This window comes from Chrysemys picta, chromosome 7, assembly GCF_011386835.1.
Source record: "Chrysemys picta bellii isolate R12L10 chromosome 7, ASM1138683v2, whole genome shotgun sequence".
NCBI classification, from domain to species: Eukaryota; Metazoa; Chordata; order Testudines; family Emydidae; genus Chrysemys; species Chrysemys picta.
Window position 1 is genome coordinate 61761682 of NC_088797.1, and position 53075 is coordinate 61814756.

At 45.0% G+C, this 53075-nt stretch overlaps 1 protein-coding gene across 2 annotated transcripts; it reads right to left on the reverse strand.

Moving 5' to 3' along the window:
• Nucleotides 1–5849: 5849 nt before the first annotated feature.
• DRGX (dorsal root ganglia homeobox) lies at nt 5850–32385 on the reverse strand. 2 transcript variants are annotated; one of them, XM_065551622.1, is made up of 7 exons: nt 32249–32385; nt 31541–31635; nt 27550–27647; nt 27172–27273; nt 24527–24699; nt 24300–24412; nt 5850–7493 (listed from the first exon to the last, which is right to left on the reverse strand). In XM_065551622.1, the coding sequence occupies exons 2-7, from the start codon at nt 31596–31598 to the stop codon at nt 7228–7230; spliced, it is 810 nt and encodes a 269-aa protein (XP_065407694.1). In that variant the 5' UTR covers nt 31599–31635; nt 32249–32385; the 3' UTR covers nt 5850–7227. The 2 variants fall into 2 exon arrangements, with proteins under 2 accessions (XP_065407694.1, XP_005307383.2); XM_005307326.4 differs by having other exon boundaries at nt 31565–31635; nt 32249–32380.
• Between the last annotated feature and the right edge of the window lie 20690 nt (nt 32386–53075).

The following is a 53075-nucleotide window of genomic DNA, read 5'->3' on the forward strand; positions in this document are numbered from 1 at the left end:
CTCTCTAGTACCCCCTGCCAACAGCCGCCGGCTCTGCGGCGATCAGCCTCTTCTTACTCAGCCTTCCAACCAGGTCACACACAGTGCCACCTCTTCTGGGAAAACAAAAAGTCCAACAGGTAAGAGTCCATCGTCCTCAGCCCCAGCTTTGGGGCCCAGGATCCTTCCACCCTTCTCTCAGGGCTTTAAAGTGTCCTTATCTCCATACTGCCAGGGGTGTCTGGCCACTTTCCTGCTGGCTGGCAGGGGATCCCAGGCCCTCTCACTATGCTGGGTTCCAGTCCAAGGACCGAATAACCAACAGCCAAGGGCTGCTCTGTCAGACTCCTTGAAGCTGTCTCCATGGACTCCTTCCTACTGCAGCCTGTCAGTAGGCCTCTCCCATGGCCACGCTATGGTCACCCTTCTCTCTGGGATCCCTCCACCCTGCAATCATCCAGTAAATCCCCAATTTAACCCAACTTCTATCCTCCTCTGGTTTCACTGTTAGTCCCTCATAGATTTCCCTTGCTCTGTTCCTCTGAACACCTCCCAGGACTCTCCCCATGGAAGTCCAGATCCTGCCTGTGGCTGTGGTCCTGATTCACTGCAACCCTCACATCCAGGCTCCTGACAGCATTCCACTCCCCAGGTCCCTCTGCCTGCAAGTCCTACCCCTGCCACACCCCTCCAGGGTCCTCCTGTTCTTGGGCTCTGTCTCTCCCTGGCTGAGCTAATTCTTTTACCTCTGAGCCCCGCACGAGGCCTCGACCCGGCAGGGAATCCCAGCTCTAGACAGCTCCATCACAACCTGCTCTGCACCAGCTCCTGCTGCTCCTTTGTGTTCCTCCACAGCCAAGAGATTGGCTGATGAATTCTCCCTTCTTTCCTGTACCACCCTCTTCTGCTCCAGGCTTTGTGCCTTTATAGCACCACCCAGCTCCTTCCCAGCTGGGCTTCCTCTTTAATTAGGCCTGCCCCTCCCCTTCGGATGCAACCAAGTGGGTTAATTGGCCTTTCAGGCCCCCATTAACCCTTGCAGAGCCAGGATGAGGTCAGTATAGACTCCATCACAGTGATACTTGGCAGATCTAGATGCCACCAGACAGATGCTCCCATGACATGACACTAACCCCAACCCTGTTAACGGCATCATCCCCCAGAACAGCAGCCAGCCCAGTGCAACCACCACTGCACTCAGTCACCATTGACGCTGCCGTGTCATTTCACATTGATATTGCCACTGCCCATCTCTTACCTACTATCCTGTGTGCCCGACACTTATTGCTCCCCCAGAGGGCCAGGACTCTGTCAATCTCGCCCTTCCTCCCTCAATCCTGACCTGCCTTCTTTGGGAGTTACTTGGGCAGATGCTCCTGCTTCCACTGACTTCGGCATCAGAGGGAGGGAGGGATCTTGACACTGCTGCTGCTGAACTCTGGAGTTGGGGCTCCGGATGGGAGCAGTCCTGGAGCCTAGCTACCCATGCTGAGTGGCATGCTAAGCCACTTTCTAGCTCAAGCTGCTCCTGCTTATCCAACTGTCCAGACCTGCAGGCAACTGGTGGCTGTAATGACAGCAGAAAAGCACCTGTGGGCAGAGGAGGGTGGTGTAACAGCCAACCAGCCTCACCATGAGTAACTGACAGCAGCCATGTGGGCCAGTTCACATGATTTACTCCCATCAGAGGTCACAGTGCCGAGGCCAGGTGAAATGTTAGCTAGTTACGAGGGCGCACTGATTGATTCAGGAGAGGACAGTATTAGCTCTTTCTGAAATATCACTGCAGCAAATCAGAGCATTCCTGCCAATCTCTCCTTCCCAGTTGGCTTGGCGAGGATCAGAGATTTCTCTGGAGCAGCTGCATCAGGGCCCGATCAAAGTCAATGGAAATACTCCCATTGATCAGCCTGGATAGGCTTGGATCAGACCTTTAATTTGTGGCTATAATAGAAAGGTTCCCTGCTATCCCTGGAGCAGCTGCCCCCAGTTTTACCCAACATGGGGGAAGTGGTAATGGCCTCCTCCGTGAGTGAATCTTCTCCCACCTCAATAGGGCTCCACTGGCAAATTACACCTCCCAGGCATCAACAGCAATTAATTGGGACCTGTGACGGGGCCATGCCTTGCCCTCATCCTCTGATGCCCCCAAAACTGCTCAGACCCACTTTCTTTTTGGGTTCAGGCTGCATGTGATTCTAACCCCATCCACCAACACCAGTGTAGTGCAACACCACAGTTTTAACCTCTACTCCAGTCAGCCCTTCTTTGCTAGGACCCTAGGAGGTCTCCCTCTCTCTAGGGAGCTCCTTCATTGCAGCTCAGCTAGCCTTGTCCTCGTCCCCCGTAACAAGTCCGTCCGGGGGTTTTTATCAGATTGGTCAGCTGAGGGCTAATTAGTTCCTTACCCCCCCAGCCTCTCCTTCTGGTTAGTTAATTATTCCATCACCTGTGACTGGGGAAACTAATTGAGGCTACCGTGATCAGAGTGCTGACCCACCTGTCAGATCTCAGCACTCTGTCACAGGACTCTTGGTAGAATCCTGGACAGGAATAGCGGGGGTGCTGGGCAAAATGGAGGGAGGGATGTTGCTGGAGCTGTGAGTGTGGGGGGGAAGTAAAGTCTGGGATAGTAGCCGAGGGGGAAGCTACTGGGTGGGGTTGAGGGACATCATCTAAGCTGTGTTCTGGGTCAGGACTAAGGGGCATCAATAGCTCAGGACTGAGGTTTCTTTGCCAGGATGACGTAGCTGAAGTGTGCATTTAGCCTGTTCGCACTACACCTGGCTGACACAGTGATATCAATTAGTGAACAATTAAATCTCTTGATCGACTTTAGCCCAAACTGAAGTAAGTCGTTTCAAAAAATTCTTTGCATGTGAAATGCCTCCCAAATCTGAGGCTTCTAGTTTTCATTCCCAGAACTGAAAAATATCATCTGTGCTGGTTTTGAATTGTGTGTGTATAAATCATTCCCTGGGGGTAGGGCCTTTTGTGCCAGGTTTCAGCCTGAGTGACTTTTTATAGCTGAGTTATAAACTTTTAAAAGCCAGACTTAATCATAGTGATACTGAGACAACCATTACAGTAGTGGTTTAAGGGGCATGGCTCTGATATATCTGTGTGACATCTCCAAGTACACTTAGCACAGACGGCAGCTGGGTGTCCCATTTGCAATGAGATTCCCCAGTCTGGAAGAGAGTGAGGTCTAGTGTTTAAAGTGGGCCCCAAGACTCAGGACTCTTGGATTCTAGCCTTGCCTCTCCTACTGTGTTACCCTGTGACCTTGAGAAAGTCACTTACCAGCTGTGGGACAAAGGTGTAAATCCAAATAATTCCACCAAACTCTGGATTTACACAGCTGTAACTAAGAGCAGAATTTGACTCTCTGTGTTAAATGAGGATGAGAATATCTACTTTCTTCTAAATGAAGTTTCAAGAGTTGTTTGTGAAATGCTTTGGGGGTCTCAGCTGGATGGTGTTCTGTAAACCCAGGAAGTGCAAATCCAAATTCCACGTTTAATGCTGCTTGGAGTTAGCACCTTAGCATAATATTGGAATCACAGAATTATCCGAAACTGGGGCGTCAAAAGACCTATTGGGTCATTCCTCCTGTGGGTGGCCAATGGAAGTTTGTTCCCTACAATATACTCTGCAAAGCTCTGAGCCACCTAGTTCTGAAAAACTGCAAGAGAGCAGGGCTTCAACCACATATCCTGGAGTAGACTTCCCATTCCAATAACTTTGATGGTTAAGCAGAATCAGCATTTGATCAATATGAGAACAGAATCTTTCATGGAGAAACTGTCATGAATGAAAATAATACAGAACTCTTCTTGGTGTAGTTTTTCTAAATTTATTTGTTTATTAAACAAACAGAAACTACAACATGCATCAGATACTTTTCTTTATTGTACAACAAAACTACGGTGTCATTTGTAATTGCAGCGTTTCCAGCAACATCAGGCAGACTTTTTGATGTTATCCAGTTTCGCACAGTCACTAGAGTGTCGCATCATGAATTATTAAATCAGTGCTTCATGGTAATACATAATTTCTTATCAATTATTCATGCTAATGTGCGTGTAGTTTACTTAATTGTGTTATTGACGATCAAAAGTAATTTCCTGAAAATCCTCAAGGACAGAAAATTTAATCAGCGTAACTACTTTTCAGATGCAATGCTGTTAAGTATTCTTAATTTGCTCAACAATTCACTTATTTATGTACCTTTCTGGAGGAAATACGAGTTTAATCAAACAATTAGATTGAAGAGTTAGTGTACAGAGGGGCTGGAGTGTAACTGAATGCAAAGTAATTATGTTGAAATGAAGTTGGGTTTGCCCATTTTAGACAGATCTTTTTTTTGCTCCAGAAATCTAAAACACAAACTATGACTGGAAAGATCACTAAGAAAACAATGATTTCCCCTGTCCCTTAGGACATAAGCTCTTTTTTCCTTTGGTGGTAGGAAGGAGTTGGTTTGTTGCTGTTGTTTAAAAGAATAATAATAGCTTGAATTGACAGGTTTCAGAGTAGCAGCCGTGTTAGTCTGTATCCGCAAAAAGAACAGGAGTACTTGTGGGTACCGTAGAGACTAACAAATTTATTAGAGCATAAGCTTTCGTGGGCTTCTTCTTCGAAGAAGTGGGCTGTAGCCCACGAAAGCTTATGCTCTAATAAATTTGTTAGTCTCTAAGGTGCCACAAGTACTCCTCTTCTTTTAGCTTGAATTGAGACATAATTTATAGTCAGTGAAATCTTCATTACTTACCGTTCAGCAGCATTGGAACAATAATGATCACAAGCTATTGCACATTCCCCCTTTGATAGGACATGGTTTTAGCATCAGTGCAGGAGAAAAAGTTCAAGAAGGGCCAAATTCAAAAATGAATCCCATTCTACCAGTGCCAGACCCACTGGAATTTTCCTTGTGACCAGACTGACGCCAGAATAAAAACCGTACCCCGGATCAGCCTGTGTCAACAGGAGCGGGATTGCGCCTTTTGCCTGCGTTTGCCCTTCACTCATGGCCCATTCCTGATAGGTGCTGCGGGGTCTCGACCCCCTCAAAGTCAATGGGAGTTGAGGGCATTTAGGACAGCAGGATTGAGCCTGTAGAGACCAGGCCTGCATGTTTGTTCCCCCTCTCCGCGTTCTAACGAGCGATGGTTTAGGGCTAACAAAATCCTGCTAACACCGTGAGCCAATGGAGAGTCCCTCTGCATCCCAAAGAGGTCATGAGGTTCTGTGAAACTCCTGGACTGAGATCCTACAGGCAGGAGCAGGAATTTTCCTGTCAATAGCAGTCAGCACAGTCCTATTCCAGGCCTGGCTCACTGGAGCAGAGCTCCACAAGAGTCAAGTCCTGCAAAGTGCTGAGCACTACCCCGTCTAGCTAAGGAGGCTCTCAGCACACCATCACACAGGGTGATAGCACAGTGCCTGGGTGGATAATGCAGCACTGCAAACAGTGCTTGGCTAGATCGTGGGTCAAATTCAGCCCTTACAATAAGCAGCACAGTTCTGTTGACTTCAGTGGAATTTTCCCCATTTGCACCAGGGCTGATTTTAACTCTGTAACCTGATTAATTTAGGCCCTGAGCCAAAGACCATTGAAGTCAATGGAGTCTTTCTATTAACTTCAGTGCAATTTAGATTGAGTTCTAGAGTATTAGTTCATATGCTACTATGTTTAGGGTGAGTTTCGGGCTGGAGAGGAGACTGTATTTCCAGTAGGGTCAATTTCTCCTTCTCACTGTGCATACAGCCAACAAATTAAGACGTACTCCTGGCTTTCCAGTAAACTGACCAGCATCAGGAGATAGGACAGCCTGTTTTTGGCTCGAATAAAGGACTATCCAGAGATCCTTTCTTCCTCTTTATTAAAAATACAACACACAAGGAAGCATTTGCCCATTTGCAACTCCATTTGCCACCTTCTCTTTCCAAACACGTTTGCAAAATGGCATGGAATTGTCCTAGAACTTTTTCAAAGCTCAACAATCTCACCTAAAAAAAGCCTTTGAATTCCCAGAAATTACTGCCATCTCCAGTACAATGCTGACATTGCTGCTTGTGAGTTATTCATGCCGCCATGGTACTTCCAGCATTCCCTATAGTGGATACAGGAAGTACCACAAACAATGGAAAAAACATTAACATGGAGCCCGGCGCTGGGATTTCAATCACTAGCAGTTTCATTTTGCTGGTGATCACTGTATTCTGCTGAAACGCTCGATGGAAGTTTCACTCATTTTAGTACGATTGGAATGTGTTTGACTGTTTTCTGCTTTTCAGACCGAGGCTGGCTGGGACAGATTCAGTGAAAGTTGGTGACAGTGGAAAGTAGCAGGCAAAACTGGCATACAAAGCTCTCCTATGGGGTAGAGCTAAATGGGCCAGGGCAGACCCCAAATACACGGTGCCTCTGTGGCTTAGTTCCCCCATTGAACCAGAGGCAGCAGGAGCCACGCTGTGTGACAGCCCTGCAGCTCTGTGGTTTTGCCTGGCTTGTCCAAGAGCAGAGCTGGGGAGTCCCACTGCAAGGCACTGCACTAGTTAGCACTGCTGAGTCTCCCCATCAGCCTCCTGTGCCCAACTCCCTCCCCGCCAGAGGTGAAGGTGCGTGGCCAGTGGCAGTGATACGTGGCTTTCCACCCCCTGAGCTGTCTGTCTTTTTCTAGGCACCACCATTTTGAGAGGCAGATGCTCTGTGAGAGGCACCCAGGGAATTCCTGAGTGCTGCTACTCCTCTGGGAAGTGGGGGCTCGTCACGCAAAGGAAGCTCAGAGCCAGGTAAAGACCCGCCTGTCCCTGACTCCAAGCTGGGAAGGCCCAGGCTACCCCGAGGCACTGTCCCAAGCCAGGCCAAAGGTGTTTGGGGTCAATCCTGCTCCTCACGAAGCCAATGCCAGGGGGCATCGCTGAGTTCAGCAGGAGCAGGCCAGAGCCCTGGATGATTTGGTATCACTGGGATGCAAGGAGGCTAAAGATGGTATCACGGACGGTTCCAAACCCAGAAGGTGCCAGTAAATCAAAGGAATAAATCTACAGCGGCATCAGGAAAGCAGGGATGTGTGACGTGCAGCTGGAGTTCTCTCGTATTTGCTCTGGATCCTCAGGATCCATGGTGGCCTCATGGCATCTGGTCTGGAGGGGCCCATGTCACAGTCCATTACATGGCATTTCCCGAGGTTGAGGCCATGGGTTCGTTGCAAGGAGCTGGTGGGTGGGGATCATCCATCCTCATACACTCTTCTCCCCATCCATCTGTTCCTTGGCCGGAGACGACCTGTTATCCTGGCTGTTCTCCGGGCCAGGTTTGGCCGGGGGGGTGGGGCTGCTGCTGGTGGATGGCAGAAGGTTGGCGGACTGCAGCACGGCCTCTGAGTGTTCCCGCGCTTTCATGCGCAGTGCTGCCACGCTGGCTGTGCGGTTGCTTTGGCAGCCATAGGTGGGGAGGAAGGAGAGGCCCATGGGGTCTGGAACGCAGCAAGAGCACAGCGGGCTCCCTGGGGGAGGAAAGAGACAAGCCACTGTCAGCTTCTGATAATGTGGTGTCACAACCAGCGCCAAATCCCCAGCTGGCATAACCCCCACAGCACCATTGCCTTCAAAAGAGGCTCCCTTATTCACAGCAGCTGTGGATCTGGACCTTCACTGGGTCTAAAGCTACAATCAGCTTCATGATAACGTAGAGCTGGGAGGAAAATGGATTTTCCATTCCTGAAAAATGTCTAGCTTTTGAAAAAAATATTCGTCACCATTCAGGATGAAAACCCAGCATTTAGAAAATCCTGTTTCAGTTTTTGATCCTTTTAAAAAAAATGTATATAAAATAAATTACATTTTGAAACAGAAAAAGGTTGTGAAACAAAAAGTCAAAGCTTTTCTTTCCAGAAACGTCAAAATGTTCTTCCCCCCGATTCTTTTTCTAAACGAAATTTCATGGAAAGTGAGACAATGTCATGAAAAATTTTCATTTTAATCAAAATGTCATTTCCCATTGAAAAAACAGTCGACAAAAAAATTTCAACCAGCTCAAGTTGATGACCCAATTCGGGGCTGATTCCCAGCTGGTGTAAACCTCACCGTGCCATTGGCAGCAAGGGAGGTTCCCTGATCCACACCAGCTCGGAATCTGGCCCTTCCTTAGCTCTGAAGCTAAAAGTCTCCATGAACAATAAGGTGAATCCAACACCCTGAAGTTGGGATCCAAACTTTCTCCAAAACTGGAGAGAACAGATGCTTACATCTCAGGTATTATTTTGGCCTCTTTATAAGGCCTGATCCTTCCAAAAGTTGAGTGCACTCAATTGCTGTCAGTGGGCGTTGTGGATGCTCAGGTCCTTGCAGGATCAGGACCCATAAGAACCAGAATCTGCTGCCCTTATTCTGATTAGTACCTTGCTTCGCACGCTGCCCAGGGCAACTTGTAAAGTAAGTTATTAATCAATGTGACTGAGGGCAGCAGAATTTGGCCCATAGATAGAAGTTGGTCGAGCCGTTTAGAGTCATATGTGGTCTTCTTCCACAAATTCAGCACCAAGCCCCAAGGTGCAATTTGATGCTGCTGAATTCGTTTCCCTGTGCTTCATATGGGAGATCAACCCCAATACTGAGATCCTTAATACTGAGATCCCTGAAATGAAATTCTGAGCTCTACAGGCATCTTTGAACTTTAACCCTGGATATTTATTGTGCTAAATGGGTAGTCGCCTCAGCAAAAACAAAAAACAAAAACCACCCACCCAGAAACAGGAATAAGATTAAAGTGTAAAAGCACCCGCGCTCAAATGATGCCAGAGGCGTGTGCAAATCACCATCATTTCAATTTTGTGCTGTATTCGTCTTCAAACAAAGAGCCAGGCAATGCCTGGGAAATCCCCCTCTCTGTGTTTCATGAGTACTGCCCATGACCTTCCAAGCAAGACATTATTGCCAGTTATGAGAAGTGTCCGAGGGGCATATTGAACATGCTGCTTTGGTCAGGCCTGATCAGGGCAATTGCGCTAAAAGCATTACAGTTAGCGTTTAAGGCCAGAAGGGGCCATTAGATCAACTGTCTGACTGCCTGTATATCACAGGCCATTTACATTTCACCCAGTTACGCCTGTAGTGAGCCCAGTATCTTGTGTTTGACATTAAGAGCTGGACTCTAAACTAGCTAAACTGGTGGGAAATGTCCATGACTGGGATCAACTGCAGGAAACTGCAGATTGTGTGAGTGGGTTCATTAACCCCTTTGATCCTGGATCTATTCTTCTTTTCAGGAATGAGGGGGGAAATTATTGGCAGCTGGAGGGGGTCAGGAATTCCTGTGCCCTGGGGGAAGTGCAGATGCCAGAGCACTGGAGTGAGGGTGGAGTTGAAAACACAGGCGATAGGCAGAGAAAGGAAAAGTAGGAAAGGAAAGGGGCAGGCAGGGCTGTGGGGCAGGTATTAACTGCTTAACCCCGAGTAACACGCACCCATTAGCCTTGTTAGTCAATTACTGTGTCAATTACATCTATCTGTGTTGTAAGGATCATTTTGCTTCATTGCACCTGCCATCCCACAGGGCACTGCAAACTTTGCCATCTCTAGCAAGAAACCACTTGTTCCACCAGTTGATCTGCAGTCTCGTGAAATGCAGATGTTCTGCTACGCCACCCAGCAGTTCAGGGCAGGGAAGAATCCCACATCCACATGAAGGCGCAGGGGGAGTTAGGGAGATGGGATGGATGGAACGGAGCCATTCCTACTCTTCTAAAAAGTTCTGTGGGATCATTGATGAACTCAAGTGGTGAGGACCTTGGCTGTATGGCTCATCAAAAGGCAACACAGCACCCCCAGCCATAACACACAGCAACAAGCACTACTGACTGAATAGTTAGCACTACCTCCTAGGTTGTCCTTGACAAGGCCCCGCATCCAATTCTGATCCCACTTGTTCACACTTAGCTTAGGAGGGACAACAAGACACCAGATAGGGGAGTGGGTGTCTCTTGAAATACAAGGAGACTTGTTCCATACTAAAAACTTGGCTCCTTTGTAGCTAGATAGGCACCATGTTTGCCTTAACAGGCTGTACCCACACACTGAGGGGAGCCCTTGTGGCCAGGTTTTCCTGGGACAACATCTCTGGGGCAGAGGACGTGACTCCTGAGGGGGAGTGGAGGTCTGGGGAAGTGGTCTGAGGTTGCATACCTGGCTTTAGGGCCCGAGCCTGGAGTTCCATTAGCTGGTTGGGCTGGAGCTGCCCTCCCCCAGCAGGACTGAGAGACAAGGCAGGAGATAAAACAATAGGGAGAGTGTGGAGCATGGCTTTCTCCTCCCCACCCCAGTGCTAAAACCAGAAGGGAGAGTCCCCTCCTCTCCCTAGCCTGGGGTGCCCCCACTCCTTGGCTGGAGTGATGAGAACTCCCCCTTCTTGTTCAATTGACTTTAAACCCTGGGCGGTTCCCAGCCAGGCTCCTCCAGAGAGCCAGGACAGCAGGTGTGATGGGAAATGTAGTCCCTGCCGTTGGTCATATTTGTAATTCTAGATTCTTGTAAGGCCTGCTGGGAAATAGGAGGGGGAGCTTTGGAAGGAAGTAGGTTGTGCTGATGGACTCACCTGGCGGCTACGGGCCAGGAGTCCCATTGCATCAGTGCAGCTGTATTTTACTTTGGGAGGATTTGGGGGCAGATGAAGGCCAGTGGGGCCAGGGAGATATTTATTTACTGGCCTGGGACAAACTGAACGAAAGCCCCTCTCCCCTTTGTCCCCAGCTGGGCAATGTGTCTCTGCCTTTTCTAAGTTCCAGACAGTCCCGCCTTTTCTGTCTGCCTGCCCCATGCTGCCACTTTGCCCCTCAATGTCCTGGCAAGTGTGTGCTAAATAACCCATAGCAAGTGCTGTCTAACTCCCTCCCATTGTACCACTGAGCAAGCAGGAATCCCACCGGGGGGTGCGGGGTGGAATCCCCGTTAATGCCTCCTTGGGTCGTGTCTGAAAGGCATGGGGAGTTCAGGGACAACCTGAGGGCAGAGCCATGGCCCTTCCCCCTCTGCAGCGATGGCTGAGCTACAGTTCCAACATGCACTCCCCATGGGGAGCTTCACAGCCAGAATTCCTCCAAGGGACTCCAGCAGCCCCACAGCTCCTGTGTGCCCCCTTCAGTACTCAGGGCAGAATCCTACCCTCAGCCAATCCCCAGCAGGCAACGGCACGACAGACCACTACTGATGCAATGCAGCGTCTGCGTCTGATCTTTCCAAGCCAAGGACTTGCGTTAATTTCAGCAGTTAATATCCAAGTTAAATGGCTCATGACAGAGTGATGGATTTTATAACCTCCATGAAGCAGGTATTCTTCATATTACAGAGCTAATCTCAGTGCTACTTGGTCAACATGAATCTAGACAGTTGTTTGTTTTCTGGACATTAGCAAAACTTCCCAGGGACAGTTATTGGATATTAGTTATTCGTAGGAAGGCTTCTTGAGAAAATGCTTTCTGAAAAGTCAGGAGGAAGTGTGGAGAGTTTATTAATATAACTGAGCTGTCTTTTTAACCCCTGCAATTCTCCTAGACACAGAGCTTACGATTGGTGAAGTAACACTTCTGCCGTGCCTTATTTCCAAATTAATCCCACTGTGCTTGCAAGTGTTACTAAGGGCTAGTCTACACTAGAAGCGCAACAGCAGCGCAGCTTCACCAATGCAGCTGCGCTGCTGTAGCACATCTGGTGAAGACGCTCTATCCCGACCAGAGAGCTCTCCTGTCAGCATGTTAAAACCACCTCCAGGAGAGGTGATGGCATGTCAGTGGGAGCAGTCCACACCTGCGCTGGGGTCAGTGTAATTTACGTCACTCAGGGGGCAGCTTATTCACACCCATTCATCCGACGAAGTGGGTATTCACTTATGCTCCAATACGTCTGTTAGTCTATAAGGTGCCACAGGACTCTTTGTCACTTTTTACAGATCCAGACTAACATGGCTACCCCTCTGATATAAGATATACCGACATAAGTGGTAGTGTGTACGAGCCCTAACCCATTGCACAAACCCCAGATCCTAAACCTCCCAAACTGGCATTCACAATCCAAACCTGCAGATGTTGCTGTCTCTAGTGGGCTGAATATCTCTACCTTGAGGGTGTTTGATATCGGACACTAAATTTGGTAGAGACAAGGTGTGTGATCACAAAGATCACACTAGATCTGATCTCTCAGTTCTCATCCTCAAAGGAAACCTGCACAACACCTCCAGAAGATGAGCCTGGGAGCTTAAATGCATAACTTAGCTAGACACTAAAAATCATGGACTGAATAGAAACACTGGATTTATGGCTCATTACAATAATCTATAACCCACTAACCCCTTCTGCCCCCAGCTTTTTTTTTCTCCTCCCCCCTCCCTGTGACTAGAGAGGTGTTAACTGGCCACTTCACCTTGAATGGTCCCTTGAAATATGTGTTAATTACTTATGCTAAACAATCTGTTCCAACTTGTATTTAGCTGGGACACTCTGAGTACATTTCCCAAACCTGAAGAAGAGCTCTGTGTAAGCTTGAAGCTTTTGTCTCTTCACCAACAGAAGTTGGTCCGATAAAAGATATTATGACAGCCAGCTTGTCTCTCTAATATCCTGGGACTAACATGGCTACAACAACACAGCATACTGAATGTTGTGGCTTTCAAATTTAAATAACAAGGTGAAGTTTTGAGCACATGAAAAAGGGGATTTATAACAAAATCTGCACAGTATATAACATGAAGTATAATTTTTTCTACCCACAAACAAATACATCAGTACGCTTATGCTCACTGAAATGCAGCCATCTCTGGGGTGAAATGCAGCAACGGTTTAACAGCACAGAGCAGCATATCATGACAGTTTAGGAAAGGAAGCAGGACTATGATGTTCTACAATAAAAAAACAGGATTAGGTTTTTCCAGGCTTTTAAGAAATGTTGCTGCTTTTTCTCACTATGAAAAAGAAACAGATAGGGAAAGAAAATATCCAAAAATTAGATCTCAAAATGAGATCTGATCCAAAGCTCAGCAGGGACTATCATTCATTTGTTTATATGTACTGCACCTAGTAAAATGGGAACCAATCCAGATGTGGCGACTGCCAGCAGATTCTACCACAATATCAATGCTAATATTCAGCAGTTCTTTTAAAAATCCAGATAGTAATGCTGTGTTATTTCTGTCACTGTCATTATTTCCCACTGGCCATCAAGTGCTGTAACATTGTGATTTAGGGCATGTCTACGCTACAAAGTTAAGTGGACGTAATGCAGCTTACGTCAACCTAACTATATAAGTGTACACATAACAGTGTTCCTTCTGCTGCTGTAACTCGCTTGCTATGCCAGCCTAGTAAACCCACCTCGACAAGAGGCGTAAGGCTTAGGTCGACACAGTCTGTATAGACACTGTGTTACTTGCATCGCCTGTTGGCTGTCAGGGTGGCTGACAGCCAGAGTGGTGAAATTGACAAGAATGTCAATTTCACTACTGGTAGGCTCCCTGTTTTGAAATTGAGGTGGGAGCGGGTGTTCCAGCTCTGAGCCCAGCAGTGCTGACAGTTGCAGTCTTGCTGCCTGGCACTGAGAGCGCAGGCTGGGGCCTCCCTGCAGAGCTCTCAACTAGAGCCCAGCTGCTGCCCAGCCTCTCAGCTCCCCCCTCCACAGGGAGTTCACTCTCACAGGGAGTTGAGAGCCTGGGCGGCAGGTAGGCTCCAGCTGGGAGCTCCCTCCCATGGGGACTGGGGAACTGAGATCATGGGCTGTGGCCAAGCTGGGAGCTCTCAGACCCCCATGCTGCCCCTCTGAAGTCACTGCAAGCACTCCTGGTGAGGATGCACACCACCAACTGAAGGAGGGTAGTGTGGACACAAAAAAACTGCAGTAATTACTGCGGTAGCTGAATTGTGTAGTGAATTGGGAACATAGGTCGACTTAATTGTGTAGCGTAGACATGACCTTAGTCACAGAGCACCTGACACTGCCTACATTGGAATCAATAGCAAAACTCCCACTGACTTCCGTGGCAGCAGGATTAGGTCCCGAACCGAGAGAGGGAAAAGTCCTGCTGTTTCATCAAGTTCAGCACCCAACTCAGCTAGTCATTTTTTGCAACCTTTTTGTGAGAATAGTCGACCTCCCGACACGGCCACTCAGAGTCCTTTGGAAGGGAAGGAAGTGGGCCCAGGTAACACAAAAGCGAGGCTAGCATTAATTTGGCCAGCTGTATGGGAGGAGAGGGGAGGTAGAAATTAGTATCTCCCCTTCTGAGGCCACCCTGGCTGAGTTCAGATGAGTGTGAATAGACTCAATCGAATAAGAATAATTTTTGCTCTATGGTTAGCAAGGGATAAAATATTTATCAGTTTTCAATACCAATCTAGGTTCTTTGCTTAATAATTAGATCTGCTATTACCCAGTGGCTTTCTGCAGTCGAATGCAGTTGAGCTACCCCCGGTGAACACATGGATACCCCCATCAATAATTCATCCATGAACTGCTTGCCTAATTTTCTTTGCCACTAAAATGCCTGTATGACGGTGGGTCAAATTCCATTCTCAGTTATCCTGTATAAATCCAGAATAACTCAATTTAAACTAGTGTCGTTGCTCCAGGGTCATGCTGGTGTAAATGAAAGCAGGAACTGGCCCTTCATTACAATACACAGTAGCAAGTCATGTGAAGGCAGATTTGATTCTAACTTCACCTGTGTAAATGGGCAGTAAGAGCAATGGAGTCAGTGGAGCTATATCGGAATAAAGCAGCATAAGTGAGTTTGGAATCGGTTCCCATGCCTTCTACATGCTTGTCAGTGGGCCTATGGTGGAAAAGCGCATTGACTTCACTGGTATATGCATCCACGCTTGCCAGGGAAGAACTTGGCCCATTATCTCATTGCAATAGCCTGGGAGTGCATGCAACACTACTGGAAAATAAACAGTTGTTCTTAATTACCGAGGGTACATCTACACAGCAAACAAGCAGCCATAGCTGGCCCGGGTCTGGGCTCGGGTTATTGGGCTGTAAAATTGCTGTGTAGAGGTTTGGGCTCCAGGACCCTGTGAGGAGGGGAGTGTCGCAGAGCCGGGGCGGTAGCCCAATCCTGAACATCTACACAGCAATTTTTAGCCCCACAGCCTGACACCTGTGAGCCTGAGTCAGCTGATCCGGGCCAGCCGCGGCCATGCCACGGATCTTTTATTCCAATGTAGATGTACCCTTAGTGCCTGATCCACCTTCCACTGAAATCGATGAGAGTTACTCCATTGATTTCAAAGGGAGTTGGATCAGGTTGCTCAAGTACCGCATGTGAACTGTTTTAGTTCAAGAACTCTCTGCCTCCTGTATACTAAATTAAAATACACAATTAGGTTTCCATTAAGTTACAGCAAATTCTGCTGAATTGATCGAAGCCTCCTTGCATTCCTATATGACATCATGCTTTAAAGGCTCAGCCTGAACATAAATATTTAATGTAATAAATACAGTCTGAAATATTTGATCCACTTGGCAGTTTAATTGATCTACTACAGAGACTGACAGGAAAAATTAAATTAATTCTGTCTTGTCTCTGCCAACAGCACATTTTAATTGTAAAGGTACTTGAACTACAATTTGGGTTACACACAGAACCCTTTGGCCCAGGCTGTGTTGTTTTAATGTTCAGAGTCAGCATAGGAAAATGGAAGTGGAGTGGCGCATATATTGATTTAGGAATATTCAAAAATATATATCGGGTATATATGATTTTAGCTCAACAGTTTCAGAAATTCAATAGATCTTCTTCTTGAAAGCCAAAAACCAATTCTCCTCCTCTCACAAACTCTGTGTGGGGGTGAAAATCTTAGCTGGAACCTGAAATTGTAGGAAATGGAGTATCTATCTACCTTCTGCTCCTTTTAAATCCTCATTTAAAATCCTGGGCTGTGGCACGCCACTAAATGCTGTTTAATTTACAGTAAAGGGGTGGGGGTGGGGGTAGAGTTTTTTCTTTATAATATTCAGCTGGGTTTTTTTTCAACTTGTTTGCACCCACATGAACCCCACACAGTAAAATTGCCTTTACCAGGGATGTATGGCCAGCCAATACCCAGAATACATTAAATTGCTATTGAGATTTGATTCAAAGGGGGCCTAACGCAGTGTTCCATGATTACTACAAACAGCCAATGTACCTAGTTGCACTCAGGACTGATCAGTGGGAGGGTAAAAGTGGCCTTTTGCTAACTTTGTAGCTCCTTCAGCCTAGAGCTGGTAAGGGCCCACCTGGCCCCCGTGTAACTTAGAGCAGCTTCACACCTGCTATAAATTCACATTCCCAAATTGCCCTAGTGTAGGGGAATGTCACCCACATCTCTTTTCCTCCAGCCACGCCCTCTGCATTGGAGGCTGGGAAAGGGTGGTACAGAACAGGCTACGCTGGCTCTAATAGTCTAATGCCACCACGATTTCAGATCAGCCAGGTTTGCCACTGGAGCAGCGCAAAGCAGGCAAAACAGGGCTGAGGTGGTGGCCCGGTTAATTCAATGCGAGCTTTGGCTGGCATACAATACAGCTTTGGGTCCAGGGTATTTCACGTTACATGAATTGTACTCACCCGTTTTACATTAAAGGGAAGCTCATTTTTCCATTATTCCTGTTATTAGGGCAGTATGTGTGGTGCACTAAGCATTGCCCACACACGTGAGACGAGACAATCCCAGCTCCAAGGAGTCCGTATCCAGCCTCTATGTGCTGTTAGTGCAATTCCAAAAATAATTTAGGAACCTGCGGCCAGATTCTGCCTTTGGCTGCATGGGCAGGGAAGCCCACAAGGGCAGGGCATGTGTATCTGAGAGCAACAATAATTCTTAGAAACAACCAGAATTTAGCACCTCCCCCCCCACCTTTTCCCTAAGCATCTTCAAGTCCTCTCCAAACAGGTACAATCCTTCGCTTTGTGGATGTGTGCCACCCTGTGTGAGGTCAGAGTGAACACCTGCACCAGTAAGTATCGGTCTCACCACCAAGGGTTGGCAGGATTCAATCCTCCCACCATCACTGTCATCCCCCATGAAGAAAGCCATGCCACAAAGGGCCTGATCCTTCTTCCCACTGAAATCAACAGCAAAACTTCCATCTACCTCATTCTATCTTAGCTACTTATCTGGCCCCCATTACCTTGGTATCTGAGCACCTAACACTCTCTAATGTATTTATCCTTGCAACATCCCTGTGAGGTAGGGCAGTGCTAGCATACCCTTTGTACACAGGGAGCTGAGGCACTGAGAGACCAAGTGACTGTCCAAGAGCTCCCACAGGGAATCCGTTGGAGATCAGAGAACTGAGCCCAGGTCGGCACTCTGACAACTGCACCAGCCCTTCCCCCATAAGGCAGCAGCGCTTTTACCTCTCTGCACGAGATAAGCCAGGATTTGAACCTGTGTTCACCTGTGCACAAAGCAGCAGCTTTTCCACCTTACCAGATCACTGCATTGGGTTAGCAGAAGGAGATCCAGACAGATTAAATGAGTTGCCCAAGGTCCCACACCGAGGAAAGCACTTAAGCACGTAATTAAGTGCTTTCCTGAAGCAGGGTCCAAATTGCGACAGAGCCAGGGAAGAGTACCTGGGAGTCCTGATTCCCAGTCCCCTATTTTTTACACTAGATAACATTTCTTTCATCTTGTAAACACCTGTTCAAGCATAACTCAGGACCGTGCATGTTTCATTCCCAGTCTCTCTCTACTGAAGTGACGTTTGACAAATTCTCCTCATCTGTCCATAATAAAAATTTAAGCACAGCGGAGCTACATTTCTAGCCCGTTTACTGGACATTACACAATTAATCCTCCATAATGCTCCCAGCTGCAAGCACAGCAGCAAACCAACCATGAAAGACCCTAATCAATGTTGCTTTGGATTAGCCGCTTTGGTATATAACGTGAAATGCTGGTTCTCTATCCATGGCGTGGGGCTGCTAGGAAAACAGAGCCAGCTCTCACTCGCACGGGATGGAGCTGGGAGTGAATTATGAAAGTAATTCCCTGGCAAGTGTAATTATTTTTCTCCACATATGCTGCACTATGTATCGCAGGTTCTCAGGAAGTTTCAGCTGAATCTAACGGACGCGCTTTTGGCCTCAGCCGCAAGAATAGCAGAGCACTTCCGCTAAGAACGGAGATTCTTGTTTACACGCATTAATAACCTCTTCTCCATTAATGAATTGCATTCATACTGTCATCCATTAAGGAGGTGCTCTGAGGTCTCTCCATTTAGAACACTAGCTTCTCCTGATGACTATTGTTATGCAGCCCATAAATAAAGCTAGTATTTCCCCTTCATATTTGAGGCTCTGCAATTAAATCTGCTAAATGGACTGCATAGGCCTGGTTTACGGTAAGTGATTTATCTTGGAACATAGGGGAAACATAGGAATTGCTATAGTGGACCAGTGCAGTGGTCCTGTCCAACTAGTCCAATTTCTGATGGTGCCCAACCCCTGATGCTTTGATGGACTAAAACAAGCTATTTCCAATCCCCAGGAACTTAGTGGATGACTAGTATCCTGAAACATGAGGCTTCATATTTCACATAAAGGCTGATCCCATTTATGAATGCAATGGTGATTCTTCAACTGATAAACCGTATCATCTTGATTAATAGATTTATCAATTCCAAGGCCAGAAGGGACCATCGTGTTCATCTAGTCTGACCCCGTGTCTAACACAGACCAGAGAACTGCCCCACAATAAGTCCTAGAGCAGAGCTTTTAGAAAAACATCCAGTCTTGATTTAAAGATTGTCAGAGATGGAGAATCCACCACGATCCTTGGTCAAGTGTTCAAATGATTAATTACTCTCACCTTTAAAAATGTGAACTTTTTTTCCAGTCTGCATTTGTCTAGCTTCAACTTCCAGCAATTGGAGTGTGTTAGATCTTTCTCTGCTAGATTGACAAGCCCACTATCAAATGTTTGTTCCCAAATGTATAGCTCTCGTGGTGGCTTGATGATGACTGTCTCAATACAGTATTTGATGGGATAAACACCTAGGAGGGAGAGGAATTGTCCCAGATGATAGAAGGGGTTAATGGGATACAATTAATATGGGGAGAATATAGGCTGAAAATCAAGAAAACTTCCTGATGACAAGATGAGCTACTCTGTGGAATAGTCTGTGTTCTGCACCATGATTCTCTGATGTTATAGTACCAATGGCCTGTTTCCTTCCTGGATGGCCTTAGAGTGGGAATACTCCCTTTGGAACAGATCTGAATTCCTGAACCAGCAGAGGTCTGGAGGCATGGGGCTTTTTTCCTGAGAGACCAGGGTTGACTTTGCTTTGCTCTACAGCAACATTTCCTAGTCTGTCGGAAATAGCACTCGCTGTGCTCAGGCCAGGGCCACCCGGGGGGAAAGAGGGGGGCAAGTGGGGCAATTTGCCCCAGGCCCCGGGGCCCACAGGGGCCCCCACGAGAATATAGTATTCTATAATATTGCAACTTTTTTTATAGAAGGGGCCCCCAAAATTGCTTTGCCCCAGGCCCCCTGATCCTCTGGGTGGCCCTGGCTCGGGCCAGAGTTGCAAAGCTGTGCTGAGTGAATAGTAATCTCTGAGGATGAAGCTCATCTTGAATCCCTGCACAATACGAGGCTAGTCCTAAATCTCTTGTCTCAACTGGGTTGCCTTCCCCTAGGAAGGCCCCATCCTACCGTGGTTTGTATCACAAGGTGTCAGATCCAGATGGCATTTGTGGATGGCTTTGGACAACTTGGGCCAGGTGATCCAAAACTGAGAGGAGAAAACGTTTTGGTTTCTTCACACAGGCTACCCCTAGTTGTAGAGCTTTCAGGTGATGGAATGAAAATGAGCCTTGGGGGGTAGAATAATGGTTAACTAGGCGAATCATCATCATTTATTATTAGCAGCATTAATTTTTAATTGTCTTCCTCTAAAACATCCATTGAATATTGTCCACTGATACCGGCCTGTTGCTGAACTAGATGGCTCAGTGGTCCAATACAGTCCAGCAAATCCTTTTTCTCATTAGGAACTGTAAAATAACCTAAACTTTCCAGTAATGTTTGGTTCACTGGGCATGCACCACTCATCTGTGAGTCACTGCTTGCCAGGCAGGCTGCTTTCACTGTCTTATCAAGGAACACATTAGCAGGGGCTGTTCTCCCAATCATGGGCATGCACAGCCCTTGCTGCCATTCACAGGACCCACCACAGATGGATCCAGAGACACCGGTAACATTGTTCTGGGGAGATTCATGCTGGATGGTGTATGACTATGGAAAAGGCACCTTGATTCTGGGGGGCCTGTTTTACCTCCACAGGATATAAATACTTCTGCTGACTCAAAAGCTGTCACTCATGGCCAGCATGACAGAGATCCTAAGAGTTTTAGGTCACCTGACTCCTGCACTTTGCAAAAATGCTTCAGATCTTCCCTGCAAAGTTAGACTCTCCTTAATTCTCCCCTTTCCTCCCCTCCCCATTCCTCAAAGAAAAAATGGAAGGCCTGATTCTGCCATTGTTACTCACCCAGACTGGCATCTTACACCCCTCATTGATGTTGACAGAACTACTTGCAAGATAAGGTCCTACTCAGTGTGAGTAACTGTGGCAGAATCCAGCCCTGATTCCTCTTGCAAAGTGATTCTAAAAGCAGTTTCTAGCCATGTAGGCCACTTCAATCATCTCCAAAGATAAAAATGTAATATCTACCCAGGGGATTGAAATATCTACAAAGTAATATCTACCCAGGGGTTGGATTTTCCCCTACTTCCCCACTGTCCTGGTTACAAATTAACTCCCAAACCAATGTAAGTTACTCATAGTTTGTGGGGCACAGGACGAGAGGGACAAACCAAGCCTCTGGCTGGTTGAATTCAACAAGATGTAAAAATGATTTACAGACTTTCTTAAACACTGTGTCTCTCTCCCCTTTCCTTACTTCCCCTCCAAACTGACATCTGGGGTTTGGTTCTGCTTTCACACTGGTGTAAATCAGGAGTAATTCAGTAGCATTCCACTAGTGAAAAGCTAGCATAACTGAGATCAGGATGAGGCTCATTGCTATTTTGCCCAGTAGTTCTAACCCAACACCGTTTGACCATGAAACTAATTTACCAGCTGAGGACTCAATCCTGCAAATATTGAGCTTCTGTTGATGTAAATAGGAGGTTTATCAATTATGCAACTGAAATCTGCAGTGTGGTCAGAAACCAGCATTTTACCCAACATAGCTAAGTCCTAATAATGAGGATGTCCACCTAAAAACTGGTGATATGATATGGTCCAAGATTTGCAAACCTATGTCCTGAATCAAGAAACAATTTAAAGTCACAGACTCATCAATTTTTAAGGCTACAACGGACCATTATGATCTTCTAGTCTGACCTCCTGAATAACAGAAGCTAGACAATCTCATCCAGTAAACACAGGCTTATGTCCCATTGAGCTCAATGGGAGTTAAGCACATGCTGAAGTGTTTTCCTGACTCAGGGATCTAGTGAGCTGGGAAAGTGTAAGCAAATTTGCTCCCACAAAAATCCAGAGTCAATAAAAATTCAGCTTGGCTTCCGTGCTGCAGATCATGTCCTGAAAGGCCAGTGGACTGGGGTTTGTTTGGGATCACACAGCACAAACAAGGGGAAGAAGTTTGTTAAATTGGCCCCAAACCTTTTGTTACTCAAGTCCTTCCTGCCTGTTCAGACATGCCTGCTTTGAGATTTGCTTTATGACTAATCCTACCAGGTAAGTCTGTCTGCCTTTCATCACATCCATTGTCTTTTTAATGCACCCATCATCACAGCATTTAGATGCCCTGCACACCCGTTAAGAAAGGCTGAGATGGATGCACATGTTGAACCACCAACCTGTGCATAATTTTCTTAATCCTGTTGCTTTATCTCCAGGGCCACTTCTGCAGTCACTGATCTTTGAGGAGTCCTTGTGGCACCTTAAGAGACTAACACATTTATTTGGGTATAAGCTTTTGTGGGCTAAAACCCACTTTTAGCCCATGAAAGCTTATGCCCAAATAAATGTGTTAGTCTCTAAGGTGCCACAAGAACTCCTCATTGTTTTTGCTGATACAGACTAACACGGCTACCCCTCTGAAACCTGATCTTTGAGAGAGGCCTTTGCAGAGATGCAGGTGGCAAAACTTGGTCTCATCCTATCTCCAGTAATATGATGTGCCATAGCAGATGCTGACCAACCCCACTCTCTAGGAGTCTCTCCTTACTCTTTGCCAACTGACACTCCCATGGAGATCACAGCAGATATCTTAGGTCAGGGAGAGAGCTGTGTTCTTCTCTGAGAGACACCTTTGTTGTGTACCACTTCCAGGTGCTCCCCTACCTGCACAGCCCCTCCCCACGCCATGTGGATTGCAGTCAGTGCTGCAGAGAAAGGGAACACGCTGGAGGTGGGAAGGAGCAGTGTCGGGGAAAGGTGACGATGTTTTGCATGTGATCACCATAAAGGGGATGCTACAATTATTTTCCAAGGGCTAGAAATCAACCCTACCACATCAAACAACAATAACCAACTCCCATACACATACAATAGAATACAATGCTCCCCGAAAGGTAACTGTACAAAAATGTATCCTATGCTCAAAGCAGCATCTCAGGTCACTAGTTCATCTCTGTGACTGGCAATGTCGTGACATACCAGGCAGAACAGACCCTTCCTAGCCCCCCACTACAGACAGATATGCAAATCCACCCTGGATTTCTTAAGTAACGCCATTCTGCAGTAGCCCAGAGCTCCTAGCCATGCTCAGGACTTTCCCCTGTGCACGGCAGTAAATATTAGCCATGCGTCTGAGCCATTAAATCTGGGTCTGGGTGCAAACTTCTCCAAAGTTTGTGCAGGAAGGGAATGCTCGGCTACCTAGCTTTAGTTCTGACCTGCCTCAATTCAAAGCACGTATTTGGAGCCAAATTCAGGGAGCCAGTCCCCAACCGGAGTAGCTGACTGTATATTCTGTGTCTCCGCAGGAAACTAGGGAAAAGGAATCCTCCTGCCTGGAGGCCCTGGTACTGCTCCAGGGAGGCTGTTTCAGCCCAAGGGATGAAGCCAACCTCCACAGCCCCAACCCGCTACTGCTGCCGAGGATTTGTGCAGAAGATCTGTGTAGCATCAGATCGTCTAACTTTTTATGTCCTCCTGCCCAATTCCTGAGAACTGCCATGCCAGCCGCCTCTCTGGAGCTGGGGTCTGGTCCAGGGCACACCCTGTGCGACTCCTCCCAGATCCAGTCCATGGCCCTTTGTTCACCAGAACTACACTGGCTTCATGACTAGTGTGGATTCTGCAGCTGTAGAAGCAATGGCTGGATTTGTCCCCGAATGCCAGACTCAGCATCAGCAAATATTAACCTGCTTTAAAATTCACCAAAATACATTTATTGAAATGATAACACTTGCTACCAGCCCAAGTGGCATGAACACAAACCAAGAGAGTATTCTGAAGGGGACAAGGTTCAGTTTTTACTCCCAGGATATGCACTTAAACTCTCGGTAACTTTCCTCATGAAATGTATTTAATACATAGATGCATGTGGCACAGAAATGTACCACTTTGTGCTTGGCAGTATTATGGGACTTCATGTTTTATAAATCTATAAATTGAATTCATCCTGGTTACACCCGTAGCCTTATAAATTGCTAGGCAAAGAACAGCTAATGGATCAGCTGGTAATTTATTTGTAGAAGATGCATACTGCGGCATTTTGGCAACACTAAGGGGCGTGGGTACGGAGTGTTCCCATCTCAATGCATGGACCTGAAGTAATGGGAAATTACCTTTGTATATCCTCACACACTGACGCTCAAGTAATGTAATTCTTTAGAGAGGTCCTGCCAGGCAGAAAGATAAAGATTGGGCTTTACACAGAGATCTGCTGCAAAAGCAACTGCACACAGAGAATGGGTGGGGCACTCAGTAATAGTGCCAGGGAATGCATAAAGCAAAAGGACATGTAGAACTAATTTATTAGTATAAATTTGAATCTAAAAAAATGCATGCAAAGTACATCTGAAAGGGCCAACTCTTGTTTGCCTTACTCCTATGAGTAAACTCACTGACTGCAATAGGACAAGCTGCTAGAGTAAAGAGAGCAGGCTTTGACTCAAAATCATGCAAAATATTCAGTTAAGGACCCAATACTGCACCTGTTCCTCCCCATCAAAGTCAGCGGGGTTAACCGCATGAGTGCAGAGAGTCAGGATTTGGCTTTTCATGGGAGCAAGCCCTTTAACCTGAAAAATCCACTTTTGTCTTTCACTCCACATTTAAACAAAGAGACTCTTTACCTTTCAGAGAAGCGACGTGTGATAAAGCTTGAGCATAGGTGGCTGTGTTGAGAAGAGTCCCAGGTAGACATGAGGGGAAGAAAGGCCCGGTGGGGCCAACTGATCGGCTTAGGCTGACAGAGAAGAGAAAGTAACTTAGAAAAACAGAATTGTTTGATTCAAGACATCAGTGAGTGTGTGTGTGTACGTTTAGAGAGAGAAATTACGAATGCATTCATTACCCTTACCTCTGCTGAATCTCTAGGCTCTCCTTCTTGTTCCTAGTTTGATCAACTGGAGAGGGGGAATTTAAGTTCCTCACTGGGGGTGCCACCTCAGTCATTGTTTCTTTAGAGCCTTCCTGGTCTGATGCGCCTCGTTCCGTCTTCCTCCATTTAGCCCTTCGATTTTGGAACCATACCTAAAAGAGGAGAGAAATCAATGATGAATGCCCTGTTTAACCAGACACGAAGCAATAAAGCTGCCTGTGAATTACTATTTCAGTAGAGACAGTTGTCTGAAGCTTGCCGAAAACTTTTCCTTTTCTCTTGTGGAACAATCAAGTGTGTCCTCAGGATTTTTGCTAAGCCCTTACAAGCACAGTTACTTCTGTCTCTGAAAACCAAACTGTGTTTAAAAACACTCAATAGGAATATTTTCTTCAATAGTAAGGCCCCAATCCAACACAGTGCCCCTACTGACCAACACCCATCAGCAAGTGCTTAACTTTAATTTCCATTGACTTATTTGGGACTTAAGCATGTAACTAAAATTAAGCGCATGCCAAAGTGTGGGATAGATGCACATAAGGACTTGTCTAAGTGCTTAGTTGATTTCAGACCTAAATCCTTACTAAGTTTCAGCTAGGATCAAAGAAGTCAGAAATGAAAAGGCCCATGAGAGGTCATTTTCTCCATCCAGTTTTTAGTGGTGGGATGTTGCCTACAGTATATTCTCTGGCATTGTTGCCTATAGTAAATGTCTCAAGGGATGGTAGATTATCTGTTAGATTCCAGTCTAACAGATCTCACTGTCTGAAACTTTTTCCTGACATTCAGCCTAAACATTCATGTTCTTAATTTCATTCCATTATTCCTAGTTCTCCCCCTCCCATCCCCATATCATTCTTCTTCCCCCCTTCAAATAGTTAGGCAGGTTGAAAATGCTGAAAACCCCCCTTGAGCCATGGGGCAGGCAATGCACCTCATGATCACCGAATGGCCAGCATTGTTATTATAATTATTATTCTCCTACAACTTCATTTTTATTTAGCTAGCTTTTAATTGCATGTATCAGCAAACGTTGAATAATGATTTTATCTATATTCTAAATTTAGGGCAGTTAAATGCAAAGCAAAATGCAGACACTTTCTTGCGTCTTAATTGAATGAAGGTCACAGCTATAACAACATTTAATTGAGCTATTTTTCATTATCATATTTTAATGACTTTGCACTGACAGTTGCCTGCTTCTGAGGAAAGAGCATGATGAAGTCGTTTATTTCCCTATTTAGTTATTGTTTGACAACATCATCTTCGATTAAGACTCTGCTTTATAGCACATTAATCATATTTGAATGAGCAAGGGGTATAAATGTAAACATATCTCCCATCCTCTGTGTTTCCCCATGTCCCTGCATGAAAGCAGACTAAACAAATGCTTGCATCTATTGTCTGTTTGCATAATAGCCAACAACAAGGCTAAACACCAGTCCTCAGCAATCTAATTGTCACCACCCCTATCTCACCCTTGCACCTTCCAGAGAGAAGTTATGATCTTCCACTTCTGAATGCTCGATAATTGTCCCATTTATCTCAATTTGCAGTTCAGTCTTTAGGCACCAATAGCCAAAATGGCATTATTTAAACAAAAAAGCAAAAAAAGACAGCACCTACAATGCACTGGCAAAAGGAGATTTTCATTTCCAAATAATAATCAGTTTAATTTGCCTGTATATGACCAATGATTCATGTTCAGATTTAATAATCAGGATCGCATAATCTGATTATAGGAGAAATAATTTGTTTACAATCCCCTATTTACTGCGGTGAATTCCATTATCGCTCTTCAGCCATTGGGTTTTAAGAGATACTAACATGACCCTAGGGAACAAAAGGCAAGCTATTATATTTCCTACAATTAGATCTTTGCATAGTCTTAACCCCGAGCACCTACTTTGGGGGGGAAAACAGCATGCAGAAAAGCTCCATAAATAAAATGAATACATAATTGTGCTCAAAGAATGGCTTGAAAACCAGCGGTGGATGCTTGCAAAGCTATATGCATCCATCTCATGCGACTGCAGGACTGCAGCTCTCAGCAGAGTTTGAAAACACTTAAATAAAGTTAATCTATGGATCTGGGGAATTTTTTTAAGAAGTGGTGTTTGTGGACCGTGCTAATTATGGGATCAAATTAAAGGTGTTTAAATAGTATTGCAAGCTTTTTAATCCACCTAAATGCAGCATTTTGAAAGTAGTGGAAGGGGAGGAAAGTTAAAGTAAGGGTTTCTATTCTGGCAACTGGACTCCTGCAATTGACTAGCCCCGTTGCTTGGTAGTGGTCATAGCTGCTTTGGAGAATCACGTCTCAGCTCTTTTTTTTATTTTTTCCAAAGCAAGGAAATGGATGTGCATTGATGTAATTTAGTACCTTAGAGACGCGGACAAATTAGTGTAGAACATTATCACTAGTTAATTATGAATGACCGATTAATCAACCTAATCTAATATTCCACATTATGTTGATGTTATTAAAGTGCATCATGAAAATGACAGATAGTCTTCATTTGCTTTCTTTGGCCAAATGTGCACTCTGCAATCATGATGTCAAAAGGGAAAAAAAAGTTTGCCAGTTTTAATATCAGAGTTAAATAATTCACCAGAATGTTTACCTGCACCCTGGCTTCTGTGAGGTTGATTTTCATGGCCAGCTCTTCTCTAGTGAACACATCGGGGTAGTGGGTTTGAGCAAAAACTGCTTCCAGTGCCTCCAGCTGGTTAAAGGACGAGAGGAAATATCTATCAAGAGGAGGGGTTTGGGTTTGCTGTCTGTCTGAGTTGCTGGGGTTTATCCACGCTGGTAGAGGGGGGATCTCTGGATGCTGTGTTCCCCACAGCACAGCCACAGGGCAGACTGAGCCAGGCCGGTCAGGCTGTATCTTGCGGGCTGTAGGCAGCAGGCTCTATCCGAGGGGCTTTCTGCGCTCTGCGGGGAGGGGCAGAGGTGAGCCTGCAGGGACAGGGAAGGGAAGGGAAGGAGGCGCCCGTACCTGCTGCAGGGTGAACGTGGTTCTGTTTCTGCGTTGTTTCCTGCGTAAGAAGCCATCGTCAAAGTCTCCCGTGGAGTGGCCTCCGAAGGGGGCAGAACCTATGGGGGCAAGGGACAGGGCAGTGCCTGAGGAATGCGTGGGGCTCTGCGTAGGTTCCTGCTGTGAACCCGGCATTGCCTACGCCCTGCAGCGCGCGGTTCCCCCTGACCAGTTCTCCCCTGTAGCCCGGACTCGGACCTCGGGGCGGTGTAAATCCGGAGTCACTCCACTGAAGTCACCCCGGATTCACATCAGTCTGGCTGAGATCTCCAGCGGGCCCTATGTCCACTTTACCTGTCCAATCCCCAAAATACAATAAAATGTTCCAAACTATAAATATCCCCTAAACCTCTCCATTTACCCAGCGCCAGGTGTCTGACTGCAAGGCGCAGAGGTGCTGGAAGCGGACACTCTGCTCTGAACTTCTGTTCCTGAGCGTGTGAGGGCCGTGGTGCAATCAATCCATTTCACAACAGGACTCTCCGCTGAAGTCAAGGGGCGCTGCTACGGAAACCCAGATGGCAGCACACGAGCCAGCCAGGGTGACCACTTTGGGCATAGCGAGAAGGAACGGAGGGTGCCTGCTTTCAGGCACTCAACTCCTTACATCTGTGTTCTGTGGTTTATGTCCCCTTATTGGATGGATGGATGGATGGATGGATGGATGGATGGAAGAAAGAAAGAAAGAAAGAAAGAAAGAAAGAAAGAAAGAAAGAAACCTATATTGAAGCGGTTTGGACGCAGAGGGGGACAGAATAGATGGTTATTGTTGTTCTGTAACTTGGGGCAGGTAGCTATTTAGGGTATTTACAAATACATATTAAGTCCGAACTCTATCAGCGCATCAGTTTCATTACGATTAAATTAACTTCTCGCATTATCAACTGCATATTATTTACCTGAAAGGCTCCAGCCTGACATATAAATGTGTATTCATTTCCTGATCAACCACAATGGCTATGATCTATAGTGTAAATAGAAGTAACCACTTATAGCATGAATCTGAATTAACAAGTGAACTTTTCACCTGACGGACTGCATTCATTCCCTTCGATAATTTATGCTAGCGATTCAGTGGTATGTGTTTCTAAAAGATCGGCGAAACAGGTGCATGCGTGCATAGCAGCTAACTCGTAAATATTCACATTCTGTCCATTCCCAATTATAAAAAGAATAAAACAAGAGCATGTTCCATACATTATGGATGATTGAATTGCAAATTTACCTTTTATAAACAAACCAGGTATTTTAAAAATTAGAATAGTATTTGAAAAGTCCCAGATCAGTGCATTTCTGTTTGTTAAACAGCAAAACTTATTTTGTTTGAATGTTTAGAAACACTCACCCGCAAGCACTCAAAGTCACCCTAGAGCTAATGCTTTGCTTACTAACCTCTACCCCCGAAAGTCGAATGATGTGTTGAACACAGGAGTTTATGGTTGTACAGCTCCTAGCACAATGGGCTCCTGGTCCATTATCTAGTCTCCTAGGCGCTACCGCACTAGAAATAAATTATAATAATAGGAATCCCAGCAGTCTATAGAAACTATGAAGAGCGAGAAAATGCACCCTTTACTGGCTGTGTGATACTGATCTTAGACAGACGTTGCATTAGGGCAATATGTAGTACTGTAAAATCAGCTCCTGTCCATTCTTATACAAGGGTTTTCTAACAGAAGCAATGACGGCCCTTTCATGTTTCAGATCAAACCCGGGTGTTAAACAGAGGAAATGCCCCTTTTGTTGAGGGCTGGCGGTAGGGAGACAAACAGTCTACATTTTAAATAATGCAGTCGCCCTCACTTCAAGGATAACCTTTTTTGTGTTTATGGCCCACGGAGTTAGTACTATTTAAATCTGGTTTTTATACTTCTTTTCCTTTCCCTTCAGTAACAACAAAGGAGCAATCAAGAGTTATTTGATCAGATGGCCCCTTTCCCTGCGAAATGTTTCTTTTCTGCTATTTTATGCATATTTTACACACGGTATTGTTCTGAATGGTACTTGTTCAGAATTCACTAAACAAATTATTTAAAAATAATACGACTAATTAGTTGAATGGCATGTTGGTATTATATGCACTACATGTAATGAGTTGCATGTTGAATACCTGTATCCGGCATGTCTTTAGGGTTCTGTATTATATGTCATCTGGCACGTGTAAATTGATAAGGAGCTGTTATAATGTGCGATAAGGAGGTGTTTTCATCTATCCTGGGCGTGCATTTTGCATGTGTATTAATTGTGGAAATAAGAATTAACTCATAAACTAATCTTTAGATACTTATAGAAAGTGGATTTTGACCCGGGGAATGCTCTGAAAGAGGATCTATTTAAAAAAATAATTCATAGATTAATAACCGGGGAGTATCGTGTCAGTTTCTCTACTGCACATACAGACCGAATCTGCATGTCAGCAAATCACGATGCATATTGTGTGGAAAGTTTCTCACTCCTTATGCACAGTGGCTAATAATTTAGTACCTCAACCAGTTTCCTAAGCAGAGATACTAAGTAGAGAAAAGTGAGTCATTCACTAATCGATTGTCATTTAAAACAAAAAACAAAAATAGTTATGACACTTTTGCGTGTGTGTGTGTGTGTGGGGGGGTACTAGAGGAGCATTTTGAGCTTTAAAAAAAGAGAGTTTAACTTAAATTGCCAAAATATTTTCCCCAAGTTGTTTTTGTTTTTTTTTTAAATCACATCCTGGGAAAACTCACAAAGAAAGAATTTATTTTTGAGGCTGTTCCGTAGGAGAGGTGCTGGTAGCCTTAATTCCAGCCCATATGCTAAGCTTCTGCTTCTTCGTCTAAAGTGAAAACAACTTTCAGGTGTCATTTTCAGGAAGGGGGTTGACAAGATCGGCTTCAGGCTGATCTCTGAACACACCACGGTCGCTTTTGAATGTGTCATTTTTTAAAAAGTCACAGCGTGTCTGTTTTTGAGCAATAAACTACATGAACAAATTGTCTGGCATGCAATGGGAGTTTGGGGGAAGCCCTGTATAAAGCCCTTGGTTAGCGCTGGTCCGGTTTAATAGCTGGAATAGAGGGGGTGCGTGTACAAAACTGGGCACATCAAAGCTCGGGTGAAGAGATGGGGTATTTTCTGTCCGCTGAAATCCCTGACTCTCGGTGTTTGCAGGCTAGTTCTGTAAGTGGCTGAAAGGGGGGGAAATCCCCTGTGCTGGGTGGAAATGTGTCAGCTGGGTAGGAACCCTCCACTGGTTATTTAATCATCGGGAGCACATGCAGAGGACAATGGGAGAGTCAGCCCCACACGGGTTTTCCGCTCCGAAAATGAACTTTACATGAGTTGAATCTGGTTTTATTCCTAGCCTCTGACCAGGCAAGAGGCGCTCCTTCAGCCTCGGCCCGGGTGACAGGGCAGATCTGATACCGGGATTACAGTGGAATCGCAATTGCTGCAATAACCATAATAAAAAAAAAGCCCATTTAAAGTCCTCTCCTTTCTAGCCGCTCCGCAGCACGTTTGTAAAATAGCATTAAAGATTTATGCGGCCCCTTTGGCTACAAGGGGGGGAGGGGTCCTGAAAGTGTCCCGATTACAGCCGTGAAACCAACATCTGTGCTGGTAGGGGAGGAAAGCATTTCCTTCGTAGCCTGGGGCTGATCTGTGGGCTCTCTATCCACAGAGGGGAGGCAGGTGGCAAAATGTCATGGGGGGGAGGAGGGAACACAACAAAAACAAGGCACTTCCAACATAAATCAAATTAAAAAAATACCCCCTCCCCCCCATCCCTGCCTCCATCCTGAGGCTGGAGGAAACACCAAGGGGTGCTATTATATTTCCTCTTCGGGTAACGCTGAGCTTTTCTGCTGTTTCCCGATGGAAGGGGAAATCAAGGAAGAAATGGCAAAATCTGCAAGGTTCACGGGGGTTCACTGCCCAGACCCACCCCCGCCCAAAGTGAAACTTCGGTACTTACACGAATTTGTGCCACAACACTCACCCTCTAACTGCGGGGGACAGTGGAAGTAAAACATTGCCAGGAGCAAGGCAAAGGACGGCGGCTGTCCAGAGCTGCGAAACAAACACCAAAGAGTCATTCTCCTGATCGGAGTAATACGGATTTGCCCACCAAAAAATCAGCCAACCCCCTACCCCCCCCACACACAAAACAACTACAAACCCCAGCGGCGAGATTTCATCAGGCGGCAAATAATTATTAATGAACAGACAATAAACTGAGCGCTCCTATAGAAACTTAGTGGTGAGTCCTCACCCCATCTCAACAGTATCAGAAAATAATCGCCTCCAATACTGTATACAGTGATCTTAAAAGAAGAAGAGTTCATTGCTGGTGGACAGCATTCAGAACCAACAAAAGTTTCTAAATTCTCTCTCTCTCTCTTCACAAATAAAACACATACACAAAGGAGAACTACCTAGAAATACTAATGGATTGATTTTTTAAAAAAGTTATTTTCCAATCTAAACTATTCTGACCCAAGTAAATAGCAGCAGTAAAACCTTCCATTACTGTAAAGGCTGTCTTCATTTCAAATGATCCAATCCACTGGAAGCTGCGTTCAGTTTGGGCACCAGTTTCCTTTTAAGCAAAATAACTCTTAAAATGTACATAGCGTGACATCCCAAATCCGTAATGTAAATAATAAGAAAAAAAATTCCATACCTAAAACAAACAGAGGTAAAAATCAGCAGTGAGATTTGGGGTGATTTTAATTGGAATAAGATGCTGTGAGTTGTTGGCTGCAGAGACAGAAGGGCTCTGCGGAGTTCTGGAAGTGGCCAGATGTCTTTATATCTGTCTACAGCATGCTCTGCCTCTCAGCACTTGCCTTTATAATCTCACGCATAATTGGCCTTAATCTGATTATTTCCAGCGCTGTCTACAGTGAGTAACTTGGATAGGTCTATTGGGCCCTACAAATGGCCCACGTGGTGTGTGGAGGAGGAAAAAAAAGCGTCATTTCTCAGCAAACATCAGGAATGTGAACAAAAAATCCCATTGTTTTATATGCATTACGCTTTCACAGAGCTCCCCAGACCCTCTGTACATCCCCTTTGGGTTGCCCCCTTATTGATGGGAGTGGTGGGGGACTGTTAGTACTTGTGCATGGCACGATCACACGGCATCTTCCCCTGGATGCGGAATCTGACAAAGCGCTTGTTAATTGCCCGCGGATGGGTTTTTTTGGGGCTCTGCTTTGCACACGTCTTGTCTTTCCAAGCGACCGTACCAAAGCAAAGTTTGATTTTGTTCACAGCGAGGGGTCCCTGGATTTATGCTCGCTTCCCGTCTGCGGCGGGACCCTTTGCAATTACTTTTAAAATGCATCCGAGACGTAGGCTCAGCGGAGAGAGATAGCCCTTCCCTCAGCCCGGGTGAAAATTAGACTTTAAAGTACCCAGATGAAATTTTCAAGTCAGGGACGCGGGATTGGATCAAATCACATAAACTGCAAAAAAAAGCAAGTATAATGGCGCATAATTGGTTCTGTAATAGCATTACACAAGGATAATGGCCTGTTATGGCCCCCTGCACTATTAAGTGCTTCCCTGGCGTAAAGCCTTTATGATATTAAAGGGGGAATATAATGATATTTTGGTTATTAAATGCGTGTAATTAATTTATGCACCACTGAAAATAAAGTTGGTATTATGACCCACTCAAGATGCATCAGAAGATGCAAGTCAGACAACTGTTGATAAGTTCTGGTGTCTATGTTTCGTCTAGACTACTGATTTTATTTTGGAACAATTGCTTCTTGGGCAGACTACACAGATTTAATATTTTATAAACACTGTAATGTTCTGTGCAGGAACAGCAGTAAAGGCGAACAAACCTACAGAAGCTCTCACAGACCTGGTGGGAGCTTAAAGACACAGCACGTTTAAAGACAAGCAAAGGAGATGGATGTAGATTGCACAGCTGCAGAAGCAGAGATAGATTCAAAACGAAGAGGTCTTTAGGTAGTTAGTCCGCATATATGATCTCATTAAATAAACACGAATAAGCCTTTGGAAATTCGTCTATACATCTGCTTTAAACAAGGCATGGATTTGAAAATTTCTCCAAAGAAGTGTACACAGACTAAAAGTCTGTTTCAGACTCGTTATTTGTAAAGCAGAACTAAAACAGATTGGATATGGAATCTATCTAACATGATTATGATATATTTAGAACCTGCACGTGTTCTAGCTTCCAAAGCACCCTCTGACAACATATATATCGCTGTTGACTTACCATCTGGGCAAGTCTCTACAGAAAACTGTATTATGAATTCGAGCTGGTTATTACAGGACTAGGCACCAATTCCTGCAATGGTCTAGTCCAGCCTTATCCTCAAAATAGCTGCAGAGGGTCATTTTTACCTTAAAAAGGGGGGGGGGGGGAGAGAAAGAGGAAGAAGAAGAAGAAGAAGAAGAAAACCCAAAGTTCAAAGCTGAATCTCTCATCTGCAGCCCCTACATCCACTGCTTTCAAACCCAATGACAGGACTGGCACTGCAGGATCCCTATGCATGTAGACAGATGTGCCTTTTCCTTTCTCTCTGACGTCGTGTGTGTGTGTGTGTGTGTGTGTCGGGGGGGAGAGGATGGGGAAGAAAGAGAAAGTGTTTTATCATAAGAACTCCTAATAAAATAATAATAACTTCATTCTGGCGCTTTCAGGCCTTGCTCTTGTCAAGGGATGCATTGCTGTTTTGGCTCCAAGTCTCACTTTCCCCAGCGGTTTAAAGTCTGCAAGTTCAGCGTATTGCAGGAGGCAGAGCTGATCAAATGGAGCAAGGGTAAGTGCTCTAAGTTGTTTTCTTTTTAAATAGAACCAGAAGGATCTCTCGTTAAGCTCCCAGTTCATAACCGGGCGAGGCTGCCTTTTCTCCAAGAAGCAGCCGTTGCAAAAACAAGCAAGATGACTAAGCAGTATATAATTCCCCCACCCCTCGCCTGTTTAATTTTAATGCACAAAACGTATATTTGACATAATGAAAAGTTATATCTGATTGGAGTCCTTTTCTCCAGTGGTCAAAGTCATAAAGCAGATTCAAGTGGAACGATTTATTTCAGCACCTGGGACAGCGCCTTTGGTATCACATACAGCACAGCTCCAGTTGTAGCCCCAAACATTCCCTTCCTCCTCTTTATTTATTAAGATCCCTTCACTGTCGCTTCGATTTAACACTGACAGGGGTAGCTGCCGGAAAGACTATTTCTATATATCTCAGAAACTCCACATTACCTCTTGATTGTTCTCGTTATTTTCCTCCCAAGTTGGTGCAGCTGGAAAATATCTAGGAAGTTTCAGTAAGAGAGGTACTATCACCTCACTATCAAAGACCAATGTTTTAAAAATCCAAGTGTAAAATAACATCTAAGTGCGCTAAAAAAATATTACAGCACAGCTCGCCTTTCCAGGGAAGTCATGAAAACATATTACTTGTGGGTAGACTTTCTCTTTTGCCGTTTGTGTTTGAATCTTATAGCAAAACTGTTTTTGTGCTGTAGGCGGCAACTCCCCGTCCCCAACGCTATCCATGGCAGACTTAGTCGTTACAATAAATCTTAGACATGGATTGAACGGACCGAACAAAATCATGTGTGGAGAAAATCTTTTCCTTTGGAGATTTAAGCTTTGATTTGGCAAAAGCTTTAAGAAACTCAGAGTGACCAAAGTTTGATGAAGCAGCTGCTGGCCTCTCACTGTCATAAACACTTGCTTTCTAGGTGATGCTCAATACCTGGCCACAAAAAAAGGCTAGTAGCTAAAAGGTTATTTTACCTTAATTCATGTGCAGTAAAATGTATTTTCCAATTAACCAAATTTGCCGATTTGTCCCGCTTGGACACTCTTATAATTTATAATGTAAAAGTGTTCTTTCTTTAGCTAAAGACCAAGGTGACTGCTTTTAATTTTCTGTAACCTCTTTACACTTGATGTTCACCAGACTCATCATGTTAATTGGCTTCATATACGGATCATCAGTTTAATGAAGGAATAAATCCTATGTTGCTTTATGTCCCTCTGTTTTAACAGTGATTGCTTTAATGAAGAATGTGACGTGTTCAACATCAAAGCTGCAGGAGACATTAGAGCCTTTTTATGATGACGGAAACGCTTATTTAAAGCTAAAACCATATTTCAAAAGGTTTTATTTAAATCACTTCCCATGGCAAACACACCGGGTTCTCTGGCCAAGAAAAGTTTCTCTTCCCTGCAGACACTAAGGGTAACACACCTCTATTACATATACACAGCCTAGTTAGGTTATTAACAATACTTCTGGCCTGAATTTATAACGTTGCAGTCCTCAGTGAGTTCAAAGGGAGTTTGGCTAGAGAAAGGGTTACTCATAGGTGGTGAATATCTCTCTTTGTTATCCTGTTCCTGTTTCATTGTTCAGATTTCAACTAAGGAGCAGATATCTTAATTCACATAAAAACTCTCCACATTGCTAGAGTCCCTTTCTCCCAGATAGGGATGTTAGAATTGGGAGTGGGAGGGTAAAGTCTAATGAAACATAGACTAATAAGGAAGCCTGCAAATCAGAGGGAGACCATGGAAAGCAGCAATAAGGTCAAGCAGTATATAGGGATGATAGGAGCTATAGGAGGTTTAAAAGGCACAGATTAAATGCACTCTGGTAATAGTATTCTTACATCCACTGACTGTGGAAGTAAACCTTGCTTTCTGTAATGGGGATTGCATATATTTTTCTCACATAAGGAGTGTTGTCTGGAATGAAAATATTTGCTCCGCAGCTAAGGTAGCAGGCAAAATAGAAAGGAAAAGTTACTGTTTCAAAGTCTGGGCCATATCAGATCCTCATGCAGAGTCCTCTCCCTGCCCCCCAAAGGTATTCTCAGAGCCCCAGATAGCTCCTGAGGAGCCTGGTGTCTGAGGGAGCTGAGTTTGCCTCCCCAGGAAGCATTGTTCTTAGATCCTCCAGGGAATGCTCAGTGCAGAGTTCACAGCCTTCATTCCATGTTCTGAGATCCTCAGAGAAATCAGGCAGAGTCTGGCATCTGTAGATGGCTGGGACACAAGTGCAGAGAGTTAGCTCCATCTCAGTGGCAATACTTCTCCACCTGGATCCCTGCCTTTACCCTTCCTTACTGAGCCCCACGTGATAGCAGAGATCAAGGATCCACAGGGATGAACGGTGACAGAGTCAGCATAACTCCCAAGAAGTATATCCCCATGGGTTTGCTCTGGCTGACAACATACAAAGCAACTCTCTACTGGTCATGTTCTCACCCCACCCAGCTGTGCCCCAAAGCAGGGTTAATGAGGAATGGTTTCCAAAGGGTAAGTAAAGGGTGAGATCTATCCATATATGGTACTCTGATGCTCCCCACTACCATAGAATTGAGCACTGCAGAGGCTTTAACATATTGATCTTCACAACACCCCTATGAGGCAGGGCAGGGATATTTCCCCCCATTGTACCCATAGGGAATGGAAGCACAGAGAGGCTAAGCAGCCCACCCAAGGTCACACAGAGACTCTGTGGCAGAGCATGGAATTGAACCCAGGTCTCCTGAGTTAGCACCCTAACTACTGGATCATCCTTCCTCTAGGTGAGGCTAAGTTGGCTCCCTTGACATCAGCAGGTTTGAGGCAATTTTAGCAGACTTTCCCCTACTTAACTCTCCTTTGCACCTAATGGCGGAAGGTGTCATTGTTTGCTTTAGATGTATTTCCACGTTTCCCTGTAACTGTTTATGGCCTAAACCCTAAAATATGCCCTGAGCAATTAGAAAATTGAGAGCTGCAGAGCTGACCGTTAGAGATCACCAGAGGCTTTGAATACTGAAAGACTCGTGAGATTTACAGATTTAGGGCCAGATCCTGTCACTCATTTCTCATGTGAGAGTCCATATTCAGACATCTAGTCCTATTAACGTCAGTGGAATCACTCTCAGTGACTGGGACATGGATAGTCATGCCTAGTGGTCAGAGCAGGAGTCAGTAGGCAGGAGTAAGAGGCCAGAACTGGAATCAGAGGCCAGATGCCAGAGCCAAGGGTCAGGACCAAAGTGAGGAATCAGAGCCGAGGGTCACAGCCAGGTTTCCTGCAGTGAGGAATGGCTGGGTCCAAGCCAGGAGCAGGGCTTGGAACAAGCAAGAACTATCATAGCCATGGGCAAACACTTTGGGCAGCCATTGACCCTTTACTGCTGCTGCTGGGCTTTAGAGACAGTCTGCTGACTCCTCCCACCAATCAGGCATTGTAGCCAATCAAGTAGCCTTCTACAGGCCATCTGTGCTCATTAGTTTGCCTGGAGACTGGATTTGCTACAGGTCCTGATTCCTGACTGTGAGGCTATAGTTTGCAGGGCTAGGTCCATAGAATTGACACCAGTTTCATTATAATTTATCCCAGTTTTGCTGTTTGATGTATTTAGTACTCACACAGCATGATCATTGAAGCTAGTATTTTCAAACCTGAGGGCCTAATGTTAGGTGCCTATTTTTATATTTAGGCTCCTAAATAAGTAATCTCCTTCTGGAGATGCTGAATGTTAAATTAAATTAATGGAGATATCCCATCTCCTAGAACTGGAAGGGACCTTGAAAGGTCATCGAGTCCAGCCCCCTGCCTTCACTAGCAGGACCAAGTACTAATTTTGCCCCACATCCCTAAGTGGCCCCCTCAAGGATTGAACTCACAACGCTGGGTTTAGGAGGCCAATGCTCAAACCACTGAACCATCCCTCCTCTTCTCAGTGGCCACTGAAGTATTGGGGAGCTCTTATCAGCTCTGAAAAATAAAGTACTTATTTAGGCATCCAACTATCAGCAGCTGAATTTGGAAAATTTTGATGTTGCTCTATATTTGTAAATCTTACCAACACACAAGAATTACACACCGGGAAGACAAAATTGTTATTATTTTTTTAATTATGAGAAAGAAGTCCATGAATATTTTATAGTTCACAGAACCTCTCTTGCTTTGTATTTGCATATGGGTTCTAACACAGAGAATTCTTACGATTTTTGCTTAGGATAATGCCTGTGTTTCTCATTTATGTTACATTTGTAAAAATAATCAAAGTGGTCTCCAGAAGTATAAACCAAATAAGGCTGAAACCCAGAAATTTAGATGCAGATATTTTTGTGTCACCCAACTATTCTCTTGATTTAAGGATATTTTCTTTTTCCATTTTAAAGAAAGAAAATATGAATAAAAGAGAATTAGCTTATGGCCCAGTTATAAGGGCGATGGGAGGGACTCTCTAGAGAGGATATAGGGTGTGGGCTGAGCAGCCCTGAAGGAGGGACCCTAGGAGCAGACAAGCATGGGGAAAAGGTTTCAACTGAACTTTATATTGTATTGTTGTTAATTTCTGTGTTAAGAAAGCCAAACTGCAGGAAAGGGATGAGTCTGGACACAGAGAGCACAGACACTACATACTGAGAGCAGATTGAAAACAGCACCTGCTCACAAGACATTAATCTGTGTAGTGGAAAAACAATAAGATAAGAGAGCATATAACATTATCTCCTATATCTAGTGGGGCACCCCCTAGATGTGCCTGCAGATTTTCACTATTCCTCTGTGTACTTTTCAGATAAATGACTTTTCTGGACTTAGTAGGTGTGGCATACACAGAGTAGTGGCCTATACTTTAAGATGTTCCATGTGTATATGTAAGGTTGTAGAAAAAATACAAAGAATATGTTGTGTTATTTTAAATATAGCATGTGATCATGCAATTGGAAACTGTGTCTGAAGTACACACATAAGAGGGCAGAATTTAGATTGCGAAGGCAGCCTTAACTTTGGCCTCTGCTGCCTTCTGAGTGTTTAACATTGCATCCTTAACTCTCTTTTAATGAAGGTTTGTGTATGAAATGTAGTTATAGGGCCAAATGTTGCTCACTTTTACCCCTGCGCAACCCCAGTGAAATCAATGGAGTTACATTGGTTAGCCGATTTAGCCATAAGGCCAAATACTGCTCTCATTTGTACCAGTATAAATAGTACAATTAGTACCACTAGGTGACTCCAGATTGACAGCTGTGAAACCAAGAGAAGAATTTGGCCCACAGCATTAATTTTACAGTAGATACAAGGCCAAAGCACAGTAGAGGAAATGTGAGAATAAAAGGGAATTGTAAATTACTGACTACTAGTATCAAGGTTATGGCAAAACATGTCATTACGAAGGATAGGTAAAAATACGGCACAGAAAAGCAGAAATTGCTGTAGATGCTTGGAAAAAGGAGGTGAGTTTAACCAGACATGCACAGGTATGCTGCCCTCATGCATACAGCTAAGTAGGTAGCAAATGGCTGTTAAAGAGAAGTCACAATACAAAGTGAAAAAAGGGGGCTGGGTCATGTGTGCTCCTCCAAACAAGGCACCATTCCCAAAGCTGTAAGGTGGCTTTACAATATGTGGGTGTTTTTACACAGTACAGGTGCCATACAGCTTAGCAGTGTTGTCTGGCATGGTTGTTCCCCATTTCTTTGGATCTCCATGTTTGCTGTGTGCTGAGGTATTGAGGGGAGTGAGGAGTTCACATCATATGACTAAACAGTATGCGCTTGTCCTCCAGAACCTGTGTGTGTGATCCACATACGAACAGTGTACACCTGTCTAGGGAGTGCTCCTGTACAATGTTCTATGCTCATCATGTGAGCAATAAATGTCAGTTGAACCACTGTTGTTTCTCTTTGCATTTTCACATCGCCTTGTGGGAAAGGTCACAGGCAGTGGCCTATGGGATACTGTTTCTTTTATGCCAGGTTGTGAACCTGATCTTTGTGTTTCCTTTTCATGGTTCTTTGGTGCATTTGTGTGTCACTGAATCATCCCTCTGCTTGAGAAAATATTACATATAACTTTGGGAGAATAAGAAGCAACATTCCAGCAGCAACAGCATATCACAGATGGAGAAAAAGATGGAAGAATTTATATAGCTTGAGCATTGCATGCAAGAGGGAAAGGAAGAAGTTATTATATGTCTCTTGGACTCAGAAGCAGGGGATGAAATCGTGAGCGGTCATCTTACAAACAAAATATGGAGAGGAATGGTGATGGTCTTGCTGTTCATCTCTGTTTATGCTTTATGATCTAGTGAGACTGGAATACTCAGTTAGTGGCTTCCTGATTTGTATCCATATGTTGCAAAGCTCAGACCTTGTTATTTTTGTGTTAAGGGGCATATTCTTAGTCAGGCAGGTGAAATTTTCATTCTCAAAATCTGTGCCCACATTTTAGACCTGCATTTGAACTGCAAGTGCAGATCTGAGAACTTGTACCTTGAATCATACCTATAGAGATAACATTTTCAGAAGTCCCTATGTAGCCTATGTTCCACTGAAAGTCAATGAGACGAAGGCTCCTAAGTCATTTAGGATGTTTGGAAATTTTACCCTGGATCTATAACTGATTTACTGGGGGCAAAGTGAAAGATGGTCTTGTAGTTCTTCGAGTGCTGATCCCTATGGGTATTCCACATGAGGCGTACGGATGCACGCCATGTGCCCAAGTCTGGAAATTCTTCAAAGTGATGTCTGTTGATCCATGCGCAGTAGTTTCCCTCATTCTCCCGACTGAGACTATAAGGGGTGGTGCGGGCCGACACCTTTCCAATTCCTTCTTACCGCCTCCTGGCCTGAGTTGGAATCATGTCCTCCATCAGGACCACAAGAGAGTCCAGATTACACATAAACTTACTAGAGCTCTGAGCGATCCACAGTGCAAGGCCTTCCTTCCCTTCATATGCTCACTCCATGTATAGATAATGTGAAACAACAGCACCTCAGTGGTCTGTATAAATAAAGAGGGGAGAGTGAAATCTCATCAGACCTGGTGTCTCGGAAACCACATTATGATACAAGCTGCATGCCTCCCAGGCATTCACAATTTCTGGGCAGACAAACTAAGCAGAAGTTTCTTCACAGACCAAGAATGGGAGATACACAACATAGTTCTAACCCACATATTTACACAGTGAGGTACTCCTCAATGGGACCTCTTTGCATCCCAGATGAACAGGAAGCTCCGCAGGTATTGCTCCAGGGGAGCTAGAAACCATGATTCCTAGGGCGACGCTCTCCAACTCCCCTGGATGGCCGGCCTCAAATATGCCTTTCATCCCATCCCACTGCTGCCACAAGTTCCACAGATCTGTCATGACAGAGCCACCATCCTCCTAGCACCCTATTGACCTAGACAATTTTGGTTCACAGAACTCCTAACCATATCCGCACACCTGCCAATCAGAATCTGCCTATTCCAGGATCTCTGAACCCAGAATGGGGGCAAAAGCAAGCACCCCGATATGGGTGTACTCACCTCATATCCTGACTTTTGGATGGGCATCAGAAATAGAGCGCTCATACTTCATCCATGTCCAGGAAATCCTTAGCCAAAGTAGAAAGGATTCTACTAGACCCTGCTGCCGGGCTAAATGGCAGTGTTTTTCGGCCTGGATACAACACCACTAACATTCACTTGATACTGTGGATGTTCCAATTATCCTAGACTACCTAGCGTCCTTAAAGACTCCAGCCTTCCCGCTCCTTAGTTCACTGCAAGTACACCTAGTAGCAATCAGTACCTTCCTCCCTCGTGGAAGGACATTCTGTCTTTACACACCCAACTACTGTGCGATTCATGAAGGACTTGGTCAGGACCTTCCCTCTGGTTATTAAACCTATGACTCAATGGGACTGTAACCCCTACTCACAGGTCCGCCCTTTGAACCTATAGCAACATGTGCCTTGACCAACCTCTCTGTGAAGGTGGCATTCTTTGTGGCAATCACTTCAGCCAGGAGGTTCAGTGAGCTAGAAATGATGATGGCAGACACCTCTCACCCCTGCATCCCCGTACACAGTATTCCACAAAGAGTAGATCTGCCTTGGGTTCCACCCCAAACTCCTCCCCAAGATTGTTTCTGAGTACCGCATTAACCAATCAATCCACGTACCTGTGTTTTCCCCAAAAGCCCATGCTTCTTCCAGAGACAAGAGACTTCACTCCTTTGACATCAGGTGTGCCCTGGAGTTCTACCTACAAAGAACCAAACCCATTAGAAAATTTCCGAGGCTCTTTGTTGCCATAACAGAAAGGACGTGTGGATGGGCTGTGTCCTCACAGAGGATTTCTAACTGGGTTTTGTATATTAGATGTATATTAGAATGCTAAAAAGTAGCTAAGAGACCTTCACCCCGTTCTGGGAGAATATTACGGCTCATTCCACGCAAGCACAAGCAGACTCCAAGGTATTCTTACTGGGTTTTCTGCTGCAGGACATCTGTCCACACATTTGCATCACACTATGCTCTGACTCAAGCTGCAATGGTGGATGTGGCTGTGGGAAGGGCAGTATTACAGGCACCTCTGCTACCAGCTTCTTCGTCCCCTCCTCCACTCTGAGCACTGCTTGCTAGTCACCCATGAATGGAACCATGCATAGGGACCAGCACTCGAAGAAGAAATGGAAGTTACTTAATGTAACTGGAGGTTCTTTGAAATATGTGGTCCCTGTTTGTATTCCACTACCCACACTCCTTCCCCGCTGCTCTGGATCCTGTTGGATTGCAGTAAGAGGGAACTGGAGAGGCATCAACCTGCACCTCACCTCACACCGTCTCTTGGGAGCACGAGGGAAACCACTGCGCATGTGCAGATCAACCCGCACTGCTTTGAAGAATTTCAGCACTTGGGAGCATGGCACGCATGTGTACCCCACGTGTGGAATACAGATATGGACCACCTATCTTGAAGAACCTCAAGTTACAGTAAGTAATCTCTTAAGGTACTGTGTAGGGACTCAGGTGATCAATTTCTGGGTTCAGGTACTGGTTCTATCATGGATTTTCTGTCTGGCTTTGGGCAAGTCACGTAGGCCCAGATCCTCCAATCCTCCATTAAAATCACTGGGAGTTAGACAACCTAAATACCTTTGATAATCTGGGTCTTAATCTCTGTGTGCCTTAGCTCCCCATCTGTACAATGGCCATTTCCCTCCACCTGGCTCATCTATGTAATCTGCAAACTTGTTAAGGCGGGGGCGGTGTCTGACTATGCGTACGTGCAGCACCAAGCACAATGGGACCCTGATCTGTGTAGGGGTCAGGTCACTAGGTGTTACTGTGCTTGTATAAAAAAAGAGGCTGGGCCTCAGCACAACTGTAAATTTACCACTGAATGTGATTTTGTTTCCATATATGGAAATTGGGGATGTGTCAAGTCCACTTTTAAAAAATTATTTATGATTTTGAAAAAGCGTTACTAAAAAACAAATTAAAAGCAGGATTGTAAAAGAAAGGAGAATATCATAGAATAGCAGAAGTAATCCTGACATACTGTACAAGATCATGAAACTTCTCAGGGTTGATAAACACAACATGTTAATTAGACATGAACTCTTTTTTCCATGCAGAAAACTACATAGCAACATCTGGTATAATGATACATAAGGCATATAAAAAGAAATCAACCACTTTCAGATCAGAATGTAGGCAATTATTCAGTCAGTAAACTCTGAGGGTGCAACTCCCCTGGAGCCTTCAAAGATTCGTTAGTAGTTTTATGAGAATTTAACAATGCTTTCACATTGTCATAATTATGGAATAAACATGTGTTTTTCTTATACCTTTAACGAGACAAAGTTTTGTGGGCTAAATGGAAGCTAAATAATGCAATGTGAAATATGAAATAGACATTTCTTCCTGCTCAGCTTTGGATAAATCCAGAAAGAGATGTACTCTGGTATTCAGCTAAGTAATAATTTCTTTCTCTCACTAAATTTGCTGCATAATTCTGCTGTATCTATTGAGGATAGAAAGATGCAAAAAAAAATTTCCAAGAGATTTATTAAGTAATCTGAATAATGTGGATAACCAGAGGGGAGAAGCGAACGTATATAAGGAATTTTTAAAACAAAACTATTTTCACCGCTCCTTTCTGAAGTGCCTTGAAAAATCCCAGATTGCAAAGTCATTACATGTTTTTCAAAGACAAAGGACATTTTTCTTAAGAAGTGTGTTGTCCATTTAAGTAGCTGGACCATATACAATGATGTATGAGTCTGCTTCTGCTCTCCAATTGACAAAAGGAGTCCTTTAGCTCAAGCAGTAGAAGTTTGTGCTCCTATGCAGGTCTTTTTGCTTCAATCCTGCAGGTAGCAGAACTGATCTACTTCAAATTTCTCCTTTTTCTTTTTGATTTCATCAACATTTTTTTCTGTTGATTCTTATTTTCCACCTCTGAAATTTTAACAGAAAAAAGACATAATTTTGACTCAAATGCATCAAAGCATTGGTTTGAAAATGCTTGCCATTAAATTATACCCAGCTGCACTTGTTGCCAGTAAGAGGTCATTTTCTTAATGCCAACAAAGTGTCAAAGCCCAGATTTCAGGTCACTTGCTGTTGCTTTTACAGTAAAGAAACAGGCGTGACTTAGTTTTCTCCATGCAGCTGTATCCACACATGCTCTTGTAGGTACAGAAACTTCCCATTATGGTCTTGTATATTGTAATAAGGGAAAGACCCTCTTATTTCTGTGAATGGTTTTTAATAACAAGGCACAGTTGACTCATTCACTAAACATCAGTTCACACCTGCTAAATGCTCTCCCATGGTGGAGTCCAAACAACACTAGCAGGACACTTAAATGGACTAGGTGTGACATTTTTACACAGAGTCATTGAAATGCATCCCCTTGACAATCTTCCCAATTAACTGTGAGAGCTCCTGTATATTTACAGTGAATGGCACTGTCCTATAGGAGGGAGTGCCAGCTGGGGTGGGTGGGGGAGGGATTGGGTTACTCATTGGGTTGTGCAGTTGGGGAGAATTGGAGGTTTTGAAATTTGGGAAAGGGCGGGGCTTGAGACCTTTGTTAGGTACTATCCTTCTCTCCCCTCCCTTCCTAAGGAAAGAAATTTAGAAAAGCTGGACATGCACAAGTCCATGGGGCCAGATGCAATGCATCCGAGAGTGCAGAGGGAGTCAGCTGATGTGATTGCAGAGCCACTGGCGATTATCTTTGAAAATTTGTGATGATTTGGGGAGGTCCCAGATGATTGGAAAAACACAAATATAGTGCCCATCTTTAAAAAAGGGAAGAAGGAGAATCTGGGGAACTACAGACTGGTCAGCCTCACCACAGTCCCTGGAAAAATCATGGAGCAGGTCCTCAAGGAAACCATTTTGAAGCACTTGGAGGAGAGGAAGGTGATCAGGAAGAGTCAACGTGGATTCACCAAGGGCAACTTGTGCCTGACCAACCTGATTGCCTTCTATGATGAGATAAATGGCTCTGTGTATATGGGGAAAGCAGTGGACATGATATACCTTGACTTTAGCAAAGCTTTTGATACGGTCTCCCACAGTATTCTTGCCAGCAAGTTAAAGAAGTATGGATTGAATGAATGGAGTATAAGGTGGATAGAAAGCTGGCTAGATCGTCGGGCTCAATGGGTAGTGATCAATGGCTCGATATCTAGTTTGCAGCCAGTATCAAGTGGCATGCCCCAGGGGTCTGTCCTGTGCCTGGTTGTGTTCAACATATTAATTAATGATCTGGATGATGGGATGGATTGCACCCTCAGCAAGTTCGTGGTTGACACTAAGCTGGGGGGAGAGGTAGATACGCTGGAGGGTAGGGATAGGGTCCAGAATGACATAGACAAATTGGAGGTTGGATATTAGGAAACACTATTTCACTAGGAGTGTGGTGAAGCACTAGAATGGGTTACCTAGGGAAGTGGTGGAATCTCCATCCTTAGAGGTTTTTAAGGCCCAGCTTGACAAAGCCCTGGCTTGGATGATTTAGTTGGGGTTGGTCCTGCTTTGAGCAAAGGGTTGGACTAGATGACCTCCTGAGGTCTCTTCCAACCCTAATCTTCTATGATTCTGTGATTCTATAAACTCCAGGGCTGGTCAGCACCCTCAAGCCAGACACTACTTTGGACAAGGAGGCCCTTTTCCATAGCTCTATCCTCTGCAGCAACAGGGGTAGTGGAGCTGTCACATAAAATATGGGACACTGCAGAACAAGTGTGGGTTCTTAAATCGGAGTCACTAACCTGAGTTAAAATATCAGTGAAGTCATGGCAACTTGAATCAGCAGCTCCACTTCGACCCCAGGCTGCCCTATAGGCTTAAACTCAAGCTGCTAACCCGAGTTGCTGTGTCTTCACTGCTCTTGTCGCCTGAGTTAAGAATACCTCTTATTTTTTTATCCAGTGTAGACATACCTGTAGAGAGAGAACATCAGCATCCATCTCCTACAAAGAAGTAAGTGACATCCCCATAGTAACTATCCTAGGCAGCCAGATGCAGACCTAGGGTGTTGGCTTGACTAGGATAAAATGTCAGGTTTTTTTGGCCCCTGTTAGCTAGGATGATCTAACATGTTATAATGCTCTGGTTTAGACAAAGCAAATAGTATTTCAGTGCATGCTAAGCCGGTCGAGCTGAAGCGCAGGCTCTTGCCGGATCCAACTTCACCAGCTTAGCGTGTGCTAGAGGCATCCTACCTTTCCTCATCCCCAGTCCTAGCCCATGGCCTGGGCAAAAGGAAACCACTCCTGACTGATTCCCATTGCACACACCCACACAGTCCCACCTCCCTCTCCCACACAAACACAATGTACCCAACCCTTCTCCCCCCAATAGGAGCCCCTTTCCCCCAGCTGCACTATTGTCTTCCCCTACTCTAACACAGCAACTCCACCCTTTCAAGGAGCACTGTGAAAACTCTCAGAACAAAAGAACAGCTGGGAAACATCAGGATTTGGAGAACTGGAACACCACCCTCTGCAAGGGACTCAAATGTTCCCCACCCACAGAAGAGCTGTAGCCTGTGGGGCTGCCTCCTGCCTCAGTCCCTTGAGAGGTCAACTTCCTCCTGCCCAGATCCTCGAGGCTACTCCTGCCTTAGGCTTCTGTGAGGTCACTGTCTCCTTGCATCCTATGGGGCTGCCCCCCTGCTTCAGATCTCTATGAAGTCACTGCTTGCTCCTCTATTCTATGGAGCTGCCTCTCTGCCTCCAGCCTTTAGGAGGATATTGCCCCTCTCCTCTCAATCCTAAATCCAAGTTTTGGCTCCACTGGCATCCACAAAACTCCCACTGAACCCTGTATTTGCCTAAGCTCACTAGTTGGCGCTTACATTTTCAGGGTCAAAGTTCCCTAGGCGCCTACGTTCCTGCCGCTGGGCAAGCGCGCTGCTTCCTCCCTCTAGGCATCAGGAGGCCTAAGCCCCAGGGTGATTCACAAACCAGGGAAGACAGGTGTTCGTCTGCCTAAGTGTCTGCAGGGCCTAATACAACAGGCAGGATGCCTACCAGATGGGGTCCCATTCAAAGTCCAGCAGGAGGAGGAGGCCACCCACCTTCTAACTTTTATCCCAGTGGTTAGAGCACTCACCTGGGATGTGGGAGACCCAGGGTCAATTTCCCTTTCTACCTGAGGGGAAGAAAGGATTTGAACAGGGCTCTCCCATCTCTCAGGAGAGCGCTGTAACCAGTCAGATTTGGGATATTCTGAGCTGGAGCTTCCCCAGTCTCTCCTGTGGCACTGTGGATAAATATTTAAATAGTCACTGAAGGGGAGAGGGATGGAGAGAGAGACAGGCTGACTTTTAAAACACTTAATAGTATCAGTATAAAAACACAGTAAATTACAGATTGAAAAACAGTCGCTCATCCTAATACAAAGTACATTTCCAATAATCCACTGCTAAATAATCTGATCCAAATTGCTTATGAGAGTAAAATATCTAAACTCTAACCGAAGGCATAAAAATCTAAAAAACTGAATAACATCGGCAAGCCCAGTAACCAGATCATTTACATGGTCCGTTTTGTTAAAATGGCCATGTTTGCTTGACCCAAAATAAGTTTGCAAGGCATACCACACATCTCTTTGTGAGCCTATATTTAGCAGTAAAAATAAATACAGTAGTGGGGGAAAATCAAGGGACAATAACCAAAAAATACTCTGAAGTAAAAGAAATAATGGCTGCAAACTGGAACAAGTAAGAAACATATGAAAAGCAGTCTCTTCCATGTCACAAAAAGGACAGGATACCTGTGGAGCCAAACAATGTACAAACATATGCATGGCTATAGCTCTGTGACGAATTCTCCATTGGAGATCACCCATCCTCTTCACAATTGGAGGCTTGCATGCAGTTTGCCAGGCTGGATGGATGGAGTCAGTCACCATCCATGCCGTAACAAGCATTCGAAAATGATGAATCTTTACCACAAGCACATACAAGGACTTATGCCTAAGCTATTAAAAGTAGATTCAGCAGACCCAAAGGCAAGCAAACTGCTGGGCTTGTCAACATCCTAATCCATGGGAGGAACAACAGGTGAGAAAACAGAAGCATTAGTATAATCAGGAATGGCTTGCTCAAGGAGGCAACTGCACTGACCAAACTAGCCCACTTCACAGCACCCTCAGAAACTAGACCTCCTCCACCTTCTACAGCTGTTTTTCACTTTGGGGCTTTGCCTTATTCATTCCCACAAAAACAGCCGAGGCGCCTAAGCCGCCTGACTCCAGGCAGCATTTCCATTCATGAATCACTAAGCAGAGCTCGGTGCCTTCCTGCACCCTGGATTTAAGTGCCTATATCTGTGAGTGGGTGGGGCATAGCACATCCCCCTCTGGTCAGCATCTCCCATTGGCTAGTTTAGATGGCTCCCCACCTAGTGTGGTCAGTGCCGCCCAGAGGATTCAGGGGGACTGGAGCAAAGCGGGGGAGCTGCGGCACTTGTATTCACCCGGCGGCGGTCCGGGTCTTTAGCGGCATTTTGGCGACGCAGAGCCCTTCAGTTGCTCCGTGTCTTCGGCAGCACTGAAGGGCCCCCCGCCGCCAAAATGCTGCTGAAGACCCAGGCCGCTGCCAGGCCAGGGCTCGCAGGGCTCCTATGGGGCCTGGGGCAAATTGCCCCACTTGCCGCCCCCCTCCCCCCCCCGGGCAGCCCTGAGTCTGGTGGCTTTTGTAGATCCTATTCTTAAATGCCCGTGTCTTCCCATTTATTGTATAGGGATCCTAGCCACCTAACTCAGGCTTTGTGAATTGCAGCGGTCTTCTGCGGATTTCCTAGGTGCCTAAAAGTTAGGCGCTGTGATGCTGAGCACCGCAATGCCTAAATCCCATTGTGGATCCCACCCTCAATCCCTTAAGTCTATTTAGAATGTTAAGTTCTTCAGGGCAAGGGCTGTCTCTTACTATGGGTTTAAACCGGTGGCCCTCAAACTTTTGTACTGGTGACCCCTTTCACATAGCAAGCCTCTGAGTGTGACCCCCCCCCCTTATTAATTAAAAACACTTTTTTATATATTTAACAGCATTATAAATGCTGGAGGCAAAGTGGGTTTTGGGGTGGAGGTTGACAGCTCATGAACCCCCATGTAATAACCTTGCGACCCCCTGAGGGTCCCGACCCCCAGTTTGAGAACCCCTGCTTTAAACAGTGCCTAAAACAATGGAGCCCCATTAAGATTTGGGGCTTCTAGATGCTACTGTAATACAAATTATTGTTAATAATAGATATAGATAGACTCCAAGTGAGTCACAGCCCTTTTCCATACTGTTCACTCTGGTAGAGATCCACATTCCCTTCAAATCTCCTGCTACTTCTTTGATTATGTCAAGTAAACAAATGCCCGGTTCAAATGTTGAAACTAAACCAATGCTCCAAAGTCCAGCAATTCTTATTCTGGAATTCTTACTTAGTACAGTTATTTAACAACAAGAAATGCACCTTGCTACTAAAAAAATAAAAGCCAACTTATGCGTAATTGTTATTCTAATTACAAGTCCTGGAGCAGTTCTCATTTTTTCCCTCAGCATTATGATGAACCTCATTTCCTTACAAAGTCCAGGATAAACAATTCCAATATATTTTATTTTAATTATCAGTGTTTAATGAGCCATAATGAAACTATGTTGAGTGGCGCAGAAAAAAAATAATTTAAAGAACTGAGTGGCAGTAACTTGCTGTGCATATTTCACCTGTTGTGGCACAGAACTGTATTATCTAGTATTCAGCTATGCCATCACTTACCGTACTTATTAATTATATCTGCTCTTTAATAGAAAACTTTCTTCTTTCTGTCATCTGAATCAACAGGGGCCCCATAAAGATGTCCCAGAGGAACCAGGTGACTCTTTGATGTGTGCATTGAGGGATACTATTGAATTGAAAGTGATTGTGTTAGGGGGCCACATTCAGTATGTTTGTATGCTTATATCTCTTGGTGGCATTGGGCTAATGCATGGAGATCTGTATTGTGCTGGGTGCAGATACTGTCTTAACTCATGGGTTCCCAGGTTTTTAGTGCTAGCCTTATAGCTGGAAGAATTTTCTCACCACAAACAGCCTTTCCCTCATAAGAATGACACTCACAACAGTGACACAACAGCCCACTCATCCCTATCAATAAAAAAAGAAGAGGATATTACAGTGGAACCTCAGTTTTACAAACACCAGTCTTACAAACGGCCAGTTATAAGAATAACTTTTTTCCATCAGGAAAAAAACCAAACACATAAGGCAGGTAGCGATGACAAAGAACAAGTCAACATCCCTTCACATTCCGATGCCTTTGGTGCATTGGAAAGCCCTTTGCAGTGGTTTGAAGGACAAGAAGAACGTAATGCAGTGCACCAGACTGCAACCTATGCACCAGACTTCCTGTAGTTTTGAGGTGTTAAATTTTATTAACTTTTTGATTTTATGAACTCCTCAATCCACTATTAGTTCATAAAATAGGGGTTCTACGGCAATAAAATCTAACTTGAAAAGAAATATCCTACCCCAAACCAAATTTTTATCCAAAAAGGGAGAAGACCCGGAGACTCCATGAAGGCTTTCGCTGTTGCTATTGTCTCTACGTGGAAGGCACCCAGATACTATGGTGATGGACAGTGCTATAAAACCTAAAAGAGAAAAAACACTTGAGCAACTTTAAGTTAACAGTGTTTTGTGTGTGGGAATATATATATTAGTAGTTATGGTAGATCAGTGTAGGATAGGGAGCTTATCCATCTTGGCAGCTATTGTCATGAGTTAACTTTACGTGGTGATGCAGCATTGGACCATCTTGTGGTGCTGGGGCACAGAAAGGGGAAGAGAACATTGGCAGGAGAAGAAATATACAGTATCTGAAAGGAGTTTGGATTCTCAAGCAGGCCCACAACCAGTCACATGAACGTCTATGAGTCAGCAGCAAGGGTTTGAAACAGAGACCTCCAGCACCAAACCACAGACTTCACTTACTAAAGGAGTAACTCCCTTAGCTGGATACAGTAGTAGGCAGTTATCCTCTTTGTCAGTGGTGTCCAACTTCCACTCCCTCCCAATTCCACTCCCATTTCTAGACCCATCTCCACAAACTCCCATTCTCCCTTCTCATCCCTCCTGAATTCAGTCACTGTCTTCCCCCCACTCACACACTGTAGGTGCCATGACAGGGAATAAAGTTCATTGGACCATTTTGTTGCCTTCAAAGGAGAAGGGGAACCAGTGGCAGAGACGCCAGTTCTTCCCCTCTCACCCTGGGAGGGTGGTGGACCCAGCAAGGGGAAAGACCTTTCTGAGAGAAGAGGTGAATTGGGATCTCCTCGCTGGTACATCTCTTCTTCCCCTGTCAAGGGCTCCTGCTTCTCCCCCCACTGTGGGAAGGCTGGGAGCCCTCAGAAGCTGCTACAAGGCACCGACATCTGCTGCCCCCACTGCAGATTCCCAAGCCTGGTGAGTTGGCAAACCCAGTGAGGAGGTGGAAGGAGGGAAAGCTCCAAGAGACTCCTGTTCTCTCCATCAGGGAGAGGTAGAGAAGCTCGCATCTTACTTTAACCCCTGTGTACATTGTCTCTGCTTGTAGTCCTATTAACAGTGTCATAACATATTTACCTATTGAATGTTATTCCAAGGGATCTCAAAGCACTTTCCAAACATTATATTATTTTATTTTATTAATTTGTATTTAACTAATAAAACAATGCCTATGGAAGATTTTAGCACCTTACCAAGTAATCATTATTTTGAATTATTTGTACTGTAGTGGGCTGCCATGGCCCAGGACCCCATTGTGTCAGGTGCTGTACAAACAGAACAAAAAGTCCCCATGCCAAAGAATTTGCAGCCTAAATAAGTAGTTCAGGAAAGTCCCAACAGCATTGAAATTAACTTTTCAAACAGGAATGCAGTCAACTGCAAAAAAAGTTCCTTTTTGCCCCTTCATCATTCTGGGAAGCAATCCTCAGCCCTCTCCAAAATGCACATCAAACAGATGTCTTTTGCAGCAAAGGTGTCAGGAATCATTTCACCCAACACTGAAATGCAGCTACTTCTGGGGCCAAACAGGGTCACTTTAATAGTTTTCCAAGGATGGAGACCTAGGAATGTTAGTCTTTGGCTTTTGAGAGTGGCCTGGGAAAGGTGGTTCAGAGGAAGGTATAAAACACTCAAGGTCAAATTCACTTCTAGTGTAACTACACATA

Coding starts and splice junctions, on each gene's coding strand:
- DRGX (XM_065551622.1), bottom strand. CDS start 31,598: ATGTTTTACTTCCACTGTCCCCCGCAGTTAGAGGGTGAGTGTTGTGGC. Junction 24,700..27,171: donor TCACAGAAGCCAGGGTGCAG/GTAAACATTCTG, acceptor CTCCTCTTTTAG/GTATGGTTCCAAAATCGAAG. Junction 7,494..24,299: donor ACACGTCGCTTCTCTGAAAG/GTAAAGAGTCTC, acceptor TTCCTCCCCCAG/GGAGCCCGCTGTGCTCTTGC.